This window comes from Lampris incognitus, chromosome 9 (assembly GCF_029633865.1).
Source record: "Lampris incognitus isolate fLamInc1 chromosome 9, fLamInc1.hap2, whole genome shotgun sequence".
Taxonomy (NCBI): Eukaryota; Metazoa; Chordata; class Actinopteri; order Lampriformes; family Lampridae; genus Lampris; species Lampris incognitus.
This window is the reverse complement of record NC_079219.1, coordinates 8,739,654-8,809,958: the sequence shown is the minus strand read 5'-3', so window position 1 is coordinate 8,809,958 and position 70,305 is coordinate 8,739,654. Positions and strand designations below refer to the sequence as shown.

Genomic DNA, 70,305 nt, shown 5'->3' with positions numbered 1-70,305 from the left:
TTCACCTGACAGTGAGGAGTTTCACCAGGGGGACGTAGCACGTGGGAGGATCACGCTACTCCCCCTAGTTCCCCCTCCCCCCTGAACAGGCGCCCCGACCGACCACAGGAGGCGCTAGTGCAGCGACCAGGACACATACCCACATCCGGCTTCCCCCCCGCAGACACGGCCAATTGTGTCTGTAGGGATGCCGGACCAAGCTTGGGGGAAATAAGGGGGTTCGAACCGGCGATCCCCGTGTTGGTAGGCAACGGAATTGACCACTGTGCCACCCGGACGCCCCAACAGTGATGACTGTGATGATGAAGGTGATGTGTTGGTGTTTCCTCAGGGGAAGTTCACCACAGCCAGTGACGTGTGGGCATTCGGGGTGACCCTGTGGGAGATGTTGAGTGTGTGTCAGGAGCAGCCCTACTCCAACCTCACAGATGAACAGGTCATCGACAACGCCGGCGAGTTCTTCAGGGACCACGGCAGACAGGTACACACACACACACACACACACACACACACACGCACTCATACTCAATATCTGGTTTTACACCAAACACATTTTTTTAGCCGTACATCTGTTGCAACAGAAATGCTTTTCATTGAATCAAAGTCTGTGCAGGTGGGCCTCTCAGTTCCTTATTTAAGTTTCAAGTACATTTTCTTTGTGCATTTGCATGTAATGTGGCACTTATTGCCTTTTATTATTTTTTTACTGTGTTCTGTACAGTGTCCTTGAGTGCTCTGAAAGGTGCCCACAAATAAAATGTATTTTTATTATTATTATTATTACACAGGCTGTCAAACTACTGATATATAAATTTCTCTCATTCATATATAAAAACAAAAAGAAGAAAGGAAAAAAAAATCAACTTGTACAAACTACAACACAAAACAGGCGGCTTAAACCAAATCCATCCATCCATTACCCAAGCCGCTTATCCCAATCAGGGTCGCGGGGATGCTGGAGTCTATCCCAGCAGTCATTAGGCGGCAGGCGGGGAGACGCCCTGGACAGGCCGCCAGGCCATCACAGGGCCGACACATTTACACCTAGGGACAATTTAGTACGACATGTCTTTGGACTGTGGGAGGAAACCGTAGCCCCCGGAGGAAACCCACGCATACACGGGGAGAACATGCAAACTCCACACAGAGGATGACCCGGGACGACCCTCAAGGTTGGACTACCCTGGGGTTCGAACCCAGGACCTTCTTGCTGTGAGGCAACCGCGCTAACCACTGCGCCACCGTGCCGCCCGTTAAACCAGATATTTATCCTAAAGAGTCTGCGTGCTGATGTTTGCGTGTTGTGCGTAAGTGGTTTGTATTAGCTGATGCACTTCTTAAGCAGCGCAGCCTATGTGGCCCCGGTGTTAGATGGTATTAAAAAAAACAAACCCTTATATATGATCCTGTCAACCTCTCTCTCTCCTTCCCACCTCTTCCCTTTGCAGGTGTATCTGAGCAGACCCGCTGTGTGTCCCCAGGGTCTCTACGAGCTCATGTTGAACTGCTGGAACCGAGACTGCAAGCTCCGCCCGTCCTTCGCCCACATCCACTCCTTCCTCACCGAGGACGCTATGAACATGGTGTAGAAGCGAGCGCGTGCGAGCGCGAGAGGGAGGGTGGGGAACCGGAGATAGAGACCGAGAGAGGCCACAAAGAGGGGGGACGTCTCCTGCCCCCTCATGTCCTTGCCACAGTGGGGAGGAGGCTGAATGAGCGAGGTGTAGTGGAGGTGCGCAGCGGAGGAAGGGGAGAAAGGGTTGTATATTTTGTATTTCCTGGGTAGACAGGGCTAAGACACCGCTGGTTCGGTATTCATTTCCACCACAGACCCCCCCCCCCCCCCCAATCCATTCCCCACCCTGGGAGAAAAAAAATCAAACCCTACTTTTACTCTTTACATAGATACTAGTCCACGCTACATATCACAATGAATGTAATGCAATATGTTGGTGGTGGGTGCAGCCTGCATAAGGATCCTAATACTGTCGTCTCTCGCGTACTATTACTTCACATACACAAGATATAGGACAGTTTGTTCGACTAATGCAAAGTGCTGTAGCGTTAACGGTAGAGGAGGTAGCTGAAAAAAAGTTCAGTGAAAAAATCATAGGACCATGCTAGCTAGCACTATGATCGCTGTAGCAGAATAATAGTTTTTACGGTTACATGAATTTGCTACTAATCTTTTCAAATACAACTAACAGGGTAACGGGTGAAGGTGTAGAAAAGTGCGCTGTAGACATTTCTGATGCCGAACACGGCAAACAAAACTCTGCAGAACACACTTTATCTCTTAGTAGACACTGCACAGATAAGGTTTGATGTCTTAGTATTTACAGTATGTGTTCCCTGCGCGGGCCGTCGGCGGACCCCTGCGAGTACACTCGGCTCCAGGCCCGACGGCCCGGTAGTATCGAGTCTCACAACCACGGCAGCCATACAAACACAAAATGATGCTGCCCTGCTAGAAGTCTGTCTCCATCCTCAGAGATGGCGGATCTAGTTTTCTAAAACCATACCGGTAAGATCATCTCCCCTTTTTAAAAGCGCTCCCTGCGTTGAGCCTTAAGTCCCCCCCGAGCTGATCCGCATCCACAGCTGTGATTGTGTTGTTACGGTGGACTAATGTGGAACGATGTGGACCAGCTATCAGCAGGACACCCCCCCCCCCCCGTTCCATGAGGGGATCACTGGAAAAATGTTCTCTCGGTCGATTCCCGGTGCGGCTGGGAATCGGCTGTGGTGTGACGGCCATTTTGATCCAGATTACTCGCCGCACATCATCTCGGGAGTCTCTACCCCCGTTCTTCTCTTCGCTGAACTCTTTTTGTACCCCCCCCCCCAACTTTGAGCCACAGACAACGTGTCAAGAGGAAAACGAGGAACCGGAGAGGGAGATGTGCTGCCAATGAGATCCAACCAGCCAACTGGAACGGCTTCCTGGAACAGAGGTACAATACTGCCACCTACAGGGCAGAGGGAGGGACGCGTCCAGACGTGTGTGAGCGTTGGCAAAGCTGTATCTGGCTGTGACCTGGACTTGGGAGGATACAGTAGATATAAAATTCCACTACCAGCTGCACTTTAAATCCTGTATTCTCAGCCTTAACGCAGTTCGTCACGAGAGAGCCGATATGAGGTATGTCGACGACCACGTGTTTACTCGTGGTCAAACCTCGGCCAAGGGAGAGAAGGACGCACAGCCAAGTACGCGTGTGCCGGCTCAACATCACGCCAGCAAGGCATCACCGAGTCAATAGATGTAAAGAATTATTATTATACCGCCACGGTAGAATGTCATCTCCCATTATATGAAACCATATCTTGTGAAACTTTCAAGTTCGAGGCCAAAAATGTGCCCCCCCCCCCCCGTCTTTTACGCGCGTTAACTCACGCCGCTCATCTAACAATCTTGTCTCCGCTCATCCAAACCAACCATACTGTATTTGAAAAGAAGCAGTTTTCCTTACAATCATGGCATTGCTCGAATTACACGAATGCTGGGAGTCCTGAATTTAGTGTGAATAACAACGCAGACCTCCGAATTCTCCTGTCTAGTACATAAGCTGACTGCGGTAGAGCGGCTCTACCTGACTGACTGTACAGATCTGTAGACCAGCCGAGTCTGAGATGAACCAGTAACCCATGTTTACCGGCGGGACGAGTGTGAGCGCTTGTGCCATTTGGATAAGATGGTATGAGCCTCTCGATTGACTGTTTTTGATACACTGTAATTCAACACGTATTTTTATATATATAAATATATATATATATACTGTATGTACTTAAGACACTCCTTGATGTCTGTGATTTTTTTTTTTTTGTCCTTTGTGTCTTTGAAACGGATCCTAATAGTGTGTACATATTTTTAAGGACATAATTGTCATTTCCTGCGCTAATATATATGGAAAAACTCTGTTATATTTGGGGTCTTGTTTCTTTGTAGAGAGCTTGCTGCCTTGATGCTGTTGTAATTGTGTCGTCTATTTTTGTAGATGTTTTAATAAAGTTAACCTTTTCAAGTAACTCGAGGGGCGCCGCATGTTGTGTGGAGCGGGACTCCTGTGGGAAACGACTGGACACAAACACGTGGTTCCAGTGTTAAAGGTTAGAATTTATTGTTGACATACACTTACATTTTTTTGTACAACATTCACACTGGTGGTTAATCGCTACATAATAAAATTGGCAACCACGGCAGCAAATAAAGAAACTTGCTTAGAAAACCCAAGTGGTTCCTCACAGGGAAACGGGGGGAAAAAAAAAGGGGCAAGCGGTTTGAACGGTTTTGGCTTTGGTCTGGAGCCACGGACAAAGACGGTCCCCGAACGGTCTGGAGTCGGACCGTATTCCCCAGGATGCAAAATGAGCCGTGATATTCGATATGGCATTCGGATGAGGCCTCGGCATAACCTGGGGCGTCCATCCTTTGTAACCAGCTTGGATGCTGTCAGAACTTATTCAGGCACTTGTTGGTGACAACACGCAAAGTTGTGAGGCAACTGGCGAACTTTGGACTTGGTAGTTACAGAAAAGGAAGAAGTGCCCCTGAGGTCCCGGTCGGAAGTGCTCGGCTGTCGATTAATAAATCTCTATTAATAAATCCTCATCTACAAAGGTTTAATATGAACCAAACTGTACTGTCGACATGTGATAGGTGTCACAGTGCCATCGAAAATCGGGACAGTAAAAAAAAAAAGAAAACTGGAATTGCGTCCAGTAGAGATGAGTGACTTCCTCATACTGTTACACTCTATATTACGCCTCACACATGGCTTCAAACTCGCTAGTGAGGTTGTTGGGTAACTGATTCTCATACACACACACACGACTGACCTAGATAATGCAGACTTCGGAGACCGCAGCAGAGTCTACAACCATCATTTTCGCCTACCCGCTAAAAACGTTCTCCTTTTCACCGAGGAGGAAAACCTCCCTTTGCCCACCACTCACTTCCTTCCCCGTCAGACCTGAACATACAGAGCCACACTTTTCACTCGCAGGGCCAAACGGTGGCCTCAGTTAATCTTACAGGTACTGGTTAGCTTAGGCAGTTAGATATCAAGGGAATGGATGTGGGGAAAAAAATTCAAGCACCACCCAACACCTACATAGTCTACCTACATCTATACTGTAGTATTGGGGAAAAAAAGCAAATTAGATAGACTCTACCACATGAACTACTAACACCGACAGAAATTTGCAGGGCATTTAAGAATTAAAAAGATAAAACATGTCCACAGCAATGATATGCCCACACTTGAAATTATGGGGGACTATTGGCCCCGACACATTTCAGCAGTTTCATGTACAGTTAGGAGGCGCTGAAACCAACATCTAAGTCGAACATGACTAAAACCCTAACAGATATTCAACATAAAGTCCTGTGACAGCAACAAGTTGTATGACAGCATATGTGGACCCGGCCCTTCAGCGGGGGCAAATGAAGTTGATTGCAGGTAGAAAATAAACACTGATACGACAGTGGAAATCTAATACAAAAATCGACAGAAATAGGGACTGTCTTAACTACTTGCGGCCAAAGTGACCGGATGTCTTTGTCTCCTTTATCCGACTTGTCAGATATTGACATGCTCTCCCGATCAGAGCACTCAGATCAACATGGGGTCAGGAATGTGTTTGGTAAAAGAGAAACCAGAAGAAACGGTATAAAAGTGATCTAGTTTTTTTTTTAAAAATAACTTGGAGGGGGCTTATTAAATAAAGCTCAAGACAAAAAAAGAGTCCCTGGCAGATAGAGGAGACAATGAGCTGGGAGCCACTTACAGCCACTGGGACACAAAGTGGAAACATGCATGCAAACATCCATTGGTATTATAGTCTTGAGTCGGTATAGAGATTTCAGGCACTGAGGGGGAGAAATGCAGCTCAGGGTCTGTGGATTATAGAGACCTCTTCTCGTCACTCCTACCTTTCTCTTCTTAACGCACTCGGCTGGACTTTCCACTAACCTGTCGAGTCAGAGAGGTGAAATTGTTAAGCGTTTGCCAGTAAACAATGACCCAAGTCGTTTGTCTTCGTCTCTCGTTCGTACCTGTGAGATGTCAACCCCGGTGAGTTTCTCCAAGGTGGAGGGCAGCCTGGCCATGATGTCCAGCACCTCTCCGGTCAGTTTGGCCGCACCCACCTCTGAGCCACCGCTGGACACCATGGTGATCTTCTGGGCTTTCGACAGGGGCTTGCTGATCTCCTCCGCCACCTACAGGCAGGAGGAACATGGCCGTTATGCACCAAGCAACCACGGTGGAGATGGCTTATCAAGGGCACAAGCAATTACAACATGTGATTTATAAATCTGACAACTCAAGTGGCTGTCCCATTTACCTTTTATCTGTGTTTCTGAGAATGACCAGACCCAGAGTTCCCAGATCTGCACAATAACAGCTAAAATAACCCAAATTAATTTGCAGGATGCCATGTGTTTAATCACTAGCTTTAACGACCCTGGAAACCCATTTTTTGCCAGTTTTTTTCCATCCATCTAAGATAAACTTCTTGCTAGTTTTCACCTACAGGAAGTGCTGTAAGGACATTAAATCTTTCAACACTAAAATGCCAATTTTGTTAAATACCATCTTTGAATATACATTGTGGAGGGTAAAATTGTTATCCAGCAGTTATACACATTTAAATCTGCTGTCCTAACCTCCACCATCCATCCACCAATCCACCGTTTAGACTGCCTGGTAAAAGTGACCCAATTCCTGGTTTTTTTGTTCACATGCGAGGCTGATTGGATATGTATTATGACAATGTAATCAAGAAAAAAAGCACACCGAGTTTTCATATCTGATTTTGATCATATTCATATGTAGAAATAAATCAGATAGGAATCTGACATCTGCCAACGCGACATGTTACCACACAGATTGGATTTTTCAGGTCACTACGAATCGAGCATCATTCAAAATGCGACACTCCTACACTCTTGCATTCTGAATGATGTGGTGCACATGTGCTGGTGTTTACTTTAGCATCAGTGCACAATCTCTCGTGCAAACCTAAGAGTTATGGCGTAAGCACAGGAATGGATATGGGTCACTTTAAAGTAAAAATAAAATAAAATCAGAACTTGACATTAAGACCTGCGGCATAAACGTAGCCTTAGAGTGGCTCTGAGTTCCAGACTGACCAGAGGCAGCTTTTCCAGAAGCATGTCCACCATGGCTCCCTCTTGGTATTGCTTGAAGGCGTCTGCCTTTTTGGCCATCTGCTCAGCCTCAGCACGACCCTTAGCCTCCAAGGCAAAAGCCTCGGCCTCACCCTTAATCTGCACAAACAGACAGATACACACATGTGCATAACAGGAGCACACAGAAACACATTTAGAATACAGAGGAGAGCCTACAATGAAAACATGTAGAGGAACACATGCAGAGACAGAGGCGAAACAGAATGGCGCAAATACTGTAGGATAGCGTGCTACTGTTAAATCTGCAGGAAGAGAAAGAAGAGGTATTTGCTGAGACAGTTAGCCTCCAACCCATGGAAAGGAGGACCACTTTACAACCCACAACACTGAACACAAGAAACGCCAAGACAAAATCATGGCGGAGTGAATTAAACTAAAGCCTGGCTGCTTTGAGACAGGAAAGTACCATTTAAATGGTCAAGTGAATCAGAATCAACTTTATTGGCCAAGTGTGCCTATGCACACGAAGAATTTTACTCTGGTACACAGCAGCTTCTAGCACTTGCAGAGTGACAAAGCAGGAAGGGAGGCACGATACTGGGCAGATGAGACAGGTGATACAGGGAGATATTAACTGAGCTGGAGCCGAAGGTGAGATGAACAAGAGAGGAAGTGGGGTGAACAAGTGAGAGGAGAGGTTGACAGGAATTAATTGAATTTAGAGAGTAAGGAGGAGAAAGGCAAAGAAAGGAAGGGCAGGACTCACTTTAATGGACTCTGCTTCAGCCTCAGCCTCCATGATGAGCTGCAGACTGCCAATGGAGGAGAGAGGTGGAGCTGAATTATAAACCTGAGCACATTTAACATCCTATGACTCCCCTTTCTCCTTCAGGGCCAGTTTCCATAGCTTTGATATGTTTTTTTTTAAAAACAAATAAATGCAAAAGAATGTAAAAACGCTGATCAAGGTAAGCATTTACTAAATGGGTATAACACCATCTGGCAAAACAAAAGATTAGAAAATCTCTTCGCTGCATGTTGGCTATAAAAGCCAGCAGCAGCATCATCATTCAGTACCTACCGCTGGGCCTCAGCCAGTTTCTCCAGGCGGTATCTCTCGGCCTCGGCAGGCTTCTTGATCTTGGCCTCCAGCTCCTTCTCCCTGCGGGAGATCTCCTGCTCCTGAAGCATGATCTGCTGCGAACGCTCGACCACCTGTACCTGCATCTTCTCCTCCTCGATGCGCTGTTTGGTCTTGGCCACCTGCAAAGACAGAGAGAGGGAGAACCAAAAGCTACGACCAAAAGCTACTGTTACAAAAACGTTGAAGATCATAAATGTTCATCAGTACTCCGTTGTTATCTGTTTATACTCTGGAGTAATCTGTAATCTAACAATCCCAATGGGAAACAGGGACGGACATTAACTTTTTTCATCCCCTGAACAAAGTAGTTGGACTTCAAAAAAGAGAAGAAGCCTGATACTGTTTTTCAGAATGAAACAAGAGCCTCCAGTTGATGGGCAACTATCCACCATAGTTGCTGATACAGTAGGCCGACAGATCAGCCCAAGCCAAATTTTACCAGCATGGCAAAAAGTCAAGATAGCACAATATGAAGGGACCAGAAGACAGTACCTGAAGCTGATAAGCCATCTCTGACTCAGCCTTCTTGCTGTTGACCTCAACATCGTACGCTGCCTTCTTCAGCTCGTAGTCTCTCTGGGCCTTGGCCATCTCAATCTCATTCTTATATTGGGCTGACACCTTCTCCTGCATGGCATGGGCCTCCTACACAAAGGCGACAGTAGACCGTAAGAAGACTAAAAGTGAGATTAAGTAACAATACAAGTTCATAGATTTCTAGGCTCATAAAAAGGGTGAAGCTTAAAGTTGATGCTCATTCTCAGCCAGAGAAGGAATTTAAAATGTTTTTTTCTGATGCATGGTTTCAAAAAGGCATTTTTTCCCATTATATATCTTAAATGTTGTATATGTATATTCTGTGTACATTTCGTTTATTCTGTGTATACTTCTATTTATCTGTTCTTATATAAAGCGCATTAAATCTTTAAATGTAAATGTGCTATACAAATAAAATGTATTGAGTGAACGACTGACTGATTGATTGACTGATTACTTGAAGGGAATATGGAAAGGTCTCAATGGGCATGAAAAAATATAAATGAAAAAGAGATGTCAGGGATATACCTTTTCTCTTTCTCTGTTGGGACAGTGAGGAGGATATTAAAAAAAGGGGGATTAATTATTTTACCCTTATAACAGCATCACGTTTATATTGAGCCTCTCCAATCCTGGCATCCTTCTGGACCTGGGCTGTTCTAGCTTTACCAAGGGAGTGAAGGTAGTCCTGGAAGAGGTCAAGAGAGAAGGGGGGAGAGAGAGATGCAGAGAGAGAAATACGGGGGGGGGGGGGAGTTATTAGCAACGCGACATATACATCCACGGGGAAAGGACGGATGCACGTGGCTGCCACAGAACCACTTAGGACTAATTCGCTGTCATTCTGGGGATATTGATGTTCATGGAGGGAAGCTCAGTGGAGTCAGAAAGCACCAGTGAGTCAGTGATGATCACTGTAGTGCATTACAAAAACAGATAAACGTTCAAAAGGATAGTCACAGACATAAACTGACTTATTCCTATAGCCTGTTTGCTACAGTATTTTGATGCTCTAGCCCAGCGGTGGCTAACCATGTGCCATGAGGAGCCATGTGTATGCAGGTTTTCATTCAAACCCGACTCCACACGAGGTGATTTCACTGATACAATCTTCCTCTTTGGTTGAAGGGTTGCTAATCAGTGAAATCACCTGGTGTGGAGTCCGGCTGGAATGAAAACCAACCTGTATACACATGGCTCTCCGTGGCACATGGTTAGCCACCCCTGATCTAGCCATAAGGCTTTTCTTGTTTACAGATCATGGCATATTGCAGATTAAAAATTTGACAGTTTGAACCAGCGTACCTGATCGTCGTGAACGTCTTTGAGGGTGTAGCTGACAACACCGATGCCCATGTTGACCAGGTCAGAGGAGGCCACCTTGAACACCTGCTCAGAGAACTTCTTACGATCCTGGTAGATCTCCTACAAACAAAGGGCGATACATTCAAAATAGTGCAGCACAATACATGTGCATTCAACGACAACAGAAATTACTGAGCATGGCTGGCCGGTATTTCAACAGGACCACGTGATGTAATATGAGAATGTATTTTCTTTTGTGCGTGCGATTGTGTGTGCATACCAACCTCCACAGTCAAATGGGCAATGATGGCTCTCTGGTGTCCTTCAAGTGTCTCCAGGGCAATCTGGGCAATCTCACCCTCAGACTTGCCCATGAACATCTGACATGCAGTGGCCAACATCTCCTTGTTCTGGCCCTGAATCTTCACCTGAAGGTGAAAGGGGAAGAAAAAGTACACTGGTGATATTGAGAGGAAAATTAATTTAATACATCAAGATAACTGAGGGACAATGCAGGGTTTCAGTGAATATGGAACTACCTATAATTGGTAACGTATTCTTTGTGAAAGTCTACTGATCTCCTGAAGCCCAACCATTTCATGACACCAACGGTGGAGTGGAGGAAGGAATAGACCAAGTGCATACTCTGTGCTGGTCCGCTGCACTACCAGATTGCCACATTTTCCAAATTTTTACAGGGAGGACAAAGCGCAAGGTCAGCCTCAAAACAGCAACCCCGAAGCTGCAGGGGATTTAGTGTCTTGGCTCAAGGACACTTCAGTAAAAGCAGATGTTTGCTCTTCATGGGAACATGACCACAAAGGACCCAACAATCTTGAATTTCTTCACTAATTTACTAGACATCTGGACCCGACGTAGCAAGGTTTATGTCATGTCAATCATAAAGGCCATTTCTAATAGTAGCTAGGTCAATTATGCTTCCATAATATTTCTATTTAATCTGATGGAAAATATAATCTACACAAATATTTATTTTCATCAGCTATCAAAAGATAGTGTTGATTATTATTCTTATCACTGTTGTTAAATCAGGCTTTTTCTTACTAATATTTTGTACGTCAACATAGTAACTTTCTACTGTGTTCACCAGAAATAGCTTATCTGAAGTTGATACAAATGGTGGCCATGTGGGAGTTGTGTGATATTTGGGCTACCCTCTCCTCACTTGGTACCTGTGCAATGCCGGTGACAGAGATAGGGACACCGTGACGGGTGTAGACTTTGTCACTCTTCACATTTAGAGTCAGGGTGTTCAGGGTGATTCTGAGAAGGACATAAGTAAAGGAAGGTATGGGGAAAGGGTGAGATATAGTAGTAAACAGTGAGAAAAGAGAAGAGGGAAGAATGATGGGTAGAAGACAGTGAGACAGTGAGAGTCAACCGCCATGACAAATGTAAGTCGGGGTTGCAAATGACCAACAGCCCAAGAATAAATAACATCACTTCTTAATTCCGAGGTTTATACAGAACTTGGTAAATCATTTATGTATGTCAGGGCAGGAAACCTGTGAGACATGTAACAGGGAACCAACAAAATGAAAGAGAACAAGAAGAATGAGAATGGAAAAAACCTACCTCTGAATCTGTTGAATGCAAGGGACGACAAACACTCGTCCTCCTGCAATCATAAGAGGGGGGGAGCGGCCAAAGCCTGGGGGGAGGAAGTAAGGGAGAATGTGGAACAAGAAGAATCAATTACAAGCAGAAACATAAACAATAGCTTCACATACACATCACTATAAATGTTATACTACAGGTAGTGGGTAGACAAGAACCAATCATTCTACCTCAAAAACCACATTCCATAAATTTGAGCAATGTTAACCATTCAGTCACTATTGTAAAATACATCTGAGGTAGTTTAGGCCAGGTCTACAGATTAGGCCAGGCTGGAAAAGTCCTAGTGTTCTACCATTTGTGACATTATTGGTTGTTAAGTATTATCTTATCACAAGATCCGGATCATTAAATCCCTCATAGGACACCATTTTACCTTTACATGGTACACAACACTCTTCTGGTACCTTCAGGATACACAATTTCTCATCAGTGAGATAATAGTGTGTACTAGTACTATTAAGTGTCACATGACAGACTGACTCAAGAGAGTATACCGTAACATTGTGCTTTCTGTTCAACTGCACAACCTTAAATGATGGGCAAAAGTAAACAAGTCAACCCTTTTTGTATTCAAATAACTTACCCGACACAACCATGGCTTCATTTGGACCACAAGTATAGAACATGTTGTCTTCTTCCTTTGAGCTGTAAACGGATTCAGAGGTTTGTCAGTTTGTCAACTTTAATGAAGCTATCTTAAACCAAGAAAGCAGTGCATCCATTGTAACATTACTGGACTGCAAATTTGGATGTAAAAAATAATGTCCAGTTGGAAAATAAACCAAGTAAAGTCCATTTCATTGGTCAATATCACAAATTTGCCTCAAGGGGCTTGCTTAAATGAGTTTTACAACAATGAGTTTAACCACAACGAGTTTTACATTTAAAGGCCAAATGAGAATTTTTATTCGGTAATACGGAGCACTTTCTCCACATTTGCTCATAACTAGAAACTAGAAAACAAAAAATGTTTGGGCCCAGCATCTGCAAAGACACAACAACCAACAACACGATGCACAACTCAACGGAAGAGGAAGTGAAGAGGACAAGAAGGTCGGTTGTGAGGGTCTGCTGAAGATTTCATGGCATCATGCTACATTTTTAAAAGCTATCGCTCAGTTAGATATAAATATTTATACATTACATACGTATTATGCATAGGCTCTGAGCCATTTGTTCAGTATGTGTTGAAGGATCTTTTCAGTATGTTTATGTGTGTATATCAGTAGTAGTAGTAGTAATAGTGTAACGGGTTATTTTCTTGCCTGGTGCGGGATTCGATACGGCGTATACTGCACCACAAGGCGACATCACTAACCGCTCGGGCAGTGGTTCTCAACCTTTTTGGGGTCCTGGACCCCCTGCGTATTTTTGATCTACCCTGAGGACCCCTCCACCTGTTCTTGGGGGAGGGGGGTTGCAATTTGATAGAAACAGTAGAAACTGCATTTTAAATTGCATTATAGCATTTATTCACTCTTTGGGGCAAAAATAAGAGCTTTCAGTTGTAACTTAGATATAGTTAACAAAACAGAATTCTTATGCAGTAACTTTCAGATATATGTAACAAAACAGAATATGTATTCAGTAACTTTCAGATATATGTAACAAAACAGAATATGTATTCAGTAACTTTCAGATATATGTAACAAAACAGAATATGTATTCAGTAACTTTCAGATATATGTAACAACAGGATTTTTATGCAGTAACTTTTAACAATGCAAACGGGAGCGAGATCTCTTATTAAAATGCAATAAATTACACTTGTGAAACAGATGTAATTAGAGAAAAGGGTCCTGTTACCCTTTATAGTTTAGGTAGATAAAGGTCTCAGTCACATTTGAGTAAAACAATCCTATTTCTATAAATGTCATAGGAGCTTTTTTTAAAGATATTTTATTTTCACGGACCCCTTGCAATTACACCACGGACCACTAGGGGTCCGCGGACCCCCGGTTGAGAAACACTGGGCTAAAGGGTCAGACCCGATAACGGGTCTTATCAGTAGTTTGCAGTAGTATATCTACGCAATAGAGGATTAAACTGACACGTGTGTATGTCAATCATCCAAATCGGAGACTTAATTAGGAAGCAGGCTGGAATTCACATGTGCACAATGCCAAAGCAATCTGTGGTGGCAGAAAAAGAAAAGAAAAAGACCTTGATTGTGACAAATACACCAGCAATATTACATGGCATCGTCCTTCACACCAAATAAACGCACGACGCCCTGAAATGAATCAACTATTCGTAATCGCACCGCCACGACCGTGCAAGCAGTGGGCTCGATAATAACAACCCCATATTAGCCTGACGCTTAAGAACGACCCACCTCAGAGTAACGCTCTCCATCTCTGCGTAAATCGATCGGTGAAATTGATGATCGGCGTGACGTCATCGTTCGACCCACTTCGACGGGGGAAGCGTATTCCGACTTGCCCAACGCTGGGCAGCGGATGGGCGAGGCCCCCACGACCCGTCCTCTTACAACGGCACCGCGGAGGGAGCCGCGGCTGCTCCCCGAACGGAGGGGGGGGGGGGGGACAACCTCATCGGGTTACAACGGCGAACTACTCACCGACATGCTAGCTGCGCCGCGCCGCGCCGCGCCGCTAAAGTTAACGCCACTGACGGTTGACGTCATTTCCCGGCGTCGCCTACGTTGCTGCCCGCAGCGTCGGGACGGGGGGCGACACTACGGACCCGCGTAACGCGGCGTTGGCCCGGTGAAAGCAACTCTTACCGATGTCGTCAAACGTGCGAAGAAGCGCTCCTAAAGTGGTTCCGGTCGTTTCGGGCAGGTTTCGGACGGGATTCTTCGCTCTCTCTCGAAACAGGCCGACTTCGCTAATATGGGAGACTCGCTCGCTCTCGCCGTCCAAGGGGGAGAAGAGAGCCTGTCGGAAGCAGGGCGGGGCGTCACGACCACGCCCGTTTCCGTGAAACGAAATATACACGTGCTGCCACCTGCTGGTGGACATGAGCACCTGCTGCTGCTGCTGCTGCTGCAGCGTCCTCGTCTCACGAAAGGCTGGAATAGAATATAACAGAACAGAACAGAACAGAACAGAACAGAATAGAATAGAATATAACAGAACAGAATAGAGCAGAATCACTTTATTTTTCAAAGGGAACTTCTTAAAGAGTTGCCAGTTTGGGTAAAAATAAAAAATAAAAGTATTCTGATTCTGATCGAATCAAACAAAATATGCTAATAAATTATGTACACTTATACTAATAAATTATAAATACAATTATGAATACTGTATGTGCCCTGTCATGGCCTGGCGGCCTCTCCAGGGTGTCTCCCCCGCCTGCCGCCCAATGACTGCTGGAGTAGGCTCCAGCCTCCCTGAGAGCAGGATAAGTGGTTTGGACAATGGATGGATGGATGTGAATTGTGATCATACCAATAAATTATCCCAACATACGCTTATACTTTTATGCTAATGTGTTATACTAATATACTATATTGCTGCTATACTAATGCAAATGTACTACACTAATAATAATATACTCACACTGCCAGGGATGGGCAACAGGATCCAGAAAGGGCCGGTGTGGGTGCAGGTCTTTGTTCCAACCAAGCAGTTACACACCCGAGTCTACAAATCAAGGTCCTCAGCCAAGACTGTTGGTTGCCAAATAGAATCAGGTGTGTAACTGTTTGGTTGGAACAAAGACCCGCACCCACCCCGGCCGGCCCTTTCTGGATCATGTTGCTCATCCCTAAACTGATTTAGTGACACCATAACAAAATAAGAAAGCACATTTGAAATGTTACGTAACACAATAACCGAATAAGCCGTCAAGAGCACCGAGAGGGTGAGCATCCGCGGCTTTATAGACGACGAGTTTTTTTTATGTAACGTTCTCTGCACTTGCTTCGAGCGTCACATTTAGATCAGAGATGCGCACAGAAACCCAGGGTGCATCCGCCCGTCTCCCTGTCCGGGATGTGACCGCCGGGCTACGGTGATGCTGATGCGGTGTGACAGAACGCCTGAGCGACAGTTGGCCACCAGATAATCCAGTTTTGCTGATGCTGCCTTCATGACTATGTGACCGTGTTGGCCTTTTACCCATTTGCCGTCATCGCTTCACGTACAAAGTGAAGCGTTTGCTGTTGCTTATATGTTGTAATTTGAGATAAGTTGCTTGGCACAATTGGATCTTTTTTGTTTTTTTTTGTTTTAACAGTACAGCATTGCTCTCATTCTGTACATAGTCCCCCCCCCCCCGTGACAGACGATAGATAACATTTGAACAAGTGCAGAAAAGTCAGCACTTTAGTTGGCTGTTCTTTTACTGCGAGTTATAATATTTTCAAAACAAGAGCTACCGCTCTCTGCTACGCTAGAGCGGCAGTACTTCCTCCGTTTCAGCTCTTTTGTTATCCCTCAGCCTCTTGCACGCCGTCCTCCTTGCTGGGGGTGACTGGGCCTTCTGTCTTCTCTGCCGCGGCGTTGGTGGCCGTGCTGGGAGTGCCACCTCCGCCGGCTGCAGAAGGAGACCTGTGAAGACAGATGTGCACGGCCTCGGAGCGGAAATTACAACCGGGCCTCAACATTTTCAGCAAATGTGCTCTGGGTTTTTACACTTGAATTTGTTTTGCCTGCGCGATACGAGAAAACATCCACGAATTACGGCGATTTGACCGAGAATGTGTTTCGTATCCAGTCATGTTTCAGTGGTTATGTGCTCAGCATGATAGCCAGAGCCTTGTATAGTGGACGTGTTTCTTGAAAGATTGGAATACACTTCCCATAAACAAATGTGTGTGTGTGTGTGTGGTGGTGGTGGTGGTGGTGGGGGGGGGACACACCGAGGAGCCTTGGAACATTGAAGCTCCTACAGAATTCATCCCGCCACACTGCACCTCACAGTGCTTGTGTTGAGCCTCCTGTAAAGCTGCTATCTCATCTCGGCCAGATGGAGTAGGAGTGGTGAACGGTGGCTCACTTCCATCAAAACCTCTCGATTCTGTCCTTGCAAACTTCATTATGGGGTCACGGTAGCTCAGTCCCCTTATTAACCCCCAGACTAAAAAAGGCCGGTGGAAGCTTCTTTTCCTTTCCTGACCGGCGTTGTGCGCTTGTCCTCCACCACACCCGGTCTGCTTCGAGTAACTGTCTCGCTCAGAGAGCTGCTAGGTGACACAGCACAAATCGGGCAAGACTGTCTGCCTGGAGTCCATTCCTCGGCATGTCCTGAAGGAGGCATGTTTTAGCCGTTACGTTATTGGAGATATGTCATATCTTACATTCCCAGCACGCGCACACACACACACACACACACAGGGACATAAATGAATACACAGCAGATGTGCTAATAGACCTGTGGGAGCCTGCTGTCAGTTCAGAGCTCTCAGACTACATCCGGATGGATCCATGTATTGCTGGGCTGTGGCACAAGCGAACGGGAACGGATGAATGGAATTTTGGATCCATTTGCCAATTCGCTGCGCTTTAAAAAGACACCGAGCAACACGAGTACGAATCAGCCGCTGATCAGCAGAGCGGATTTAAACGTGGCAGCTCCGTGTTAGCTCCCACCTAGCTCGGGACACGGCCTGCTGATGTGGCCTACTTACACGCCCGACTGTTTCTACTCATCGTCACAACATCCTGTATTGCCGAAACAACCCAAACTGTCGGAGGTACACAGCAGAACTCCACATATTGTTCTGCAACACTTTCAATTGTTTTTATTTTAGTTGTGGTTATTTAGGAGAAGACGCACACGTCCAATAAATTTTTGATTTTCAACCCCATCCGACCAACGTTTAGCCTAGACGACACCTCCGTCCCACGCCCGACACCTCATCCGGCCCACAGACCGCGTGGAATGACGGCACTTGGGCGGTCCGCTCCTGTTTGCCAGATCTGGGCCAGAACCAAGCCATGGCAATGCCGGACGTGCCACATATTTACCAAAGGTGGCCCATATGTGTTTTGTGATATTTGGGCCATACTCACCATTTACCACACGGGCCACTTCAGGGTCACATCCGGATCACATGTTGCCGAGAGCACCGCATCTTTGCCAAAAAAGGCCCACATCTGATTTGGCATATTTGGGGCCATATTTGCTGTTATACATGTGGGCCACTTCAGGCTCACATCCATGTTGTCAGGGCCAGAAGAGGACCACCAGTGCCGCATCACTGCCTGAAGTGGCCCACATCCGGATGCTGTCTGGGTGTAGTCTGGACAGCTGTAGCCTAGACGTTAGGCTAAAACGAGTTGGACATATAAATGTGGACGTATAAATGTGGACGTATAAATATGGACATATAAATGTGGACATATAAATGTGGACGTATAAATGTGGACGTATAAATATGGACATATAAATGTGGACATATAAATGTGGACGTATAAATATGGAAATATAAATGTGGACATATAAATGTGGACATATAAATATGGACATATAAATGTGGACGTATAAATATGGACGTATAAATGTGGACGTACAAATGTGGACGTATAAATGTGGACGTATAAATGTGGATGTATAAATGTGGACGTATAAATGTGGACGTATAAATGCGGACGTATAAATGTGGACGTATAAATGTGGATGTATAAATGTGGACGTATAAATGTGGACGTATAAATGTGGGCGTATAAATGTGGACATATAAATGTGGACATATAAATGTGGATGTATAAATGTGGACGTATAAATATGGACATATAAATGTGGACATATAAATGTGGACATATAAATATGGACATATAAATGTGGACGTATAAATGTGGACGTATAAATGTGGACGTATAAATATGGACATATAAATGTGGACGTATAAATGCGGACGTATAAAGGTGGACGTATAAATGTGGACGTATAAATGTGGACGTATAAATGTGGACGTATAAAGGTGGACGTATAAATATGGACGTATAAATGTGGACGTATAAATGTGGACGTATAAAGGTGGACGTATAAATGTGGACGTATAAATGTGGACGTATAAAGGTGGACGTATAAATGTGGACGTATAAATGTGGACGTATAAATGTGGACGTATAAATATGGACATATAAATGTGGACGTATAAATGTGGACGTATAAATGTGGACGTATAAATGTGGACGTATAAATGTGGACGTATAAATGTGGACGTATAAATGTGGACGTATAAAGGTGGATGTATAAATGTGGACGTATAAATATGGACATATAAATGTGGACGTATAAATGTGGACGTATAAATGTGGACGTATAAATGCGGACGTATAAATGTGGACGTATAAATGTGGACGTATAAATGTTGGCCTAAATAACACACAAACCGTTGTGAGTGTTCTTGCGCAATATGCGGCCTTGCCTCGTGTATCTCAGAGAGTTAAAGTGATTTGGGCGATAATGAATTAATCAGTTTAGTCTAAAAGTGGTCTATCTTTACAAGCATGGCTGGCCCGAGGGATAGGCACACCAAGCAGCTGCTTAGTAGGACCCCCCCCCCACACACACACACACACAAACTGTGCAATTGTGGCCTTCTTGAATGTTAACCGTATGTCACATTGTCCAAGGGGAAAGTGGTAAATCTTGACATGTCCTCCTCGTCAGTGTGCGCAGGACGAAGTGAGACTACTGTCATGTTGTGTTGGGCTGAACAGCGAGGACGCGGCCGATGTCGACCGACAGCCAGCGACCCGTCGCCTCGTGACGCCAACAAAAGACATTCAAAGTAGTCTCGCGGAAAATACACACAGCTGCACTGACTGATGCAGGCGTCTCCCCCTGAGAAACCTAACAAGAGAAGAGGAGTAAGACTCGGTCTCAGACCCACTCGGCGTTCTGTCCTCCGCCGCCGTGCTACTAGGATGGCGCCCGCTCTCTGCCACGCCGCTCGCCGGGAAGGTGTAGAAGCTGCAGCTTTTACCAGCCCAGCATCTACACATGAGCAGAACCCAAATATTCCGACCCTGCTAGAACTTCACCCGGGGCCTGTGGACTCCTCGGGTCGACTCTGTCCTTGACCCAGTCTCACTGAATTACCCCCCCCCCCCCCAAAACAACCGACCATCGCTATAAACAAATATTTCGGTCCACTACTTGCAACATTTGTCTGGGACAGCCCTCATTTAGCCCAAATTGCGCAGTGTGTGTGGAGGCCGTTTACCAGCCCCCCCCGGCCCCCCCCCCCCAAAAAAAGGAGCTTGGGCCGGCACTGCTTCGCTTTCCGAGTCTACATTTCCCACTCCAGCCACCCCCGTAGCCTCCGAGCTCCTCCCCCCTCCGCCCCGAGTCTCCTCCCGTGAGCCAATCCGCGTCCGCGGCGGCCGGCTCGGGAGTTGGCCCCGCCCAGCCTCCCAAAACCCAGCCTGGTTTTGGAGACGCTCCAGGAATATAAATCCATTGTCCCCCTCGCACGAGAACCTGCGGTCGGCTCCTCGTGGCGTGAATATACGGCGTGTCGTCCCCGTTGCTCTCGTGCGTTTTTTTCCGTGTCCAGGATGAGGGAGATCGTGCATATCCAGGCTGGCCAGTGCGGGAACCAGATCGGTGCCAAGGTAAGGATGGACACCGACACCGCGAATGTCATCAGCTGCTCCTTCTACCCCCCCCTCCTCCACCCCCCCACCCTGAGTGGCTGGACCGGTCTGTGGCTGTATTAGTAATTTCATTATTATTATTAATAAGCTATCGTCTCCGCGTGTGCGTTGAGCACGGAGAGAAAAAGGGAGTCATTCAAAACCCGGGTCCGTTACTTATGTTGCATTTTCCGTTGGTTCCGGATCATTTTTCATTCACATGTAGCGGATTTTAACCCAGCGAGACCATGTGATGAATGAAGAGAACCCGTGTTATTGCAGTTATAATGTATCCATATACATACATATATGTATACATTGTAGCGAATTCGGGGGACAATGTAACCAGAGGAACTTGTCCCCTGAATTGGCTACAATGTATATATGTGTGTGTGTGTTGTGCGCTGCGGTGTCGGCGGCTGGGTGTGGAGTAGCGGAGCGGCGCTGTGGCGTGTGTATAACGGGAGGTTTTGTGTTGTTTTGTTCGCACCGAACCGGGCGTGTCTGCGTCTCGGCAGCGGGGATTGGGTTTGACCTCGAGACATTGTTCTGAAGAAGCGGAGGGGGGGGGGGGGGAGAAAAAAAAGAGCCCAGCCTTTTATTCGCTTGTCAAAAGGCCTTCGGTGCGCGCGCGGCGCTCCCGAGGCTCCTTTGTCTCGGACGTGCAAGATATGACTGGTTTACGCGAGACAATGGCCGCCCGCGAGACGGAATTTAGTCCGGGGCGGCGGGTTTGGACGGATCGATATCCGTTATCGATCACTTTTATTCCTGCAGGCTGCAGATGCAGAAAGTGCCCTTCCGCTCTCCCGTTGGAAAGCAGGAGGGGAGGGAGAGCCGTGGCATGGGTGGGGCATGGATGAAGGACAAAGATCCCCTCCACCCCCCCCTCCATTCCCTTTTAAAACAATAAAAAGATAATTTTGCGTGGTGACGTCACTGCTTTTCAAAATGTGGATCTCGAGAAGCATCTGATTATCTTGGGCTGAATGCAGCGCTTGTGCTCCTCACTCGGGTGATGAAACCCTAACAAAAGAAAACATGTTCTCCACCCCCCCCCACCTACCACCTCCACCCCCCCCCCCCACTGTCTTCCAGTCACAGTAACAGTCTGCTTTTTGCATTCTGGTCCATTATCCCCCCGTCCCCCTTTTTAAAAGCCAGACATTACTAGAGACGGACAAATCCTGGTCAAGCCAGACCACTCGAATGCAGACGGCCTTCCTTGCCCCGGGAAGCCAAACATCCTCCTCGTTAGAGGAAAACATTAGCAGAGACCACAACGCCACAGCATGCACGGCTGCCGTGATGCTCTGGCGACAGACATCGTAATGTCTAATAAGGCCGGGCCCGTCTCTTTCTAATCAATTTCCTTCCCCTCCTCTTCAAACCAAATTAGGAGGAGGGTGGGGGAGGAATGGGGGGGGGGAAACAGCTGATGCACAGTGGGTGAAGTCCCTGCCCTCTGCACTGACTTAATTTGCCATTACTGGGGGAGAAAGAGAAACGCCTTAGTAATAATAGACAGGGACATGTACCCTCCGGATCACTTGGTTTGTTTCCTTGTGGGCTATTGTGCGCCTTAGACTTGACGACTGCGGTAAATAATCACCCCAAGACGCATCAGTCTTGAATCTGTACTATCCAGTTTCTTAGTAGCGCTTCAAAATCCTGATTGGCACCTCTGTTAGCCCGGTATGGTGTTAAAATAACATCACCGTGGGCTTGGCAGTGAGAAGCACAATTCGACGCCGGTCCCCCCGGGGGTCTTATGCGGTCAGACGGCCGGCAGATATGAGTGGCAGGCTCAATGAAAGGCTACATTATGGTACATCGGGGTCAGGGTGTGGCTTTTGCATTGCTGCCTGTCGTCCCCATTCTCTCACTATGATTATTTTCAGTCCCCCCCACCCCACCCACCCCACCCGCCCGATGGCTGTCTGTCCCATCACTGTCGAGTGTCCGCGGTCGATGTCCAGCTCCGTGTGTGGCTCGCTCGCTCGTCAAACGCCCTCTTCCTCGCTTGACGCCCTCCCCTTTGTCTCTTTGTGCGGTTATCCTCCTTTTGGATTAAGGTCATTTGATCAGTTTTTTTTTTTTCGCCTTACATGGTTTTATTGAGATTCCACGATGCCGAGTCCACATCTGACTCCAATTTCTGAACTGCCGAGCTGCTACACAGCCTGCTTATCCAGATTACTTCAAATCCTCCCTTAATGCTGCAGTTTGTGCAGAAAATCAGCAAGAGACCCCCCCACAGCCAACATGTCTGGAGTGGGGGCTCTCAGGGAAGGGCGGACACACGCCTGCACACAGTCGGCTGGTCTGCACCTCGTCCCGTCCACCCGTGTGATTACACCCACACAAACGCTTTTATAGAGAGAGGCCAGAACCAGAACGTGGTCTTTAAAGGGCGCACAAGACATGAATACAGATCCGGAGACAATCGGCTTCTTTAGTGTGTAGTCGAGCCAGCCTGCAAAATGGAGTTCGCTCTCAGTTTGGCCCCGGGGGAGCGAGATCTGTAGCTCCTTTTGTGTTTTCTCCTCTTGCCCGTGGATGAATATGGAAATATTTCATCCGTATGGTATTAAAGGTTAAAAGATATGACATGGAGCGAAAGGAATGAGGTAGAAAGAAAAAAAAATACATACTTATGCTCACCAGAGTCTAAAATAGCAAAACCCACTGCTGTTTTCCTCGTTCGGCTCCCCTTCCAGTAAACCGCAGGGCAGATCATTTCGGTATTGGTAACCGTCACGCGGTGCCCTCCATTTTGTACTCGCAGTTCTGGGAGGTGATCAGCGATGAGCATGGCATCGACCCCACGGGAACCTACCACGGGGACAGCGATCTGCAGTTGGACAGGATCAGTGTTTACTATAACGAGGCTACAGGTAGGTAACCTCTGACGGATACGTTGGTCGTAAAAAAAAGAAGCATATTGTGTTTCATATATTGCGTTTTTCCTATCCACTCAGTTCCTCTTTTGACACATTTGAAACAAAATCAGATCCAAGCGTGAAATTCATCCCTCGTGTGGCTCACAGTGCATGTAACTGATGCTTTTGTTGTGTTTCTATAATTCATTATGGAACAGCAGTACGGGGAGTCCCGAGACAAGTTTCCCAGCGGGGACAAAAACTGTACTTTAACACTGTTATTCATGTCGTCACAATATAGACCCTTCTTTAATACGTAGTGTGGGTTTTCTGGCGTTACTGACGTGGTTTGCTTTTTCTCTCTCTCTCTCTTCTGATTTCCTTCTCTTTCATGTGGAGGTGGTAAATATGTGCCCAGGGCAATTCTGGTGGACCTGGAACCTGGCACCATGGATTCCGTGAGGTCTGGACCCTTCGGACAGATCTTCAGACCCGACAACTTTGTGTTTGGTGAGTTAAAAGTAAATCCAATTTGACCCTTTCTCGGAGAAAAAGGCTTCGATAACTTGCCAACTAGAGACGAGCCTTTGTTTTTCCTCTCGCTAATGAGAGCAAAGGCATGACTAACGAACCTGTAATCGACGGCGGTAAAACGGCTCCCATCTTCTATCGCTCGTTCCCCCTTTAGGCCAGAGCGGTGCTGGTAACAACTGGGCCAAGGGTCACTACACAGAGGGGGCTGAGCTGGTGGACTCCGTCCTGGATGTGGTCCGTAAAGAGTCCGAAAGCTGTGACTGCCTCCAGGGCTTCCAGCTCACCCACTCCCTGGGCGGCGGAACCGGCTCGGGCATGGGAACGCTGCTGATCAGCAAGATCCGCGAGGAGTACCCCGACCGCATCATGAACACCTTCAGTGTGGTGCCCTCCCCAAAGGTATCTTACTCGTGATGCGGCACAATGCTGCCATTCCCCCCCCCCCCACATTTTTAGAGCTTTCTTGCCTTAGGTTTTATCTGTTCTGAAGACACGAGACTGAAGAGATGGTTGTGCTCCCGTCTTTAGGTGTCAGACACAGTGGTGGAGCCTTACAACGCAACGCTGTCCGTCCATCAGCTGGTAGAGAACACAGACGAGACGTACTGCATTGACAACGAGGCTCTCTACGACATCTGCTTCCGCACTCTCAAACTTACCACACCCACATATGGGGACCTCAACCACCTGGTCTCCGCCACCATGAGCGGCGTCACTACGTGCCTCCGCTTCCCCGGGCAGCTAAACGCCGACCTCCGCAAACTTGCCGTCAACATGGTGCCTTTCCCCCGCCTGCACTTCTTCATGCCAGGCTTTGCCCCACTGACCAGCAGGGGGAGCCAGCAGTACCGTGCCCTCACTGTACCTGAGCTTACCCAGCAGGTGTTTGATGCCAAGAACATGATGGCGGCCTGTGACCCACGTCACGGCCGCTACCTGACCGTCGCCGCCGTGTTCCGCGGACGCATGTCCATGAAGGAGGTGGATGAGCAGATGCTGAATGTGCAGAACAAGAACAGCAGCTACTTTGTGGAATGGATCCCCAACAACGTCAAGACCGCCGTCTGCGACATCCCGCCCCGTGGCCTCAAGATGGCCGTCACGTTTATTGGCAACAGCACGGCCATCCAGGAGCTGTTCAAGCGCATCTCCGAGCAGTTTACCGCTATGTTCCGTCGTAAGGCCTTCTTGCACTGGTACACGGGCGAGGGTATGGATGAGATGGAGTTCACCGAGGCAGAGAGCAACATGAACGACCTGGTGTCTGAGTACCAGCAGTACCAGGACGCCACCGCTGAGGAAGAGGGCGAGTTTGAGGAAGACGCCGAAGAGGACGCTTGAAAACCGGCGTGAAGACCGAGACCTCAATTCCAAAAGAAAGAAAGAAACCCGAGAACCCGACATCGTCAGAACGAGAATAGAAAAAAACCCATCCAGAAGACACTAGAAATAGCACATTAGACATCCCTCGCAATTGACTGCTAATAAATTTGCCAAATGAAATGTTGTGTTCTTTGTCTTATTGCTCTAATTTTACGGTTTTGGAAATTTCAGCCCGGTACGAGGTAAGCCGCCGTCTTCATCTATACCACATTTCAAGCTAGAGATCGTGTGAGAGCTGAAGGTCAGAGAGGGTTTTATAAGTCACGTAGGATTTAGGTTCATTTTGATGCAAATAGTGTTTTGATGTGGGGGCAGGGGAGGGATCGAATGATGCATTCCTCTGTCCTAGCTAAATGCTGTGGGAATGGGGGGGGGGGAAATGGAGCCATGTCGTTGAAATTTTTTTTCTATATATAATATAGAGACGTGTACTTTTAAACCCAATTCTTTCACTGTTGAACTTTAACTCTGCACAAACACTTCAAGACCTGTTCCTGCAGACTCCCGGCACGTCAGCAACAAAAAGTTGCTTTGTTGACTATTCGCCCCAAGTCATCAGGGTCAGGATATGTTGCATGCTAGCTAGCCATGCTGGTAATAGTCTGTGCTACACAGCAAACAGCTCATACACGCAGAACATGACAATTTTGAACAAACTCCAAATACACAAGCTGCTTTCATTATGGAGAAAAATCACTTTCAGACAGAGATTTTTTGCTATATTTATTCTCACAATTGAAAGTATTCACATGGGTAAATCAGTACTTAATTAATGAAGCACAAGCAAGTCTGATGTGCAAGTACTTATATTTCAGTTTAGCTATTAGAAAATATTGCTATGATCCATTATCCATCATCCAAACCGTTTTATGTGTTGTTTTTATATATTAACAGTAATACTGGCGGCACAGCGGCGCAGTGGTTAGCGCGGTCGCCTCACAGCAAGAAGGTCCTGGGTTCGAGCCCGCGGTAGTCCAACCTTGGGGGTCGTCCCGGGTCGTCCTCTGTGTGGAGTTTGCATGTTCTCCCCGTGTCTGTGTGGGTTTCCTCCCACAGTCCAAAGACATGCAGGTCAGGTGAATTGGCCGTACTACATTGTCCCTAGGAATGTGTGTGTGTGTGTGTGTGTGTGTGTGTGTCGGCCCTGTGATGACCTGGTGGCCTCTCCAGGGTGTCTCCCCGCCTGCCGCCTAATGACTGCTGGGACCTTGAGAGCAGGATAAGTGGTTCAGATAATGGATGGATGGAACATACTAATACTGTTGTTGAGCTTCAATACAAAGCTAATTTTGACAATTGGGAATGGCTCCGAGACCCACTCAAGGAGCTCTTTGAATCCAAAATGGTGGTGAATGATCAATACATCTGAGGCTTTATTAATAATGATGAAATTGTGTTTACTTACAAGATTCAAAAGCCATATGATTTCCTTTAGCACCCTCAAAACAGGTAAATAATTTACGCAAAAAAATTGTACACCAACAATATGTATGTTACATTCACGCGAAAAACACAGATCAAGCCAAAACTACTACCACTACCACCGCCACTATTACTACCACTACTACTACTACTACTACTACTACCCCTTCTCCTTATTCTTCTTCTTTATTGGCGGTTGCAAACAACGATTTAGTGCATTACCGCCATCACCTGGAATAGTAAGTTGACCAGAATGTCTATTTACTCTGTCCATCCATCCATCCATCCATCCATCCATCCATCCATCCATCCATCCATTATCCAGACTGCTTATCCTGCTCTCAGGGTCGCAGGATGCTGGAGCCTATCCCCGGCAGTCATTGGGCGGCAGGCGGGGAGACACCCTGGACAGGCCGCCAGGCCATCACACACACACACACACACACACACACACACACACACACACCTAGGGACAATTTAGTACGGCCAATTCACCTGACCTACATGTCTTTGGGCCGTGGGAGGAAACCGGAGCCCCCGGAGGAAACCCACGCAGACACGGGGAGAACATGCAAACTCCACACAGAGGATGACCCGGGACGACCCCCAAGGTTGGACTACCCTGGGGCTCGAACCCAGGGCCTTCCTGCTGTGAGGCGACCGCGCTAACCACTGCGCCACATGCCATCTATTTACTCCAATAAATAAATAAATAAATAAATCTCAATTAAACTAGTTATTTCTCGGGTTTCTGAGAGGGATTAAAAGGCTCTCTCAGCAGCTGCTGCACACCTTCTCCAGAAATTACTATAACACCCAGAAATGTCCTTGCTGCATCTACAATTACATCAATTCTCTCAGATTTTCTTTCTACCCCAGCAGTACAGTTAATTGCCATTGCCAAAAAACTTCATCCAGTCCTTACAAAAGCAAAATTCAGCATGCTTCCTGACTGACTTGTCTTCCTCAGGTCCTTGTCTCATGTCATTCTCGTTGTTTCTCTCCATTCTTTTAGCAGCTTCTGCATACGACGATCCCCTTTCTGCTCCTGGCAGCGTCCAGCACCATCTCGATTCTTTCCGACTTCCCCTTTATTTCAGCAGTGTAATTTATGACCATGACAATGAATGCCAGAAATCTTTTCTTCTCCTTGCAGATATTCTGGTCAGCTCCATTCCTCTTCTGCACCGGTTCTTTTTGCACTGCCACCATCTTGTCATTCCTCTCCATTCTCTTAGCAGCATCGGTGTACAATAATCCCATTTCTGCACACATCTTACTCAGTTTCTTCCCTTGATTCTTCTTGAACCCTATGCTGACCCCATATCATGATTTCCCTCGCAGTGCAGGCACTTTGTTTGCACTTTCTCAACTTTACAATCTTCCACATTGCAGTTCTCCTTCCCACATCTCCCACATCTCCTGACTCCATTGCATAGTGCGGCAACATGTCCATATTCTTGACAGCATAAAAAAAAATTTTTTTGGAGAGCTCTCTCATACCCAGATAGCAAAATTGCTGTGGCCTGGACCCGCCCCACGCTGGCACTTTCATCCAGCCCACATACCATGTGGAATGATGGCACTCGGGCAGTCCGCCCCGTTTGTCAGATCTGGACCAGAACCAAGCCATAGCAATGCCGCATGCGCCACATATTTGCCAAAGGAGGCCCGTATTTGTTTTGTGATATTTGGGCCACTTCAGGGTCACATCCAGATTACATGTTGCTGAGAACACTGCATCTCTGCCAAAAAAAAAAAAAGGCCCACATTTGATTTGGCATATTTGGGCCATATTTGCTACTATATATGTGGGCCACTTCAGGCTCACATCCATTTTGTCAGGGCCAGAAGAAGACCATCAGTGCTGCATCATTGTCTGAAGTGGCCCACATCTGGATGCTACCTGGGTATGGCCTCACCCTGTAACGCACATAATCAAGGTACACTCTTTCTGGCAACTCCCCTTCAAACGTCAAACACACAGACTTACTGTCCTCCTCCCCTTCTCGGAATCTCGTCATTCTTCTTGCCTTACATACACCTGCAACATCCGGAAATGACTCAGCCTCTACGGACAGTGGCACGCCACTTACGTATCACTCCCTTCTTCTTTGCTTTTAATCCTAGTAGGAAGCAAGTCACACAGAGATACGTTTTGAAAAGATGATCAGTGACAAATCTGCAAAGGTCTTGCCATAATTTCTTGGTTGTGAGAACATTGCCAAAACAGGTATAACACTGTTTCTGGATGTTCATCACAGAAAGAACAGTTTGTGTTTACAATTATTTTTAAATTTCTGCATGTAGTGATTCTCAATTTTCTAATTTCGCTCTCCGTCTCCGGTTCCGACGTCACTTCCCAAGCTTCCATCATGGCCTCCACGAACCAGAATTTTCTGACCCAGATGTTTTTGGTCCTCATTATTTAATGATATACGGTGGAAGAAAGCATAGGCAATCTGTGATAAATACTGTATCAATAACAAGTTTAAGGAAATGTCTTTCAAAATATTGCATAGAATTTATCCGGTAAAGCTTGTGTTAGAAAGATTCAAACTTGATACTGATTTTAAGTGTGATTTTTGTGGACTAGAAAAAGAGAGTATTACCCATCTATCCTTCCAGTGTATATATACAAGAATGTTCTGGATTGATGCAGCCAACCTTCTAAAAAAGAGACTTAACATGAGTATTGAAATAGATATTGTCGCGGGACTGGGTTTAGATGTTCTTATATTAAGTAGTTGGAGGCTGGGAATTATGGTGCGACAACACAGTCTCTGGCGTTAATTAGCCGGGCTAGGCTACGGGTTTAGCAACCCACCTTGCACTGCTCCTGCAGTCTGCAGACGATGACGGACACTGGCTAGCCTGGCTGGGATGGTCTCACTCTGCAGACACTCGCACTGTCACTGGCTGCACACTCTGATCTCTCTCTGGGGGCTGGTAATCACTCTTACTGGTTCTATTATGGTCGTCGCTGGTTAGTCACTGTCTAGCGTCAGCTCAGTCGAGGTGTAGGAGTCAGGAATGTTACGTCTGATCGCTAACACGTTATGCTAAGCTAACACTGTGTGACAGTCTGTAAACCACTATAACAACTAACTCACGCTGTGCTGTGCAATGGATAACAATAGGCAGCACGCACGCATTCCTAAGTCTCTTCTCATTGGCTAACAGGGTCTCGCGTTACTTTAGTCAGACTGTCTGTCTGTCACTATCTGTCAGGGAGCTGTCCCGCAACACTACCCCCCCCCTTTAGATTGTTGAGTCCCTTCAACATAAAGATAAAATAACTCTGGGAACTAGAGTTGGAATTACACCCGGGACAAAACACCCGGCACACAACTAGGCCCGGAACTAAGGGCGTCAAAATAAACTGGTTGGGTGGTCACTATTAAAGTAGGACTCCTGTGACTAGCCTAGTAACCCCCTAAGTCAACTAGTCACGTCCGTCAAGATCAGTCTCGAACAGAGTCCCGGAGCCAGGCAGGCGGCCGGACTGGTCTGCCCCGTCTAGTGGTGGGGAGGGGCAGGGGCTCAGCAACGTCTGCTTCGGCTCCCTCTGGGTCAGGGGCGGAAGACTGCCCGCCTGGAACACGGGCTGCGGCCTCTCGGCGTCGAGTAGTGGTCGGCTCCCCTGGAGAACTGCTGGCAGCCAAGGGCGGAGACAAGGAGGGAGACACCTGGGCGCTCGTGGGGCTTTCATGGGGCTTTCGTGGGGCTTTCGTGGGGCTTTCATGGGGCTTTCGTGGGGCTTCCGTGGGGGGGCCCGATGTGTCATCTTCCTCATCGGGGAACACGTCTTCCAGACGTAGGTCGAGGTCGTCATCGCTCTCGAACCCCTGATCCTCCGCCAGTCCACCGATATCCTCCTGTCGCTCAATCTCTTTGTCGTCCGCTGCCTCTGTTTCCGGATCCTCGAGGTCTTCTCCTGGTGTACTCGGCAGGTTCTCTCCTGACGCCGGAATCTGCAGCAGTGCGTGCCGCCTCCGCTGAATCCAGATGGGTACTTCCTCGGCGAGGTAGGGCAACAGTCGGTCATGGTGGAGGACTCTCTCCTTCCTGCCCTCTTGGACACGGTACAGGACGTTTCCCATCTTCTCTGTTATGAGTGCCGGGCCTCTCCACCGTGGCTTCAACTTTGGCGATTGGCCCTTCTTTCGCGCGTCGTCCCTGACATACACCAGATCTCCGGGGTGGAATGTGCGTTGACGGGCCCGCAGATCGTGGTCTTTCTTGCTCCGGAGTTGAGATGTACGGAGACGCTCACGTGCCAGTTCGTGGATGTCTAGCATGTTGGCTTCCAGGTCAGCAACATATTCGGCTGGGGGACTACGATGGGCGTTGGCCTCCTGCACCCGTAGAGTGAGTCCTTGGGGCTGGTGGACTTCACGGCCAAGCATCATCCGGTTCGGCGTATACCCTGTAAGGGCATGGGGTGAGCTGCGGTATGCGCTGGCGAGGAGGTGGAGGTTCTTGTCCCACTCACGCTGGTTTTTCTCTACGTAGCAGCGGATCATTTGGAGAAGCGTCCGATTAAACCTCTCAACTTGGCCATTCGACGCAGGATGGTAAGGAGTCGTTCTGGTTTTGGCTATTTGGAGAAGCTCACAGAGGTCACGGAACAGGCTGCTTTCAAAGTTGCGTCCCTGATCTGTGTGGATTTCTAGGGGCGACCCGAACCGGGAGATGAACTCCTGTAGAAGCTTCGTCGCAGTCACTTCCGCGGTTTGTTCAGGGATAGCTGCGACCTCCACCCACCGGGTGAACTGGTCCACCATGACAAGGACGTACTTGTTCCCGGATGCCGAGATAGGGAACGGCCCGACGACATCTATGTGGACCCTGTCCATGGGAGCACCGGCCTGGAACAGTTGCATCTGAGCTCTGCCGACCCTCCCGGAAGACTTGCAGGCTTGGCACTGTGGGCACCGGCGGACAAATTGTTGGATGCTGTCCGCCAGTCCCACCCAGAAGAACTCCCGCTTGACTCGGTGGCACGTCTTTTCTCTTCCCAGGTGGCCTGACTGTGGAGGGCAGTGGCAAGAACGCAGGACTTCTTGTTGGAGGGCTGCTGGAACTATCAGGCGGTAGACAGGGACTTGGCCGGTTCCCTCATCCCAGCGGTAATAGAGAACGTCTCCACGGCGTTCCACATGGTCCCAGCACAACCAGAACTTGCGCACGGCCAGACCCTCCAGGGCTACTTCATCTTGAGACGGTAGCTGGCCTCCATCCTTCCAGGCGTGAAGCTTCCTCAGCAAAGGGTCACTGCGCTGGTACTCTGCCAGCTCCTTCTCGGTATACTGGGGCAGCCAGTTAACAGTGGGTGGCGATGACTGGATCCCAGTGTTTGAGTTCTCGTCCACTGGTGGCTCGGCAGTGTCCACCGGGTTCTGGTCGGGTGTCGAAGGTCTTGACGCCGGATCCGTAGTCGCCGGGGTCCTCGTCGTCCTACGGATCGCCAGGGGGACCACGTCGTCGACATCCTCGTCGAACCTTGCCCATCTCTGGTGTTCACGTCGGCAGTACGGGCAGCCTTGGCAGGGCAGTGAGTCGGGGCTTTCTCCTGCCCGGTAGCAGTCACAAGTTGGCGCTGGCGCCCTTGAAAGTGCATCCGCGTTGCCATGCTTGACTCCTGCTCGATGCTCTATTTTGAAGTGGAACTGGCTAAGCTCCTCAATCCACCTTGCTAGCTGGCCTTCGGGACTTTTAAAGCGGAAGAGCCAGGTCAGGCTGTTGTGATCAGTTCTCAAGGTGAAGTGCCGTCCGAGCAGGTAGTGCCGGAACTGTCTGGCGAACCGGACTACGGCCAGCAACTCCCGGCGAGTTACGCAGTACCGTTGTTGGACTTTTTGGAGGTGGGCGCTGGCATAGGAGACAACCCTTTCCTCCCCCTCTTGGACCTGCGAGAGCACCGCGCCTATACAGGTGTTTGAGGCGTCAGTGTCGAGGATGAACTCGCCATCTTTGGTGGGGTAGGCTAGCACCGGAGTGGATGTGAGTCTCTTCTTCATCTCCTCGAACGCCTCCTGCTGGCGATCGGTCCAGTGGAACTCTGTTCCTTTACTCTGAAGCTCGTACAGCGGGTTGCAGATGAGAGAGAAGTTGCGGACGAAGCGTCGGTAGTAGTTGCACAGCCCAAGAAAGGCCTGGAGCTCCGTGATGTTGGAGGGTGGACTCCAGTCTTCCACTGCCTTCACCAGCTCGGGGTTGGGAGCGATCCCCTGTCCGCTCACTATGTGGCCCAGGAAAAGCACTTCGCTGCGCAGGAGATGACACTTTGAGGGCTTGAGCTTGAGCCCGCTGGCTTGGACCCGCTCGAGGACGATGGCCAGGTTCTTCAACCCATCTTCAACACTGCGGCCAATGACGATGACGTCATCTAGGTACACGAGGAGGCTCTTCCACTGCAACCCGCGCAGGACAACCTCCATGGCCCTCTGGAAGGTGCCTGGCGCGTTGCAGAGTCCGAAAGGCATTCGGGCGTACTCGTACAGGCCATAGCGAGTAATGAAGGCCGTCTTGCATCGGTCAGCAGGATGGACTCCAATTTGCCAGTATCCACTCTGCATGTCTAACGTGGAGAACACGGTTGCGCCTTCCAGGGTGTCCAGACACTCTTCAATCCTTGGAAGCGGGTACGCGTCCTTCAGCGTCAGTTCATTGAGTCTTCGGTAGTCGATACACCATCGAACGCCTCCATCTTTCTTCCTCACCAGGACCACAGGTGAAGCCCACTCAGACGTCGATGGCGTTATCACTCCAGCCTTCAGCATTTCCTGGAGGTGCTGTTCCTCCTCTTGCTGGAACCCCAGCGGTGTGCGGCGGGTTGCCTGGCGTACTGGGCGTCCCTCTCCGGTGTCGATGCGGTGCTGGACAGCATCAAAACAGCCCAGGTCGTCGTTTGCTGCTGCAAAGACCTCCTTGTGCTTGACCAGAAGCTGCAGTAGGGCTCTCTGCTGCCCCTCTTCGAGCTCCTTACTGGCGGCTGCATACAGGGATGACAGATGGTCTGGTAGATCCAAGGCTGTTGCGGACTCCAGCCGTCGCACTGACACTTGTTCCTTCTCCGCCGGGTTCGTGGGGTTCGGCTCTAGGGACGGGGTTTCCTCTGCCTCAACCAACACGCCCAAGCAAACACCTCTCCTTAGGGTCACTTCGCGGGGCGACAAGTTGCATAGTCGCACAGGGACTCTCTTGGCAACGTCGACTACTACACTGCCTGAAGAGACTCCTTCTGCAAGGCCAGTGGGCTCCAGGACGGCAGAAATTCCTGGCTTTGGGCCTTCCACTAGACCCCAGACGTCGCGTTCGCTCTCCGCTGGTAAAGTCGAGGGGCACTCCAGCAGTACTCTGGAAACCGTGTACTCTCCTAGCGACCTGCCTATGACGACAGTGCCGATCGGTTCTCCATCAACGTGTACTTGTCCTCCGACCGAAACTGTGACTCTGGCGGCTAGCATAAAGTCCAGACCCAGGAGAAAGGGGTCGCGGATGGGTGCGACGTAGATGTCCCAGTCCTTGGTCTTACGGCCCAAGCGGATGGTGACTCTATACTTCGGAGTCTCGGTCATTTCTTTCCCCTCCTCCGCGTTCCTCAGGACGGCAGTCCCCACACTTGGCTGACCAGCTAGCTCCAGCTGACGGAAGGTGTCTTCAGACATGACGGTCGCCTCCGCGCCGGTGTCCACAACGCACTTGAGTTCCAGTTTGTTGACCGTGATGGGCACTACCAGACTAGGACCATCTCCTGCTGCTCGGTTTATGCGGGGTGCTGGCTGGCTATCGGCCTTTTCCTTGACGTGAGGGCTCGGTGAGCGGGAGGTGCAGTCTCGTTTGAAGTGGCCCTGGCCTCCACACTGGTTACAGGAGCCTCTAGGGGTGGCGCCCGGACTCGGTGATTGGTAACGCCGCTGCCCATTAGTGCTGCTCGCCGGCCGCTCTAGAGTTCTGCCCCGTTCCTCCTTCTTCTGTTCGGCTGTGTCGGATGTCAGCTGCGGGGGGGACGGTTTCCAGGAACGCCGCATTTCCTGCAGCAGCGCCGCTACCTCGGCTTTCAACTCCTTGATGTCAGCATTTAGGTCGGACTGCGTCGCGCCGGTGGCCGTCGATGTCGGGTTTGGCGCTCCCCCTTTACGCTCATCATCCCATGACACTCGGTGAATCCGCCCCTTAGCTTCGCTCTCCCTTCCAAGCGTTGCTCGATAGTCGTATTCTCGGGCTTCTACCTTCTTGAGGGCGTCTGCCAGGGTCTTAGGTTCGGAGCCCAGGACTTCGTAGGCGATGTTTTGGTTGCGCAGGCCTCGCAGGAACGCCTCGGCCGCGAACTCCTCCTGCAGTCCGACGTCGACCCGTGGATAGGCTAGCGTAACCAGCTTCCGTACTTCCTCTCCAAATTCAGACAGGCTAGTCTCCTTCCCCTGCCGAACCTCGCTCAGTTTACGGCGGGCAGTACTGGTGACAAGGGGTTTGGGATGGTGACTTCTGTTGCGGCCATCCGCTACTGGGCCGACATTCTCCATTCCCGGGGGCAAAGCATATTCACGGGGTCTCACATCCGGTCCGTCTGGACGGGGGACCAGTGGAGTAGTTAACTCCATGTCCTGCACCTCCAATGTTGTAATGCTATGACTGGCTCCATGGCCACTATCAAAGCCCTCCTGATAGCCATTGAATGGCTGCGGGGAACTAGGGAGCGGGTGGAGTCCCGTGCTCAATTGCTGCACAGCGGGAGGTTGGGGATGTGGCACAACTCGCCCGACAAGTACCCCTTTAAGCATGCACTTCACCTCCTCCATTGATTGTTCCTGCTTTTCTTGGTTAAGGAGGGACCGCTCAAACATTTGGGCTAGACGACACATCTGCTTTTCCATTTCGCTTTCCACAGCGCTATCCTCTCCCCCCCCTACAGCACCGTGCTCCACGTGCTCGATCTCCTCAGTAGGTTCCAACATCATCTAGATCACATGCAACGATGGCCTTGATAAAGTGCTACTGCACGTAATTAGCCGGTTGCTAGTTAGCAAGGACGCTAACGTAAATAGCAATAGCACCGCTATTCTGTATGGAGACAGAATGCAATCCAATTTCACCACTTCTGAACACCACTTGTCGCGGGACTGGGTTTAGATGTTCTTATATTAAGTAGTTGGAGGCTGGGAATTATGGTGCGACAACACAGTCTCTGGCGTTAATTAGCCGGGCTAGGCTACGGGTTTAGCAACCCACCTTGCACTGCTCCTGCAGTCTGCAGACGATGACGGACGCTGGCTAGCCTGGCTGGGATGGTCTCACTCTGCAGACACTCGCACTGTCACTGGCTGCACACTCTGATCTCTCTCTGGGGGCTGGTAATCACTCTTACTGGTTCTATTATGGTCGTCGCTGGTTAGTCACTGTCTAGCGTCAGCTCAGTCGAGGTGTAGGAGTCAGGAATGTTACGTCTGATCGCTAACACGTTATGCTAAGCTAACACTGTGTGACAGTCTGTAAACCACTATAACAACTAACTCACGCTGTGCTGTGCAATGGATAACAATAGGCAGCACGCACGCATTCCTAAGTCTCTTCTCATTGGCTAACAGGGTCTCGCGTTACTTTAGTCAGACTGTCTGTCTGTCACTATCTGTCAGGGAGCTGTCCCGCAACAATATGTTTGATGTAATACTATATTTTAGTAAAGATTGGAAATAACATGCTGTATATCATACAATTAGTTATTATTTTTGGAAAATGCAATATCCATAGGAAAAAATAGTCAGGAGCCAAGCCAAATTTCCTACACTTTATTAATACATTTAAATAATATAGAACCATTTTATCTAATCTTAAAAACAAAAAAGCTATTAAGACCTTCACATTACTAGGCGAATATAAAATGCTGCATATAACAAACTCTGGCATTGTAAAATGTAATCTTTTTTTGTTTATTTTTGTTTCCTTTTTATTTTTGTTTTCTATTGTCACTGTCTTTGCACCGTTGTATATGGAAATGTGTTCAATAAAGAAGGAAAAAAAAATCCACGACCAGAATTCCTCGGGCACTTTGGCCCAATCGGAGTCTTTTTCTTTAGAGTGACAATACGAAGTCAAATGAGTGAATGTATTTTTCTGAGTGACGGCTGTGTTGGCCTATAGCTATAGCACCGCCTACCGAGGATTTGAGTGGCAGTTTTTTTCTTTTGTTTTGTTTTTTTCCTTTATTGACTAACTGACAACGAGTTGCACACGCGTCACATTTTTACAACATGAATGACTACGGTGCAAACAAACATGCCGGGGGGGGTAGGCCAAATAAAAGATAAAAATAAAAAGGAAACAAAAACGTTTAAGACACAACAGCTAGGAAGTGTCCGTTGTTGATCACTTCCGTAATTGTCATTTGTCCCACCCGCATTCCGCGAAGACCCGCCCCTGCCCTGCCTCTGATTGGCTAACCCTACCCCCATTTTAAGCCTAACCGTAAACCAACCTAACCAAACAGAGGCAACGCGTACGAGCCAATCCAGAGGTAGAGTAGGGGCGGGTCTTCGAGAATCGCGCTTTCTGGAAGGCATGGCAGGTGGGTGCCGAAAGAGATAATGACACATAGGTGTTTCTTCTCAAACGCCACTCTCAACCTATATTAACAGAACATTGCAGCGCGGCTACATTGCTAGCAAAAGCCAACGGCTTGATGCGACTAGCCAAGTGTGTGGTCGTATGTCCTGTGATCAATATTTCGAAACAATAGTCAACAAACCAACCTAATTAGTAACGGTTATACCTGTTGACAGTTTGTATTCGCAAGCCGGTTGGACGAAGGTCCAGATCGAAGACGGGGGAAGGTGGTCCGCTGAAACGACGCCGAAGGTCTCGCCGTCTCGGCGTGTTTTGGGAGTTTCACCTACGCCGGACATTTTACGTTTCCGGCCACCGGAGTCTCCGAGCGATGTAGTACAAGGTGGGTGTTTCGTTTCTGTTTTCGGCAGGGGGGTGTAGTTACCAGTGCGGTGATATAGTTGTCTGAGGAAATGCTCAACAACCTGGACAACGGCTTGCCTCTTTAAGGACACGTGACTGGACGGCGTTGTTTCCAGTGTCCCGAGTTGGGGCAGAAGCGTTGAGTTGTAAGCTTGAAAGCAACGTTCACGCAGGCTGAGCTTTTAGGGAATCTGCCGTTTGCACGTGTGCGTGGTTGATGGGATATTTTATCTAAAATGTAAAGAAAAGTTCGTCAACCATCAGCGCAAGGAAACGCAACACAGCCTGGAAACCAACCGTTGGTTAGCGAGTTTGCTTGCGCTGAGCTCACAATCCAACTTTAGCGTAAAATGGTTGTAAACTACTAATAAGACACGTTAGCCCCCAGCTAACGGGTCTGACCCTTTAGCCGAGCGGTTAGTGATGTCGCCTTGTGGTGCAGTACACCCCGTATCGAATCCAGCACCGGGCAAGAAAATAACCGTTTACATTGGTGGCAGCGGTGGGATCCGGAAGCGTGCAGATCCTCAGAAGTCTCTTCGGAGCGCGGGACTAACAAAGCGCGAGGGCACGCTTCCGGGGGAGGGTGACGACTGTAAACTACCAATAAGACCCGTTAGCCCCCTAGCTAACGGGTCTGACCCTTTAGCCGAGCGGTTAGTGATGTCGCCCTGTGGTGCAGCACACCCCGTATCGAATCCCGCACCGGGCAAGAAAATGACCGGTTACCATGGTGTCGTTTAGATCTTTGGGCCAACGAAAGTGAAATACGCGTTTTTTTCAATTGTTGTCATTTTTGCACGTCTTGTGTATAGCCGTCGTCTTGTCCTGTCCTGTGTGAAGAATGGACGCCACTCAGATGATCGACGACTCAATATATGAGTCGGAGGAGGAAGAGAACGAAGACGACAACGAAAAGAGAGAGCCACTGGCTAAGCTGCGGATTTTAAAGAACGAACATGTCCCTCAAACAGGTATGTTAGCTGAAAGCTGCTACTACTATTACTTTCGGCTGCTCCCGTTAGGGGGCGCCACAGCGGGTCATCGGTTTCCATCTCTTCCTGTCCTCTGCATCTTTCTCTGGAACACCAGCCACCTGCATGTCCTCCCTCACCACATCCATAAACCTTCCTCCTTTCCTCTTCCCTGGCACCTCCATCTTCAGCATCCTTCTCCCAATATACCCAGCATCTCTCCTCCACACATGTCCAAACCATCTCAATCTTGCCTCTCTTGCTTTGTCTCCAAACCGTCCAGCCTGAGCTGTCCCTCTCATATAATCGTTCCTAATTCTGTCCTTCTTCATCACTCCCGATGAAAATCTTAGCATCTTCAACTCTGCCACCTCCAGCTCTGCCTCCTGTCGTTTCGTCAGTACCACTGTCTCCAAACCATATAACATACACTATATCAGCGGTGGCTAACCATGTGCCATGGTGAGCCATGTGTATGCAGGTTTTCATTCCAACCTGACTCCACCAGGTGATTTCATTGATACGTTCTTCTCTTTGGTTGAAGGGTTGCTAATCAGTGAAATCACCTGGTGTGGAGTCGGGTTGGCATGAAAACCTGCATACACATGGCTCTCCATGGCACATGGTTAGCCATCCCTGCACTATATGGAAAAAAGTATTGGGACATGCCTCTTAATCATTGAATTCAGGTGTTTCATTCAGACCCATTGCCACAGGTGTATAAAATCAAGCAGCTAACCATGCTGTCTGCATTTATAAACATTTGTGAACGAATGGGTCGTTCTGAAGAGCTCAGTGAATTCACGTGTGGTACTGTCATAGGATGCCACCTTTGCAATAAGTCAGTTCCCTCATTTCATTTTTAACATGTGCCTGCACATTGTTTTTAATGACAATTGAATTGAAATTTTTTTCCCTGCTAGATATTCCACGGTCAACTGTAAGTGGTATCCTTTTTTTTAAAAAATATTTTATTTTCAGTTTTATATTCAAGACACACACAAGATAAAGCAAAATAAAACAAAAATTAACAGACAAAAAAAAAGAACAACAAAAAGGAAAAAAGGGGGAAAAATAGCTGCCAGACATATATAGGTATATAACATAACTTGGTTCACAGCAGTTTTCAAGAAATTACACAAGTGTTACAAGAGTACAGATAAAAGGGAAGGAGTCCTGGGTTGCATCACTACAGACTGTAATTAATTATTTTTCTTTGAGATAGTCAGTGAATGGACCCCATATGCTCAAGAATCTATTGGGTGCTTTAGATTTATGGTATTATTGAAAAATGGAAGCGTTTAGGAACAACAGCAACTCAGCCACAAAGTGGCAGACCATGTTAAGTCACACAGCGGGGTCAACGAGTGCTGAGGCACATAATGCGTAAAAGTCGCCAATGCTCTGTTGACTCAATAACTGCAGAGTTCTAAACTTCCTCTGACATTAACATCAGCACAAAAACTGTGCGCCAGGAGCTTAATGGAATGGGTTTCCATGGCCGAGCAGCTGCGAGCAAGCCTTACGTCACCAAGCAGAATGCCAAGCGTCGGATGGAGTGGTGTAAAGCACGCTGCCACTGGACTCTGGAGCAGTGGAAAGGGAGTATTTTGAATAGACCATGGCCTGGGTGGGAAGGGTCTTCCATGGTCTTTCCTGCTCACCTCAATGTCTTGCGGCGTAAAGGTCATGAAGGGATGGCAGGTTGCAGCCAATCACCCTCTCAGCAGAGTGAATGATACGCTGCAGTCTGTCCTTGTCCTTGGTAGTGGCAGCAGCACTATTTCTTTCTTTAGTAGCCAAGCTACACTTGTAATTCCACCATGGCACGATTCTCTTATTCCCTGTTAGCAGAGCTTTTGGTATACTTTCTGAGGCAGCTTCTGTTATCATATATGTACTTCACTAGTGCATTCATCCACATCACGAGTCATTTTAATGTTGTTAGCTAATTCCCTGCAGCGTTCTTTAACTTTGTTTTGTTGAGCATTTTGAAAGCACCATCTCTATATAGGATCACGTTCTTGGGTACATTTATCAGTGTTTATTGTACATATACTGGGAAAATGGTCACTACATATGTTATTATTGCATGTTTTCCATTCACATATGTTAGCCATATTTGCAGAAATCAGTGTTAAATCAATACATAACATTTTATTCCTATTTATATCTAATCTTGTTCCTCTACCATTGTTAATACATACAAGATTCCTTGTGTCAGTCATTTCTTCAATCACTGCACCCTTATTATGATCACTTCCCCATAAACTATTGAGTGCATTGAAATCACCGCACTAAACTTCTCCTTACCTTTCCTCTCCTATTATTTCCTTAAACATTGCTGCAGTTAAAGTATGACATGGATTATAAAAAATAATATTTTGACTCAGTCTTGTGTTCTGTACACCTCAACTTCGCATTCATGTCTACCTAAAGGACTAATTCTTCTCTGTGGTAAATTATCTTCAATGAATGTGACACAGCCACCCACACCCTTGATTATTTGCTCGGTCATGTCTGACTGACATGTATCCTGCCAAAACGAAATCTAGATGTGGTTTCAAGAATCAAGAACAAATGTCATTTCTACTTGACAATAAAGAAATGAAATTTCGTTTCACTCAGCCCACAGCAGTGCAGCACAAAAGATAACCAAATTTCCAAAGACACCACCATAAACAGAAAACAAAACAAAAACAAACAGTTAACAACACAGCCCGTTCAGTGCAACACAGTCCAAAAATTCCACTGACCAGATAATGAACGCCAGCCAGGATGACTGTCGGAACTGCCGGTCTGCATGGGCTAGCAGTTAGCTTAGCCTGCCCCGCTTCTGCGTCCTGTCCGACCGCCTTTGGTGCTTCCTTCTTGGGTGCTGCTCCAGGCAAGGCCGTGGTTCTTGGGCCTACAGGACACAGCAGACTAGGCTCCCTCAGCTGATCCAACGCCAGCTGTCCCAGCCGGACACCTTCGACACACCTCCCCGCACTCCACACAGTGACACAGACGCAGACAAAACCTCTGCACAGCGGATGCTAGGTGAGGCCTCTGCCAGACCACCTTAGTGTTTCCTCTCGGGCACAGCTCCGAGCAGGGCCATCCACAGGACGCAGCAGACCAAGCTCTCTCAGCTGATACAACACCAGCTCTCCCAGCCATAAAATAAATAAATAAATCAAAGATAAAAATAAAAACGTCACATGATGATACAAACTTAGACGTAGATGTGGACAAAGACCCTGCATAGTCGGTACTGGGTGAAGCTGCTGCAAACGTGAGTTTGCACCGCCATCTTCCCATGTTTCAGCCATGTTTCTTGAATGCATATTACAGCTGGTTTGTCATTTAAATCCTTCTTAAATTCCTGTCCATTTGCTAATACTAATAACGGGGTGGCACGATGGCCCAGTGGTTAATGCTGTCGCCTCACAGTAAGAAGATCCTGGGTTGGAACCCCAGAGTTGTCCAGCCTTGGGGGACATCCCAGGTCGTCCTTTGTGCGGGGTTTGCCTGTTCTCCCCGTGTCTGCGGTGGGTTTTCTCCGGGTGCTCCAGGTCCCCCCACCATTAAAAAGACATGCATAGAGGCGTCTGGGTAGCGTGGAGGTCTATTCCGTTGTCTACCAACACGGGGATTGGCGGTTTGAATCCCTGTGTTACCTCTGGCTTGGTTGGGCATCCCTACAGACACAATTGGCCGTGTCTGCGGGTGGGAAGCCTGATGTGGGTATGCGTCCTGGTCGCTGCATTAGCGCCTCCTCTGGTCGGTTGGGACGCCTGTTCGGAGGGGAGGGGGAACTGGGGAAAATAGCATGATCCTCCCACGTGCTACGTCCCCCTGGCAAAACTCCTCCCTGTCAGGTAAAAAGAAGTGGGTGGCAACTCCACATGTATCGGAGGAGGCATGTGGTAGTCTGCAGCCCTCCCCGGATCAGCTGAGGGGGTGGAGCAGCGACCGGGATGGCAGGGTGATTGGCTAGGTACACTTGGGGAGAAAAAGGGGGCCCCCCCCCAAAAAAAAGAAAAAGCGTAAGCAACCCCTAAGGGTCACTAAAGCGAACGCGCCCACAACGAGGCAAGCAACACTACACCTGGCTTTCTGTTGGTTGGGGAGTTTTGACTGAGTTATTGAACAAAAACATCCGAGAGCAGAGCAGAAACACCCTATCTACTATGAATCCTCCATTCAATGGAAAGAAATTACATAAAATTTGAACATTCTTATGGACTGAATTGTACAGTCCCATAACCCAGGTTGTATGTAGATGTCGCAAAACAGATCCATTCAATGGATCACATCCGCAGGCTCCTCGCAGGCTCTGTTAGGGTTTTGTTTACCTTTTCGCTTATTCTTTTTCTATTGGCTTGCGCCTACGTCACGTAACTGTCAAGTTTCTTTCTGCAAAGACAAAAATGACTGTCATTCCTTACATTCTCAGTGGAAAATGCAATATTTTAAGCTAGTTTTGGCATGAAAATGTGTTTTGATCACATTTCTAGTGAGAAATCTGTGTTTTATTTTCATAATCTTTGTTCAGTGAATGTATATGATCTTTAGTTTGTTAGTTATTATGAAGATTCTTTCGGTCTCTCCAGAAAATGATTATATTTCATTATATTTGATCTTATATTTTTTTTATAAATATGTGTTACATTTTAACTTCTTTACTATTTTATGTTTATGCCTTAGATTCTCATTTTTACTTAAAATGACTCTACTTTTTTGGATGAGCATTGTTGAAGGGAGCCAGAGAAATAAGAATCTGTGGGTGCTGGAGCCTGTCCCAGCGCTCATTGGGCGGAAGGCAGGGAAACACCCAGGACAGGTCGCCAGTCCATCACGGGGCAGACACACACAGTCACACTTAGGGGCAATGATGAAATATTTTTCATTCGAAAAATACTTTACAAAAATGAACCACAATATAGTTATTAAAATCACAATAATCTCACAAATAATTACAAATCGCATAAATATAATAGTCTCACACATACATTATTCTCACAAATGATATATAATATAAACTGTACATCAGTGGTAAAGGAATAAACTATGTAGAGGGCTTGTGCAAGTTTTAAAAAAAAAAAGAGAATATAACAAAATATGAGATCAAATGTAATAGAATATAATACTGTGATTGTATTTCAGTGGTAGACCACTGAAGAATTGTATTTGAGCATAGAAAATGTTGCATTCCAACAGTTTTCTGGCAAGACCAGAAAGAATCTGTAATAACTAACAAACTCAAGATCATGTACATTCACTGAGCAAAGATTATGAAAATAAACTGCACATTTCTCACTAGAAATGTTCTCAAAATGCATTTCAATGCCGAAACGATCTTAAAATATAGCGTTTTCCACTGTGACCATTGAGAATAAAAGCATTGTCAGCCATTTTTGTCTTTGCAGAAAGAAACTTGAGAAGTCAGTGGGCGCAGGCCAATAGAAAAGAATAGGCCAAAAAAAAAACAAACCATAACTGTGCCTGCGGGTGTGCTCCATTGAATGGGCTTGTTTTGCAACCTCTACAACCTGGGTTAGGGGATTGTACAACTCAATCCATAAGAATGTACAAATTTTATGCAATTTCTTTCCATTGAATGGAGGATTCATAGTAGATGAGGTGGCAGAAATGTAAGAACCGCAGTTTTACATTTGTTTGCAAGCAACAATATGTCTGAGTGCAAGCATACAGTTTGAGCTGAAGCAGAGCAAATCTAAGCGCAAGCATGGGCTATTAGATTGTGAGGGCAGGCAGGGTTTTGATGGAAAGCATTACAAAACCTGAACGGGAAATCTATAAGCCATGCTCTCAAATTGAAAGATGACGCTCTTGAATAAAGAGGGGGGAAAAAAACCATTATAAAGGACCGTCACAATGTATTTCTCATTGTCAGTGTTGTCTTTTTTCAGAGCTGCCCCTCTATTTGGGAGAGAACGTGCTTGGTCGTGATCCCAGCATCTGCACCCTGCCCCTTCCTGCTCGCTCAGTATCCAAGCGGCATACCACAATCTGCATCTCTGTCTTCCGCCCACATGGTCACCGAGATGCAGCTGTTATGGAGGCACTGGTGTGGGATATGGGGAGCATGAACGGGACCCGCAAAGGCTACATCAGACTATCTCCTCATGTCCGCTATGCCCTCAGCGAAGGAGACAGGTTAGTGGTGGCAGACATCCCATGCCAGTATGTCAGCTGTGCTGCAGACAAGATTTCCAAACAAGAGGATGTGAGAAGTCCTGTGAACAAACACAGTGAAAAACGTGTCAACAGAGACTCCAAAGTGCCGGCGTTGGCGTTGTCACCTAATCAAGAAGAGACAAAGAAGACTGCTGAAATCAAAGGCCTGTCCTTTGAACGAACTCCTGCTCAGCCAAAGGGGACCCTGGTCCCAGAATCTGACTCTGATTCAGAAGGAGAGCAAGGGACGAGAAAAGACAGAAGGCTAAAAGCTGTTGGTATGTCATTTTTTTAAATGGTAAATACAATTCAGTTTGTGCTGTTATTGTACTGAATGTCTTTCATCTCTGTACATGTCTCTCTCTGTCTCCTCTTTGCCTTCAGTGTCTGATTCTGAATCTCATGCGTCCAATCCTACCTGTTCTTCATTCCTAAGTCCAACAAACATAATCATTCCAGAGAGGTAATTTAAAATATTATTTGTAGAAGTTTTGTTTGTTTTATAGACAAAATGTGTGTTTATTACTGCATGAACTATAAAATCAGTCTGAATATTCAGTGCATTTTTTTCAAAGCTTCAAGACTTTCCTTTTTTTATTTTTTCAAGTGAGGACGAAAGTCCCATCACACCCTCCTCCTCCACTAAAAATAGGTCGAAAAATTGTGTCAGCTTCAGCGAGGAAGAGAAAGACATGGATGTGGGGCGACATCAGCTGAAGAAAGAAAGGGCACAGGTGATCGTGGATGACAGTGCAGAGGAGGAGGATGGAAGGGAGAAAGAGCAAACAGCACCAGGAGAAAGAGAGCCTGAAAAAAGTGGACGAGATGTACCAGTGAAACAAGCAAATGCTGTCAGGCTCTCTAAAGAAGACGGATTGCCAGTATCCACAACAGCAATCTCCTTGGATGTCGTTCCCGTGTTTAAAGTGGACAATGACACTGATGTGGAGGGAGAGGAGGAGGAGGAGGAGAGGGACATGTCTGCTGGTCCTGCGACCTTAAATGAATCCCAGACGGTCGACCATTCAAAATATCGAGCCCAGTTTCATATGGACAGTGATACAGATGTGGATGAGGATGCTGATGCCTTAAACAATGTTAATAAATCAGTACCTGCTTCTTATGACTGCCCGAAACACACCAATTCCCTTAGGGTTGTTCAGTCAACAGCCATCAATTTAGAGAGTGACACTGATGTAGATGATGATGATTGTGCTGCTGTGTCAGGCACTGCTGCCAGGGCAACAACCACATCACTTCAGAATGCAAGCACAGCTGACACTGCTCCTTTCACACTGTCGAAAGATTTCCATGTTGACAGTGATACAGACGTTGACGAGAAAGACGATTATTCTGGAGCAGGGAACACGGAACACTCTGCTACCGTAGAAAAAACTCCTCATAGAACAGACCCTGGTGGAGTTGAACCTACTTCTACTTCTCATAACCTACATTTGGACAGTGACACAGATGATGAACTAATGTCTGGTCACAATCGTAGCAAACTCACTGCTGCAGACACAGGAGCTGATTTGGAGATCCGTTCTGACAGCGATACAGACCTGGAGGAGGATGCTCCTCGGCCTCCACCTATCATTGCCATGGCAACTAAACTTGCAACACTACCAGCCAAGGCCCTGTCTGTGACCTCTGCAGCTGCACCTACATCAACAGCTCGTCTGACAGACTCTGACGCAGATACAGATGTGAAGGAGTCAGATCTAGCACTGCATACTTGGGCCTTGGCTGATCCGGTCAACTTCATGTTAGACAGTGATACTGATGTGGATGAAGAGGCTGGTGAAGCAGAGGAAGGTGAAGGCCGGGTCTCATGCTTGTCTGGAGGAAAGGACTTGGGATCGCCACTGGTTTTAGCTTCTACACAGCAAAAATGTTCTTTACGCTCTGAATTATCAGGTAATCTATTATGTTGTATGTTATATAGCAGAGTGGTCTTGCAGTCAGCGATACCTGCCTTCAACACATGAGCTATGTTTGAACCCCATGTTGGCAAACGTTAGCCTTGCAAAATTGTTCAGTCTTGAGCATGATGTGTCAGAATCCCTACCAGTGTCGGGGGCATCATTCTGTTGCTGGCCTGTGCTATTACTTCCCCATCGCAGAGACAACAAAAAGAGAATTTAATAGTAGAAGAAGTATCGAACCGTTATTGGTAGTGTTTCAGCAATTTGGGGGTGGCAGAGCTATTTAGAAAGTTTTCTTTTCTTCAAAAACTTCTTGTGAGACAATTGCAGTTTTAATTGGAGTTGTTGGAGCCATCCAGAGGTGAGTTGTGATACTATTCAGTATACAGTGACAAAGACGGTGGCCACTTCTGAGAGGAAACATTTATATAAGCTACTAATTGGAATATATATTTTTGTGTCATCTTCCATCCCTCTCTCAGCACCTCTTGCCTCTTCAATGAGACTTGTAGCATCTTCTCCCTCCTCAGACAGCCAGGAGAATGATGACGTTGTCGTCGCAGAAACGCAGTCTTTCATCCTGGAAAGTCGGGGTCACCAGGCCAGCCTTCCAGGCGAGGCCATGCATCTCAAGCTTTTGCCTGGGGACGAAGAAGATAGACAGGCCCTCTCAGGAGGCTCTCTCCAGCTGGGCTTATCTGACAGCAGCCACCTGCAGCTCCAGGCCCAAGCTCTAGCCATGGAAAACACCCAAGCCTTTGTCCCCATAGATGGGGATGTTAATCTGGGAAGTGTCCAAGAGTGTGGAAATAACCCTCCCGTAGACAGGAACTCTGTGGAGGATTCAGACATAGAAGCTAACAAGGCCTACGAAGGGAACGGGGAGTCTGCCAGTAAATCAGATGGGTTTGGTAATGAAAAGCAGTTAGATTTTGCATTACAGGCAACACAACCATACCTCCTAGAGCCCTATGAGGAAGAGGAAAGAATAAACAAAGCTGCTACTGCTGAGACTCAGCAGTTTTTCTTTCCCCCAATAACCACTCTTGCCATGGCTGAAACCCAACCAATGTCTGCCAGTGGGGAAGAAGGGGAGGAGAAGGAGGATCTTGTGGGAGTCAAATCTTCTACAGTTTGTCAGATATCCAGAAAACAGAATGAGGGAGAAGAAAGGGATGAAACTGATGAGACAATTCAAGCTGAAGAGGGGCTTACCAGCAGTGACATCTCCACCGCTGAAACTCAACCCCTGGATTTGCATGATGCCGAGGAGAGTGACGATGAGGATTCAGTTCCAGTTGTACGCAAAAGGAAAGCAAAGCCACTGAGACCTGTGGAGGAAGAGGAGTCACAATTGATCCCTGGCTCAGAACCCTCTGATGCTGATACCCAACCCATGTTTACCCATGACAATAAGGAGGAGGAAGATGAAAAAATAATCAAACCTTTATCTGCTAAAAGAAAGGGCAGATCACAGAGTGGAAAACCAGAGTTATCAACCAGCACTCACACCTCAACTGCTAAAACCAAACCTGAAGCCGCAGAAGAGGCCAAGGCCAATAAGCAGAGAGCAACTGGACGACCACAAAGAGGGAAAGGTGGGAGAGAGTCTGACGCCGGAACCAGCAGCAGCAGCTGGGGGGGAAGATTAGTGAGAGGGATTAGATTAGGAAAGGAGGAAGAGCGGGGCAAGCCTTCAGAGCTTCCTAAGAAACAAACAACGGGTAAGGGTAAATCTTTGTTCAGCACCAGAGGAAGAAGAGGAGAAATTAGACCTGAGGAGGAGGTGGAGGACAGTAAAGATGAGAAGGTGCGGCAGGCTAAGCGAGGTAAAAAACCCACTAAACGAAGAGGAAATGAGCAGGAGGAGAGAGAACGGAAAGAGGAAGAAGGAGTTGAAATGGAACAACAGGAGCAAGCCGTAAAGGACAGGCTTCTAAAGGAACAAGAGAGATCGGAGAGAGCTCTGAAGGAACAAGAAGAGAGGGAGAGGTTAGAGGAAGAAAGAAAGGTTATGGAAGAAAGGGAGAGAATAAAGCAGAGGGAACAAGAAAGATTGGACAGGGAGAAAGCAGAAAGGGAAGAGAAGAGATTAGAGAGGGAGGAGAGAGAAAGAATGGAAAGGGAAAGAAAAGAGCTACAAAAAATGGAAAGAGAGAAGAAAGAAAGAGAAGAAATAGAAAGATTGGAGAGGAAAGAACTAGAAGAGAGGGAGAGATTGGAAAGGGAGAGAAAGGAAAGAGAAGAAACGGAAAGAATGGAAAGGGAGAGGAAAGAAAGAGAAGAAATTGAGAGGAAAGAACTAGAAAAGAGGGAAATACTGGAAAGAGAGAAGAAGAAACGGGAGGAACAGGAAAGAAAGGAACAGGAACAACAGGCAAGACAGAGAGAGAAAAATGAAAAGGAAGAAAGAGAGAGATTGGAGAAAGAGAAAAAACAACAAGAGAGGGAGGTGACTGAAAAAGGATTAAAAGAGCAAAAGGCCAGGGATGAAGAACACAAGCCCAAAGCCTCCAAAAGGGTTTCCAGAGCAGCCAGAAGGAGCGTTGCAGCAGCAACTGAAGCAGAACCAGAGCTAGACCTCAATATCTCAAACAGCGATGGTGTCCCTGCCAGGAGAACCAGGTCTCGATCCAACTCGGCAAGCTCTGAGAGGTCCGCTTCCGGTGTGACAGCCCTACAGAGCAAAGGGAGAGGGAGAGGCCGAGGAGCAAAGACAACCAGTCAGCCAGTACCTGAAATCACTACCAGACACAGCAACAGGCGGTGCACCGTTGCTGGAGATCCATCTGCCGAGAGAGGTACAACAGAACAGAAAACTGATGATAATTTTCCACCAGGAGTCCTATCCAGGTCCAACTCCCTCAACGCTGAGCCCTCTGGCTACAGCCCTAGTTCCCAGAGCCGAGGGAAAAGAGGCAGGGGGAGAAAGAGAGCATCGGAGCCGGAGGAAGACTCCATCCCCGCTGTCGATAATCAGAATGACCACAGCCCAGCTCCCAAAGCAACAGCAAGAGGCAGGAAGAGTCAGAAAGTGGACAGTTCCTCTGATGTGTCTCCCCAAATACACAAGGAAGAGAAGGCATGTTTTCAGCAACCTGGCACCACAAGGGGGAGAAAGCGAGGCAGTGCAAATGACTCTGAACATGCTGCTGCTGCTGTGACAGATGAGGAAGACCAAAGAGCTCATAATTTAGACAGAGCCACTAACGACTCATTTCTACCTCAAAGTAATGTCAAAAGCAAAGGTAGGGGCCAGAAAGCAGAAACTATCATGATTCCAGTAACTGCTTTATTCACGAATGAACACGAAGTTAAGGAGAATGGCAGACAGAAAGGGAGGAAGAGGGAGCTGGAGGAGATGCTGGGGGATGAGGAGGGGGAAAGCAGCGGGTCGAAAATATCCAGAGGGAAGGCAAATGCCCGGGGGCGAAGAACAGAAGCAACAGCAGCAGAGGAGGAGGAGAGAAAGAGTGAAGCAAAGGAGGTGAAACCTGCTCCTGCCCCAGCTAGTAGAGGGGGCAGAGCATCCACCACTCAGGGGAGGAGGAATGCCAAAGAGCCATTTGCTGGAGAGGAGGTGAAGAAACACACTCAGACAATTGAGGTGGAGATTGTTGACGGGAGGTTCGAGGGAACGCAGTCAGTCACCCACACAAAGAAGGCCGACAGGGAGGAAGGAGGTACAACTTCTGCCCTTGTTTCCATGGATCGGGATGCAAGCTCTGAGTCGCCAGAGGTAATAATAATCACTCAACACATGAAGTGCATATAAAACTCACTTTTCTTTTGGCCATGCTTGCCTTGTCCTTTGTGGTATTTTGATTCAAATAAAGGCATTGTAATGTACTGTAAATGTGAACTATAACAAAGGAGTGGCTTGGTAAATGATTTAGGGGGGAGGATAGGAGGAACCTAAATGACTAAATTGTCCCTAGGTGTGAATGTGTGTGTAGGTCTGTCACAATTATTTCATAATCACCTGATCGCGATTATTTAACCTCACCGCAATCATTTTGCATAATCCTTAGAATTCTTTCCATTTGTATAAAAAGAGCTGGATGAAACTAACAGAAATGTCATATTTCCATCACTATTTCCATGTCATTTTCCACCGTTTGTTGTTTGACCGGCACTCTTAATGACATCATCTTGTTGCGCCCCTTCCGCGATGGTTTAATGACCCTGCGATGGCCTGGTGGCCTGCCTGTCCAGGGTGTCTCCCTGCCTGCCACCCAGTGACTGCTGGGATAGGCCCCATCATCCCCGCGACCCTGAGAGCAGGATAAGCGCTTTGGATAATGGCTGGATGGATAGGAGGAACCTCAGTCTTTGAATGTGAAGGCTTTCACGTCAGCCAGAGTCCTTGGAGTGTGTCTCTCTCTGTCTGAGTCAACATTTCCCACTGTCATAATGTACTTCAGTTAACATCAAGGGCTCTCCAAGGATCTCACTTTCTTTTAGCGATATAAGAAGCCTGGTCCTCTTTGCACCAGCATTACTACCGCAATGAATCAAGTGTTCAGGTGTTCACTTGGTCACTTTTTACTCTTATGGTTTATGTTGTTTTCATTTTTTCACCCGTCTGTCTTTAATTTTTATCTCACACCCCCATTTACTTACTTTAGGTGCCACAGACCCCCACAGGGAAGGCATCCAATAAGCGAGCCGCCCCAATGGGCTCCTCCCCTGTGGCTAAGACCCCTCGTACCCCCTCTGCTTCCCCCAGGGCTACGAGCCGTATCAGAGCTTTCAAGCAGTCCTACAAGGTCAGTCTGTTACCATTTTACAATGCTGTGATTGCAACTATTCCCAAAGTACACATGGCCATTGTAACTCTAGTTAATGGTCATGGCAATTTGCATGTGAAACTGATTGTTGGTTCCATTGTTATGTGGTTGTATTGTTCATAAGGGTGGGGATACCTGCAGTCAGTTGAGACTGAAGAGGTCACTTAGCTCTCCACAAATTGCCAGGATTTTTTGCAAAGGTGTCTGTCCAAGAACCCTGGACATCGACCCACCTTGGAAGTCCTTCAGCTCCACCCCTCGTTGAACTGATTCAGCGCTGGGCTTGTGTTCATTATCCGTTTGCCCCTAGTTTATTTTCTCTTTTTATTCATTATAAATTCACAAATATTCTTTATAAATTCATTATAATTCTGTTATCCTCTTTCAATTGTTGTATTATGTAAATTGTGTACACACATCCATTGCACGTTGTCCGTCTTGAGAGAGAGATCCCTCCTCTGTTGCTCTCCCTGAGGTTTCTTCCTATTTTTTCTTCCTGTTAATTTTATTTTTTAAAGTCCGATTGGGTCAAATTGCATGAGAAAAAACAAAACTATCTTCCCTTAAAACATGAATTGAGGCCCAAATACGGTATTAAATCACTATACTTTATGAAGATGGACATTTTATACAGTGTGATGAAACCTCAGCACTATAAGGCCAAAAGGTATTCAAACCGCTCAGTTAGTTTCTTCCTCAGGTTTTGTTTACAGGGGTGACGGATGAGGCGGGGGAGAATGTGGTGGGTCGTCTGGGCGGCAGCTTGGCAACAGGCGTGGCTGACGTCACCCACCTGGTGACTGACAAGGTGCGCAGGACCGTCAAGTTCCTGTGTGCCATGGCAAGAGGGGTGCCGATTGTAACCACCGATTGGCTGGTGAAGGTTAGTTAGTAGTTGGTATATCCCTCTCTCTTTCTCTGCCTCTTTCTCACTGGTGGAGTATTCACAAATATGATGACCCCCTCCATACACACAAGCACACACACGCATGTCCACATCATTCATTTTTTGTGTTTCAGTGTGGCAAGGCCGGCAGCTTCCTGTGTCCGGATGTTTTCATTGTGAATGACAAAGAGCAGGAGAAGAAGTTTAACTTCTGTCTGGAGAAGTCCCTGAGGATTGCCAGTAGTCAGCCTCTCTTACAGGTACTTTCTCACTCGTCCCTCTGTGACTCATTCATTTCTTTTATGTATGTGGATCCCGTGGTGCTGTGCAAAAAGGAAAAACACACTGACTCACCCACAGCCCCTAAAGAAGTCGCTGATGATGAGCAACAATGAGTTGTGGTAAAAAAAAATTCTGTCGTAATTGTCCTCAGAGTAAAACCAGTCCTGCATTTACCAACGTTAAGACTTGGCCTTTTTACTGACATACTTCTTAGCCTACTGAAAAATGGACAAAACAAGCACACGGTGATTATTGTTTATCATTACACTGAGGCTTGTGGGAAAGCATTGGACATCAGTTATAAAAGTGCATCTTTTCTGAGCACTCCCCCATACAGATGAAGGTTTATCTCCTTTTTCACTGCGCTCTCTCACTAGCCTCAGTAGTTTCATTATGCTGGTAAATGTCTTGGCATGCATCGATGCAGAAGTCATATCACTACACTGGACACAGACATCAGATGTGGAGCTGATTTAGGCTTAAGACTGGATATCAGCATGGGGGTATGACTTTCATTCTTAAATCCAGTCAGAAAACCAGTGTGTAAGGGGTGTCCGGGTAGCATAATGGTCTGTTCCATTGTCTACCAACACGGGGATCAGCGGTTCGAATCTCCATGTTACCACCTGCTTGGTCGGGCGTCCCTACAGACACAATTAGCCGTGTCTGCAGGTGGGAAGCCGGATGTGGGTGTGTCCTGGTCGCTGCACTAGCACCTCCTCTGGTTGGTCGGGGCGCCTGTTCAGGGGGGAGGGGGAACTGGGGGGAATAGCGTGATCCTCCCACGCTCTACGTCCCCCTGGTGAAACTCCTCACTGTCAGGTGGAAAGAAGCGGCTGGCGACTCCACATGTATTGGAGGAGGCATGTGGTAGTCTGCAGCCCTCCCCGGATTGGCAGAGGGGGTGGAGCAGTGACTGGGAAGGTCTGGAAGAGTGGGGTAATTGGCCGGGTACAACTCGGGGGGGGGGGGGGGGTTCCCCCAAAAGAAAAAAAAAGAAAATCAATGTGTAGTATGTCAGAAATCAAAACAAATTGACCTACTTTCTGCTTTGCAGAGTGTTTGGTCTTACATTGTAGATAGTAGGTGGAAATGACTGGAAGTAAACCCTCCAGTATATAATAATAATAATTTTATTTATCTAGCACTTTTCTAAAACAAAGTGCTTCACAAAAATAAATGAATAAATAAAGAAACAAGGCAAGGCAAAAATAAGAGTAAGACCAAGTAAGTACCCAATTTCCCCTCGGGGATGAATAAAGTATTCTGATTCTGAAGAAAGTAAGAGTAAAAATAAGAACACTATAAATAAAAACAAATATCAGACATTTGTAAAAGCTTTCATAAAAAAAAAAGTTTTAAGACGAGCTTTAAAAGAAGCTATATGATCCTTGGGGTTCGAGCCCCGGGGTAGTCCAACCTTGGTGGGTTGTCCCGGGTCATCCTCTGTGTGGAGTTTGCATGTTCTCCCTGTGTCTGCGTGGGTTTCCTCCGGGGGCTCCGGTTTCCTCCCACAGTCCAAAGACATGTAGGTCAGGTGAATCGGCCGTACTAAATTGCCCCCTAGGTATGAATGTGTGTGTGTGTGTGTGTGTGTGTGTGTGTGTGTGTGTGTGTGTGTGTGTGTGTGTGTGTGTTGACCCTGTGATGGTCTGGCGGCCTGTCCAGGGTGTCTCCCCGCCTGCCGCCCATTGACTGCTGGGATAGGCTCCAGCATCCCCGCGACCCTGAGAGCAGGATAAGCGGTTCAGATAATGGATGGATTATACACTAAAAACCAGCTGTTAAATGGTTATACGCCAGCTGTTTCTGCTGTGTAACATCTCTCTCTCTCTCTCTCTCTCTCTCTCTCTCTCTCTCTCTCTCTCTCTCTCTCTCCCTCTCTCTCTCCCTCCATCAGGGATATAATATACACGTTACAAAGTCAGTGAAGCCAGAGCCAATGCATATGAAAGACATTATTTGCTGCAGTGGAGCCACTTTTCTCCCCAAGATGCCATCTTCTCACAAGGTACCGATTTTCCGCAAAGTACCTCCTTGTCAGGTCTCAGATCCCTTAACAAAGAGTTGTCAACCTAAATCAGTGGATCTCAAAATCCTCTTCTGGTCTCCTTTCCCTTCTTCCACCCCCCTCTCAGGCTCAGACCATAGTGATTTCCTGTGAGGAGGACTGGTCACTGTGTGGACCCGCCCTCGCTGCCTCCCTCCCGGTCGTCACTGCCGAGTTCATCCTGACCGGAATCCTCCAGCAGAAAATAGATTTTGAGACCCACTCCTTACCAGCCCCTACGATTCAACCCCAGGCTGTGGGAGGTCGAGGGAGGGGCAGGAAGAAGTCATAGCACGGACACAATGACTTGTAGCAGGTTCAGTGTATAGGAAACAGCCAGGTTACACACACGTGCAGGTGGGACTAGGCAGGCCTCATCCACGGTTACACCTGTACACTATCGTCCAAGCCAGTGAGACCAGCAGCCTCACTATTGAATCTGCACAACCTACAGCACCAGAATGGCCCATATGTGTAGAACATTATAAAACCATTGTGACTTTTTCAAGGCTTTGTGTGTGTGTGTTTTTTTGTTTTTGTTTTCCTGATTTCTGGAGTCACATGTCGCATTCCCTTCCAACCATCAAATTGTTGAAATCACGTTTTATTTGTATCTGAATATTGGAGAGTGTCATTTGTTTCAGTTTCTGGGAGGACAGAGTGCCACACACAGAGGTGTTGGAGTGGGCAGGCAGCTGCAACGTGGAGTCTACCCTAAACCACCATCAACTCGGGTGGACTGCCCTCGCGTGCCCAGCCAACGACTCCCACATAAAGTCCTCTACGGCCAACTGCACCTTGGTCAACGCACTGCTGGTGGGCAGAAGAAGTGGTTCAAAGACCAAATGAAGACCACACTGAAAAGATGCCAGATCAACCCCTCTTCTTTGGAGGAACTTGCCTCCTGCCGCACCACCTGGCGCTCTCACGTCTCAGAGGGAGTCAAGTATATGGAAAACCAGCACGCACAACACCGTGTAGCAAAGCGTGCGAAGAGGCATGCTCGCAAAGCTCCCCCGCCTCGCCCCCTTCCCAGCACCACTTTTACATGCCCGGTCTGCAATCACAACTGTGCATCCAGGATCAGACTATTCGGCCACCAAAGGACTCACAAATAGGAGAAGATGGTTATCATCGGACACGATAGACAACCAGCAATCAAGCAAGTGTGTGTGTGTGTGTGTGTGTGTGTGTGTGTGTGTGTACATACACACAGGGTGTTGTGATGCGTCTAGTGCAGCAGTGTGTAGTTGGAGGGAAGGTGCACGTGATCTTCCAACCCGCTTGTGTCCTTCCTGCCCTTAGCTTGCTGCCGCTGGCTAGCCTTTGTGGCGAATAGGGAAGCATCCTAGCGTGTAAGCCTTCCCTTGCCAGTACATAGCCTCTCCTTCACCAAGACTCCTGCCAGGCCTCCCCGTGGCCACACGTGCTAACTGGGGTCTTGCGGCCCCAGGCTAACTTGGCAGGGGGTCTCGGAGCAGCAGTGGGCCCCAGCGATATGGTGTGCAGGCCCACCCTGGTGGACACGCCCTGGCACCTATCAACCACTGCCCCGCTGCCTTGTGGGTGAGTCTGGGAAGACATAAGGCTAAGGGAGCTTACCCCAACAGAAAAGCAAGCTGTGGCGGCACGCTTCGAGGCGGTTTCCGAAAAACTGGATTTCCGGCAGCCCCCTGCAGTTGTGTGGAGGTGCCGGTCGTCTAGGGATCCCCCTTGCCATCGGAACCATCTCCTCTACAATCAAGTCATGTGGCGTTGGGAGCAGCGCACCCCCCATGCCACTTTAAAAACCATCTCTGCGCAGCTATCTTCTGCTATCTGAGTCCTCAAAGGACCCACAAATAGAAGAAGACGGTCATCATCGGGCACGATGGCCAACCAGCAAGCAAGCAAGCAAGTGTGTGTATATGTCGGCCCTGTGTGATGGTCTGGCGGCCTGTCCAGGGTGTCTCCCCGCCTGCCGCCCAGTGACTGCTGGGATAGGCTCCAGCTTCCCCGTGACCCTGAGAGCAGGATAAGCGGTTCGGATAATGGGTGGATTTTGTAGACGTGTAAGTGTTGTCGGAGATATGCAGCGAGGGAAGTTGAGAGGCGTTAAATATCCTTCCCTTCCTCATGTCTGTGAACCACCTCTCGTTCTCTCTGAGGGAGCCGAACAAGGTAGGAGTTCACATGCGCTGCCGGCCAAATGCTGCCAAAACAGTCAGGAACACTCATTTTATTTCATGTAGTTGCACACATGAAGTTAAACGAAGTATCGTTTCCCCCGGCCCACAGCAGTGCAACACAAAAACACTTCCAAAAACTAGTAGATCTGCAATGTCTCTTGCAGTCTTTCCTCGTTACCTGACATTTTGGCATGTAACCCACTGTGGTATACAGGTTTTAACCTATTCTCAAAAATAGTGTTTAGCTGATGAAAGTGTAAAGATCACAGGTCATTACTGGAATATTCTCTCCGCTGCAGCAAGTTGTACAAAAATGTCCTGTCTTTAATCACGAGGTTGTTTTTATACAGGTTAATCATGAATACACCATCGTGCCCGATATCCGATGTCCCTTGCGAACAACTGGCTGCTAAGCTAACATTTCCCTCCAGCTTGTCACCTTCTGGGATGTCGGTCTGGAAACACCCGGGTATGCATGATGGTGCTGATGCTGCTTTCAAGACTCTACCTACAGGTGTTTAACTCGTGTTATTCTCTCTTCTTTTGTATAAAACCCCAGTGGAACGTGAGTCATCCTAAGAAAAAGTGATGGGAATTCAAACCTTAACTCTGCTGTTATGCTTTTAACCCCGCCCCCCCCCCCCCCCCATATACACACACTGACTAATATTTCAACGTTCATGTAGGTCAGGTGAATTGCCGTACTAAATTTGCCCTGGGTATGAATGTGTGACTGTATGTGGTTCCTGTGTGATGGCCTGGCGGCCTGTCTAGGGTGTTTCCCCGCCTGCCGCCCCGTGACTGCTGGGATCGGCTCCAGCATCCCCGCGACCCTGAGAGCAGGATAAGCGGTTCGGATAATGGATGGATGGACAGCTCTTGACAGTCAGTAAATATTAGGGCCTGACCACGAGTGGTGCGAAGGCCCTGTTTTTGTAGGGATCATTATTAGGGCCCAAGCTCAGAGTGGTGCGAAGGCCCCATTGTATGTTTAGGGATTATTAGGGCCCGAGCTCATCTGTAAGATTATTATCACTCCCCTTTCAAACACATTAGTGATGTGCTAGGGGCGCTCGAAAATGTGCACATGTATCATAAATGGCGAACATTGATATCTGATATGGGTCTTGGGCTTTGTGTAGCAAATCGGTTCGATAGCGCACCCCCCCCCCAATAATTGTCAATCTCCTTTAAAATTGATGTAGATCTACCAAATTTGGTAGGGTGGAAAAGGTGTCTGAGCTGGAGAGCAAAATTTGAACATGTGGAACATCTGCACGTTTTGCCATGAAAGAGAAAGCTGTTGTAACTTGACGTTGTCTGTTCTGGCCCAAATTTCACATGCTGGATGAGAGTCCAGGCCCGAAGACCCCCCTCCCTCCCTTATCTGAACCGCTTATCCTGGTCATGGGGATGCTGGAGCCTATCCCAGCAGTCATTGGGCGGCAGGCCGGGGGGAGACCCTGGACAGGCCGCCAGGCCATCACACAGGGCCCACACACACACACATTCACACACAGGAGGAAACCCATGCAGACACGGGGAGAACACGCAAACCCCACACAGAAGACAACTCGGGACACCCCCCCCCCCAAGGTTAGACTACCCCGGGGTTCGAACCCAGGACCTTCTTGCTGTGAGGCAACCGCGCTAACCACAGCGCCACCGTGCCGCCCTGAAGACACCGATGCCCATATTGAGTCATAGTCATAGCGCCACCTACTGACAACAGGAAGTCAGTCTTATATGACGAACATCCTCCGATTTACATGAAATTTACATAGCGTTGGCTACGCACGATACACAGCAACATGACATAATTAGTGGGTGTTGTCTAGTGCCACGTAGCGGACACAGGAAGTGATATGTAACTCCTTAGTGCAATATCGGATATTCATGAAACTATCAGGTGATCGCCATATGCAGCAACATAATGTACATTTAGTGCGTGTTCTCTGGCACCACATATCCGACACAGGAAGTGATAATTGTCTTCTACATGCAGTGTTTAATATTCGTGAAATTGTGTATCTTTAGATGCAAGTTAGTGTGTTAATTTGCGAAGCTTTTGTGTTTTCTCGGAAAGTCCTTAAGGTGGCGTGTTTGTCAATGTCATGACGCTCACTGCCCCCCCCCCCTCCCCGACCCTGAGAGCAGGATAAGCGGTTCGGATGATGGATGGATGGATGGATGGATGGATGATGCTCACCGCTCCTTCACTGGGACCATTAGGCAGTCACCTTAACCGGCTGGTTCCACTCCAGTGTACACTGAATGAAATCTGTGTTACCTTGCATCACTTCATAACACCACTCACAGGCAACAGGGACTGAGTGACGAGTAGTTCATCAGATATATACACAAATCCCAACATGTCCTCTTCAGTACCACATGCTGTATACAGCTAATGATATTTTACCCACACACACACTGTCTGATAATGCAGTGCATTCAGAGCAGTGTCAGCCATTCTCCACCAGTGTTGCCATTGCTGCCCACATAGCAAAATTGCTGTGGCCTGGACCCGTCCCACACCGATACTGTCTTCCGGCCCACATACCGTGTGGAATGGTGGCACTTGGGCGGCCCGCTCCTGTTTGCCAGATCTGGGCCAGAACCAAGCCATAGCGATGCCACATATTTGCCAAAGGTGGCCCACATTTGATTTGGCATATTTGCTATTATACACGTGGGCCACTTGAGGCTCACATCCATTTTGTCAGGGCTAGAAGAAGGCCACCAGTGCTGCATCATTGCCTGAAGTGGGCCACATCCGGATGCTGTCTGGGTGCCAGTCTCCCCGACGTGCGTGAGGTGCGAGGGTCCGTTCATTGCTGCTTGCAGCTTGAATTTAAATTGCATGGGAAGATGAAGTCAAATGATCAGCAGGCGAAACAGTTTTTGACCCAATTCTTTCTTCCATGATTCCCAGAAGAGTCCGGAGAGAGACTCTTGTCAGACTGTCTGACTCTCTGCCTACCACATTATTCAAAATCTGGATTTGTGGCGAGGGAGAGGAATCGTTTTGGTGCTGTGCTGCGTCTAACAACATGATTCCCTTTCAGACTAGCTTGCTGTAGGCATACATATTTAATCGTACACCAAATACATTTAAAAAAAATTTTGAGAGCTCAGAAAAAAACCTCGTGTCTGGTCTTCTGGTTTGATTTTATGATCAGTCTCGTTTTCGGTTTATATTGCCCAGCATCATCTTTTATTTAGCGACTCGTCTGCTTTTGACTGTTCATTCTTTTTATTGCAATATGCATTCACCGAATGTCCCCAGAACATTAGACACACCGCACACTTCACGAACTTCAAGCCAAAAAATATGCTGCCTGTGAAACTGGGGCGTCCAAAGGGGACGGAAATGGGGGGGGTGGGGTGCTGATCTGAGACCAGTGAGGTTGTCACGAAGCTCTTATTGTCATGTGACTTGACCACAAACACAAAAATAATTGTTTTTTTCCTAAGAGCAGGGATTCCCTGAGTGTGGTGCGCGCGCACCCCTTGGGATGCTCGAGCTTCCTTTAGGTAGTGCAAGAGGAAAAATGTAATGGTGGTGTAATGGTGGTGTAATGGTGTTACGAGATGGATCGTGTGTAACTTTAACTGCAATGTCAGTGGCGGCTGGTGTTGGAAAAAATGTTTTTTTTGGGGGGGGGGCGCAATTTACCTTTGCGCAGCGCACCTGACAGCTGCTTTAGTGTCCACACAGTCACAGAGTTATTAACAAGGTCGATGTAGCCCATAGATTTTATCAGGGTTCGTAGACGGTGGATGATTGACAGTCGAGACGAGGCGCGTCGCGGTGGGTGCGAACATGATTGACAGCCACGAGAACTGTTCAATCACATTAGATCAAAAAACATGAGAACAAACCAATTCGCTGTCAATAAAAGTGGGCGTGTCTGGGCCATGGAAAATCCGAAGAAACCAATCAGGCAGCAGCCTCGGGCCACCTGCTCGCCACAAGTGTGAGGGCTTACATAAACAAGGTATGGTTTGGCCGGCGCCCCTCACCCAGGAAGTAGATGTATTCAGACAGAAATCCACCAAATACCATTTGAACCAATATTTAATGGCTGCTGACAGACTGAAAAACACTTTTATTTCATAATTATTTGCATTATACAACTAAGTTATATGTGATTTGACGGGGCCGGTGCCCCAGCGCCCTCTGCTGGCCAGCCGCCACTGGTACGGTTAAGTGTAATTTAAACTTGATGCAACTTTTCTTTGTGAGCGGCTGAAATATGGCGGCGTTTACCTCCTCTGATCTCATGATGGGCCTACCCGCCTCTGGGCCTGCGCGCGTGTCCGCGCCCTCGCCCACCCTCTTTGCGCTTTAAACGTGACGGCTTGTGCGTTACTTTGTTGCCATTTATTGAAACTTTGTTGCAGTGTCGTTTGTTTCATTCGAACGCGAGAGCACATTGTCGCCATCTCGAATAAATGGTTACGTGTGTTGTGTGGCTATAAATAGGCTCTGTTGCGGTTTCTTGTTTTGTTTATTTATTTGTTTTGTTTTGTTTTGTTTTGAAGACGTGGGGGATTGGGGGGGTGTCTCCTAAAGAGTTTGGGAACCGCTGCTTTAGAGGGGGGGGGGGCAGATATCGTCTGCCGCCTTAGAGCCGTCCGTCCTAGTGCTGTAGGCCCAACACACCCGGCCATCCAGTGTGTAGTTAATTTATTAATTTGATCAGTTTGAGTGAAACAAATCCCAGAGCCTCCTTCAAAACCCTGGCGGCCCCGTCGTCATCATCATTAAGCACTACAAGACGTCCCGGTACGAGGTCCGCGTGCCTGCGTGACCGGTGTTCTCCGACATCACACGAGCGTCTCCGAGAGGGAGCGGAGCCCAACGGGTTGTGAACGGCTCCCAAATGAAGAGCCCCAGTCGTCAAGAGCTGCTCTTCATCCCCCCCGGCGTCCGCTGACTGTCAGGTCGGCCCACTGAGGGTAAGTGATCCGAGAAGGGTCGTTATTTTCTCGCGTGCATGAGGAGGAATGTGTGTCGTTAGTTTGTCCCGGCATGGGACGGGTTAAATGCTGCAGTTTTGTTTGGTAGACCCGCTCTATCGGCTATCCCAACGCAGAGCAGCCTGGCCAGACTTTGGCTCATCATATTTCCCCTGAAAACAATGTATTTCATGGCAACCACCAGGGGGGGGTCAAGTCAGTTTTATTTGTGTAGCCCAATATCACAAATCACAAATTTGCCTCAAGGGGCTTCACAGCAACACAACATCCTGTCCTTAGACCCTCGCATCTGATAAGGAACAACTCCCTAAAAAAAACCCTTTAACAGGGAGAAACCTGAGGGAGAGCAGCAGAGGAGGGGTCTCCCTCCCAAGACGGACAACGTGCAATGGATGTTGTGTTTACACAATTTACACAACACAACACTGAAAGAGGACAACAGAATTATAATGGAATTATAAAAATATATGAAGAATATGAGGAGGAGGATGCCAAGCAGTGTCCGGACGCCACCGGAACAGCCCAGCACCCACGCCACGTGACCACCATCACCATGTTGGGGGGGGGGGACCCAGGATAACAACACTTATATGGATTTATAAGATATATAAAAAGAAAATGCGATGAGGGGAATGCCAAGCAGCGTCTAGGTGGCGACCACCATCACCATGGAGACCTGGGAGGAGGACCGACTGCGCGTGCGCACAAGGGAGACTCGAATGACACCAGGGTGAATATCTGACCATACTTTACCTCCAATTTGAGAAATAATCAACATGTGTAGGTAATGCATTAATTCCTCAATCTAATGTCTTGGACAGAGTGCTTAACAAAACAGCTTCATGTAGCCGGGTGGTTGCATGTAGCCGGGTGGTTGCATATAGCCGGGTGGTTGCATGTAGCCGAGTGGTTGCATGTAGCTGGATGTGCATTTTAACAAAGCTTGGGGAGAATAACGCATTTTAACAGAAACGAGGTCAAGCAAAATATATTAACTCTGTAAAAAACTTGTGATGCAGCCCAAATAAACCTCTGGAGAGTCTATTGCGTTCTTGTAATCATTTTGTTATAGCTATTTTTTATTTCTGTCCTTTTTTTTTTTACGTGACCAGCAGGACTATCTATGAACAAAAGTAGCCTAGATTATTCGATCATATTTCACTCCAAGTAACATTTTTATTCTCATCGCCTTCAAGTGACAGCAGCTGCCGGTGTTTTGCAAATGTTGGATCCCCTGTAGAATATGCATCCCTTGTAGTCCGTAAGGCCAAAAGCAGACCCTGGTTCTGTTCTTCCGTACGGAGGCGCAGTGAGCTAACCAACATATATACGTTAAAGATGTCAGGCAAATCATATTGCTATGATGGGCGTGTCTAACGCCGTGTTGTTCATGTCTGATAGTGAAACTGGGGCAGGAAAAGAAGATAGCGGACAGTATTCATCATCTGTGTCATGAACAGCATTAGCAAATGCACAAACGCTGCCCATTGTTGCGAGTGTCTTTTGTGTTGATATGTGTGATGATGTTCCAAAGTATGCCTTGATACATTTTCTGCATGCGTGTTACCAAAGTAAGCATCTTTTTTAAAACGTCGGCCTTATGGAATAGACCCTATAGATCTGTTTTGTTTCTTTTTCTTTTATCATCAAACATATCGAGTGTTCTACTGATGTTGTTACAAACTTTTCAAGGGACCATATGTAGACAAGTCACATGATGAGATCTGACCCATGCAGATGGGGGATATCACATGGGGACCCACGGGAAGAAGGTCCTGGGGTCGAGCCGTGGGGTAGTCCAAACTCGGGGGTCATCCCAGGTCGTCCTCTGTGTGGAGTTTGCATGTTCTCCCCGTGTCTGTGTGGTTTCCTCTGGGGGCTCCGGTTTCCTCCCACAGTCCAACGACATGTAGGTCAGGTGAAACCCCTATGGTGGACTGGCGGCCTGTCCAGGGTGTCTCTCCACTTGCCACCCAGTGATTGCCGGGATAGGCTCCAGCATCTCACAGCCTTGAGTAAGGATAAGTGGTTTGGGTGATGGATGAATGGAAGTTCTCGTGTCTGCGGGATACGTAGTCTACAGGGACCTCCAAATTTGACAGAACACCGGCACTGGCTCTTTTGGTCCCCGCCTGCAGTGTGCTGATGACAGACTGGCTGGAGCCGCATGCAGGCCTCAAGACGTTAGAGTAGGCTGATGTACTCTGGCCATCAGATGGTCTGATTCTGTCTGCACAATCATATCATGTGAAGACAGAATAAAATTCACGTCTTTTGTGGCCTTTCAGACGTAACCAGTCCTCCTTTGCTTGTCAACACTCCACATAGCTCCACCGTTCATCTCCCTCTCCTCCCCCCGCCCTCTGATTTTAATGAATCTGACAGGTGCAAGCAATACGGTGGAAACCTGTCTTCTCCTTTAGTTGTGAAATAAAGATTTTGAAGTGAACTGTGCTACAGCGCGTGTCCAACTGATGATCCCTACAGTCTGGATGTTTTCTGGACAAGACTGTGGTTGGTGGAGTCTCCTTACCTTCTTTAGCTGTGCTGGACAGAAACACCATAGAAAATGACAGAATTAGTCCATTTACCAGTATTAGAAATGAAAATTTGCTTGGTGCAGTGGTTAGTGTGGTCGCCTCACAGCAAGAAGGCCCTGGGCTCGAGCCCCGGGGTAGTCCAACCTTGGGGGACGTTATGAATATGCGATCGTACACACAAGGTTTGGACAGTTGCTGGAGAGGAGACCATCAGGAGTGCAACAACAATAATGCAGTTTTTAGAATAGACACACCGTGAAAACTGTGCATCTCAAGTACACACTCAGACAGGCTTAACTGGGTGACCCGCTCTCCTGGCGCAGAAATCCTTTTTATTTTTTCATTTTTTGATGCCTCATTATTTATAAATGTCCAGTGCTGCTAGAAGAGGGTAGCCTGCGTGTGCTTGTGCGCGTGCACTTTTTTAAAGTCTTGATTTTGATATACTCTATTGAACCCCGAAGGGAAATTCCTCTCTTCATTTAACCATGCTAGCTGTGTAGCTAGGAGCAGTGGGCAGCCGCCGCCGTGGGCAGCGCCCGGGGACCAACTCCAGCTCGTCTTGCCACCCCTCGGTCAGGGGCACAGACAGGGGTATTAACCCTAACATGCATGTCTTTTTGACGGCGGGGGAAACCGGAGCGCCCGGAGAAAACCCACCGCAGACACGGGGAGAACATGCAAACTCCACACAGAGGACGACCTGGGATGACCCCGGGGTTCGAACCCAGGACCTTCTTGCTGTGAAGCAACAGCGCTAACTACTGCGCCACCGTGCCGCCCACTTGCTTTGGCCTGTGTGAGTGTGTGCAGCATGGCTTCTAACATGTGTCCTGGCTGTCACCATTACTTTGTATTGGGTACAGCCATTTCTCCTCTCAAGCGGGGTTTATGTAAGACAGGTGGAACGCGATGTCGAGAGCGAACCGATGAAAGGTGAGGCACAGCTTTGCGGAGTCCCCACATCTGCAGTCATCGATGGCTTTTCCGCCTCTTTAGAGTGCCGGAAAAAGATCCGTCCTCTGGAGTCAGAGTGAAGACAGCCAGAGGCTTTGATTTCTGAGTGGGATGCCCTGGCTGGGATTATATAGAATAAGGAGGAGGAGTGGATGAAAGGGAAATGAGCGAGAGACGGAGAGAGACAGAGAGAGAAACTGCACGAAAATGGGGGAAGAAGGACAGTTGCTGCAAGAGAGGGGAATCGTACAGTGATATAGCGGAACACAAAAGGGTGGCGGAGAGGTGGCCGGGGACGAGATGGAGCTGTCGAAGAGAGGGAAGACGGAGGTGTGACCGAGAATGCTTGTAGGGGGAAGACAGGGAGTGGCCTCAAATGGCGACAGTAGAAACTTGCAGTAGATGGGAGACTGGCAAAAGAAGTGAGAAAATGGAAGAAAAGGCCAAAAGGGTGGGGGGGGGGCAAAGACAGAGTGCAGAATTCACTGGGGTAGAATGATGGAGGGAGTGAAGCTACATGAAGGCAGAGAGAGGGAGAGCGAGTGAAAGACGGCAGATGTTATATTTTGTGCGTCTGGCAGCCAATAGGCGACAGCCCAAAGGACCGGGAGACGAGTGCGAATGAGCATGCGTGTATATGAGCGTGTGTGTGTGTGTGTGTGTGTGTTTTGTCATGTGCTTGCATATTTGTGCTCAGTGAGGCAGGCCATATAATGTTTTTTATTTTGCCTCAGATGCTTAAAATGTCTGTCCAGGGTGTCTCCCCGCCTGCCGGCCAGTGACTGCTGGGAAAGGCTCCAGCATCCCCGCGACCTTGAGAGCAGGACAAGAGGTTCGGCTAATGGATCGATGGACGGATGCTGAAAATAGACTCTAATGAAGAGCCTCGCAGATTGTGTTCTGTCCTTGAAGACCTGCTGTGAGGACAAACAGATGGACACGGTTCACTAGTCGTCCTCTTCCCTACAAACCAGTTCTCGTCACCGCGTTGAGAATCTTGGATCAGTCGAACACCGAAGACCCGCTCGCCTGTGGAGGTCCATCAACGCACAATACACTGGCTTCATGCCAGGGTGAGGCAGCGACATTTCCCGAAATAGGGACAGAGAGAGGGCGGCACGGTGGCGCAGGGGTTAGCGCGGTCGCCTCACAGCCAGAAGGTCCTGGGTTTGAGTCCCGACCCGGGGTAGTCCAACCTTGGGGGTCATCCCGGGTCGTCCTCTGTGTGGAGTTTGCATGTTCCCCCCGTGTCTGCGTGGGTTTTCTCCGGGGGCTCCGGTTTCCTCCCACAGTCCAAAGACATGTAGGTCAGGTGAATCGGCTGTACTAAATTGTCCCTAGGTACGAATGTGTGGGTGTGGATGTCTAAGTTGGCTCTGTGTGATGGCCTGGCGGCCTGTCCAGGGTGTCTCCCCACCTGCCGCCCAATGACTGCTGGGATAGGCTCCAGCATCCCCGTGACCCTGAGAGCAGGATAAGCGGTTCGGATAATGGATGGATGGATGGATGGATGGATGGATGGATGGATGGATGGATGGATGGGACAGAGAGAGCACTATTCTGAAATTTTGCCGTAACTTGATCGTTGTGGATGAATGTAGAAAAGGACTGGGCTGTGCTTTCTGTCCACCAGGGAGACAACCTGCACCGTGACGCAGCTTTGCTCCACCTTTTACTTCCGATGTAATAGAATCAGTGGGCTTTTAGGCCCCCTGCCCACAGCGTGGTGAGGCAGCAGCGGTGCAGCGGGTTGGCCGAGCCCTTTTAGGAGGCAACAAATGTTGACCGCCAGATTATTACACTGTGAAATATTAATTAACTCTATTAAATTAAGGAGGACAACAGCCTCCCTAACGATATCAACGTGTAGATGTGTGTGTGTTCTCCAGTTATTAGACCCTCGTAAAACGGATAAGAAAAAAGCCATACAAGGCGACCTACCCTCACCCAGACACAGCAGAGACAGACATAATAAGGACGATAACTTGGTCTCTAATGGTCTAGGAGAGACTGACAAACGAGACTCTCGATGCACAACTCGGAGTCAAGCAGGTTTCGTTCACAAACCTGTTTATTTGGGTCAGAAGGCAGGGCGAGGTCAGTATACCGGGAAACAATCGGCGACCAAAGCAGACAGGAGGCCGGCAGACAGGAGAACGGGTTCACACACAGTTCAGGTGGGCAGGGTGTCGGTTCAAAACGGGCGACCGGAGCAGACGAGGGGCCAGGCATAAGAAATGGAGTCCAGAAGCCAGGCTGCAGAGTCAATCGCGGGCAGGTCCAGCAGAATAATCACAAAGATAACGCTGGCTAGCTACACACGAGCCAATCTGGCGAGAGACCGGTGAAAAGGGAGCGGTATCAGCAGTATGGCCTGGATGAGGGGGGGATGAGCTGCAGGTGAGGAGATGGGTGGGGAAACCAGGGGAGGGGAGTGGTGTGACGGCCATGCCGGAAGGGGAGATGGGAACTGAAATGACAGGGAGACCATGATCTGGAAACAGCTGACGAGTCAGTAAAGAAAAGGTTATGGCCGAGGTCATGAACTAGATGGACTGATAGATGAACTCTGGTAGACGTTGACAGACCCCCCCCCTCCCCTCCGCCCCCTTCTCTCTAGCAACGGCTCCTGACGTTCCACCAGGCTGGTCAGGGTGGGACGGCTGGAAGTCCCGGATGAGGAAGGGGTCTAAGATGCTGCGGGTGGGGACCCAGGAGCTTTCTTTGGGGCTATAAGTGTCCCAGTCCATGAGGTACTGAATCCCTCTGCCACGCCATTGGGATCTAATGAGGCAACAGACCGTGTAGACTGGCGCTCCACCAAGGAATCGGGGTGGTGTCGGGGGTCTGGAGGAGGGCCGAAGTGGACTTTCAGCAACGTGCTTAAGCTCGGATACACTAAATATTGGGTGGATCCTCATGGATTTTTCTGGATTTTTAATTTCCTGAACTTAGTCACTAAAGAAGGAGGCAAATTCATTGCAGGCCCTGGTAGATAGAAATTCAGAGGCTGCTGCCAGGGGGGGGGGTGGGGGTGGGGGGGTTAGCCTGTTGACAGTAGCAAACAAGGCACGTACAGTATTATTGTTTATGGCGATGGAGTCAGAGAAGAGAGACCGCCTTGCATCCCTCAGCTCCAAATCATTAACGCACAGTCTCTCTCTACAGATTTCATAATGAACAGTAGGATTTGTCTTTCGCCACCAGCCCTCAGCTTTACGACTCGTTTTCCTCCATGGAGATCTTTTCTTACCAGAAACCACCTCCACCTTAGCAGGTGCGATAGCATCGATAGCATCTGTGGTTTTGGAATGAAAATGGTCTGCGAGCCCGCTGAGCGAGGCCCGAGGGAGGGCGGGTGCGGAAGACCGAGCCTGAATAAATATTTCGCTGGGGCTTTCAGTGATACGCCGTTCTGTGATGACCTCTGCTGGAGCGTTTGTGCGCATGGAGACGGTACTCTGACAGAAGACACCGGAATGATCGGAGAGAGCCACATCAGTCACCACAACCTTAGAAATGTTCAGAATAAGGAAGTCCAGAGTGTGGCCCCTTGTTGTGTGTGGGCTCCGTCACGTGCCGAGTCGGCCCATAGGGATCGAGAACACAACCCGGTTCTTTAGTTCCTCTGTCCTGGGGGTTCTCAGCATGGAGGGTGTATATCACCAGCAGTAACCACACAGCCAAATCCAATACAGATTACAGACAGCGGCTCAGTTACGTCATCGAAAAAGTTTGCCACATATTCAAAAGAAGCAACATTTTCCACAAGATGATATCTTCCCGCACTGGAGCGAATCTTTAGACAAAATGGCGACTCCGCCTCCTTTCTTATGCTGTCTGGTTTCACTCACACGGCCGAAGTTGGCAGGGCTTGACTCAGTCAGAACAGCTGCACCGTTGTCTTGGGCTAACCAAGTCCATCCGTTATCCAAACCGCTTATCCCAATCGGGGTCGCGGGGATGCTGGAGTCTATCCCGGCGGTCACTGGGCAGCAGGCAAAAACACAACATTTAGACGGCGCTCGAAATCACTGATTAAAATGTTTTTCCCTGATGTTTAGTAAACGCTGAATTTAACGTGTTAAAAGTAAATATCCGCGCAAATGTTTTGCAACAGGCCGTGGCTGCTGGCACACAGCTGGAGCCAGTTTAGATGAGGTAGCTGTGTGCTTTGAGTTACACTGTTCCTCCTGAAGCGGGCCAGAACCGGGATTGCAGAATGTGGAGTTGCTCCTCACTGTCCGGGGTGGGCTGTAACAGCAGCAGAGGGTCCATACTCAGTAAGCTGAGAGAGATATAAGCCGAAGGGGCGGGGGCAGGGGGGGGGTAAGGACCCAGTTGGTACTAGTAGTCAGCATGCCCAAGCAAGAACTTTTGGTGTTGCATAATATCTCGTCAGTCCCCCTTTATCTGCATCCTTAGCTTGCGTGGATATCTCTGAGAGGAGGTGGCGGGGGGGGGGGGTCCATGGTGTAGTCCTTGTTTTCCTTGGTAGAAAAGATTGCTCTACTTTTCCCATATTTTCCCGACCCTTTCTAAATACCGGCAGCGAGGTGCCGGAGGCCGCAGGTTAGGTCGGCAGTAGGCGTGGGAACCCCCACTCTGTTTAAATAAACCCAGCACGCCTGACTGACAGCTGCTTTAGTGTCCACACAGTCACAGAGTTATGGAGAAGGACGATGTCGCCTATAGGTTTTATTAGGGATCGTAGACGGTGGATGATTGACAGTCGAGACGGGGCGCGGTGGTGGTCGTGAACACGATTGACAGCCACGAGAATTGTCCAATCACATTAGATATAAAAAACAACAACCATTAAAACGATACCAATTCGCTGCCAACAAAAGTGGGCGTGTCTGGGGCGGCGCAGAACTGCGCCCCCTGGAAAAGCTGAAGAAACCAATCAGACAGCAGCCTCAGGTCACCTGCTCGCCACAAGTTTGAGGGCTTACATAAGGTGTCGTTGGGCCGGCGCCCCTCACCCAGGAAGTATATGTACTCAGACGGAAATCACCCAAACACCATTTGAAC

At 48.1% G+C, this 70,305-nt stretch overlaps 5 protein-coding genes across 6 annotated transcripts in view; 4 read left to right on the top strand and 1 right to left on the bottom strand.

Annotated features, from left to right (window-relative positions):
* ddr1 (discoidin domain receptor tyrosine kinase 1) overlaps positions 1–2,555 on the top strand; it is a 43,913-nt gene extending 41,358 nt beyond the window's left edge. The window contains exons 19-20 of the mRNA XM_056285635.1: positions 332–481; positions 1,449–2,555. Of these exons, the coding sequence (XP_056141610.1) occupies positions 332–481; positions 1,449–1,589 (291 nt within the window). The 3' untranslated portion in view covers positions 1,590–2,555. The remainder of the gene's footprint in view (positions 1–331; positions 482–1,448) is intronic.
* Positions 2,556–4,096: 1,541 nt separating this feature from the next.
* Positions 4,097–14,674, bottom strand: flot1b (flotillin 1b). 2 transcript variants are annotated; one of them, XM_056285611.1, is made up of 13 exons: positions 14,530–14,674; positions 12,367–12,428; positions 11,739–11,814; positions 11,336–11,426; positions 10,427–10,570; positions 10,143–10,262; positions 9,430–9,525; positions 8,793–8,945; positions 8,238–8,419; positions 7,923–7,968; positions 7,157–7,294; positions 6,059–6,223; positions 4,097–5,975 (listed from the first exon to the last, which is right to left on the bottom strand). In XM_056285611.1, exons 2-13 carry the CDS (start codon positions 12,407–12,409, stop codon positions 5,946–5,948), a joined length of 1,284 nt encoding a protein of 427 aa, XP_056141586.1. In that variant the 5' UTR covers positions 12,410–12,428; positions 14,530–14,674; the 3' UTR covers positions 4,097–5,945. The 2 variants fall into 2 exon arrangements, with proteins under 2 accessions (XP_056141586.1, XP_056141585.1); XM_056285610.1 differs by lacking the exon at positions 14,530–14,674 and adding an exon at positions 14,119–14,336.
* A 5,508-nt stretch (positions 14,675–20,182) lies between these two features.
* tubb5 (tubulin, beta 5) lies at positions 20,183–25,248 on the top strand. The gene is made up of 5 exons (XM_056286758.1): positions 20,183–20,317; positions 23,127–23,235; positions 23,620–23,730; positions 23,909–24,153; positions 24,283–25,248. Exons 1-5 carry the CDS (start codon positions 20,261–20,263, stop codon positions 25,093–25,095), a joined length of 1,335 nt encoding a protein of 444 aa, XP_056142733.1. The 5' UTR covers positions 20,183–20,260; the 3' UTR covers positions 25,096–25,248.
* An 11,836-nt stretch (positions 25,249–37,084) lies between these two features.
* mdc1 (mediator of DNA damage checkpoint 1) lies at positions 37,085–46,172 on the top strand. The gene is made up of 6 exons (XM_056286133.1): positions 37,085–37,510; positions 38,346–38,504; positions 44,423–44,968; positions 45,075–45,153; positions 45,298–46,075; positions 46,161–46,172. The coding sequence occupies exons 2-6, from the start codon at positions 38,375–38,377 to the stop codon at positions 46,170–46,172; spliced, it is 1,545 nt and encodes a 514-aa protein (XP_056142108.1). The 5' UTR covers positions 37,085–37,510; positions 38,346–38,374.
* On the top strand, positions 46,066–55,124 carry LOC130117762 (trichohyalin-like). Its single transcript, XM_056285970.1, has 7 exons — positions 46,066–46,607; positions 47,098–50,354; positions 51,244–51,384; positions 52,106–52,288; positions 52,426–52,551; positions 54,474–54,584; positions 54,712–55,124. The coding sequence occupies exons 1-7, from the start codon at positions 46,172–46,174 to the stop codon at positions 54,913–54,915; spliced, it is 4,458 nt and encodes a 1,485-aa protein (XP_056141945.1). The 5' UTR covers positions 46,066–46,171; the 3' UTR covers positions 54,916–55,124.
* The last annotated feature ends 15,181 nt before the right edge of the window (positions 55,125–70,305 follow it).

Coding starts and splice junctions, on each gene's coding strand:
- LOC130117762 (XM_056285970.1), top strand. CDS start 46,172: ATGTCTGGTCACAATCGTAGCAAACTCACTGCTGCAGACACAGGAGCT. Junction 50,355..51,243: donor CAAGCTCTGAGTCGCCAGAG/GTAATAATAATC, acceptor TACTTACTTTAG/GTGCCACAGACCCCCACAGG. Junction 52,289..52,425: donor CCACCGATTGGCTGGTGAAG/GTTAGTTAGTAG, acceptor TTTGTGTTTCAG/TGTGGCAAGGCCGGCAGCTT.
- mdc1 (XM_056286133.1), top strand. CDS start 38,375: ATGGACGCCACTCAGATGATCGACGACTCAATATATGAGTCGGAGGAG. Junction 38,505..44,422: donor CGAACATGTCCCTCAAACAG/GTATGTTAGCTG, acceptor GTCTTTTTTCAG/AGCTGCCCCTCTATTTGGGA. Junction 45,154..45,297: donor AACATAATCATTCCAGAGAG/GTAATTTAAAAT, acceptor TATTTTTTCAAG/TGAGGACGAAAGTCCCATCA.
- tubb5 (XM_056286758.1), top strand. CDS start 20,261: ATGAGGGAGATCGTGCATATCCAGGCTGGCCAGTGCGGGAACCAGATC. Junction 20,318..23,126: donor GGAACCAGATCGGTGCCAAG/GTAAGGATGGAC, acceptor TTGTACTCGCAG/TTCTGGGAGGTGATCAGCGA. Junction 24,154..24,282: donor GTGTGGTGCCCTCCCCAAAG/GTATCTTACTCG, acceptor TCCCGTCTTTAG/GTGTCAGACACAGTGGTGGA.
- flot1b (XM_056285610.1), bottom strand. CDS start 14,138: ATGGAGAGCGTTACTCTGAG. Junction 7,295..7,922: donor CTGAAGCAGAGTCCATTAAA/GTGAGTCCTGCC, acceptor CTGTTTGTGCAG/ATTAAGGGTGAGGCCGAGGC. Junction 6,224..7,156: donor TTCTGGAAAAGCTGCCTCTG/GTCAGTCTGGAA, acceptor TCCTGCCTGTAG/GTGGCGGAGGAGATCAGCAA.